The sequence below is a fragment of the Calliphora vicina genome, chromosome 1 (assembly GCF_958450345.1).
Source record: "Calliphora vicina chromosome 1, idCalVici1.1, whole genome shotgun sequence".
Taxonomy (NCBI): domain Eukaryota; kingdom Metazoa; phylum Arthropoda; class Insecta; order Diptera; family Calliphoridae; genus Calliphora; species Calliphora vicina.
This window is the reverse complement of record NC_088780.1, coordinates 117,960,184-118,032,272: the sequence shown is the minus strand read 5'-3', so window position 1 is coordinate 118,032,272 and position 72,089 is coordinate 117,960,184.

Sequence of the window (72,089 nt, the reverse complement as noted above, 5' to 3'; positions counted from 1 at the left end):
TAAATCATTCTTAGGAAGTTCATATTTTCTAGAAAGTTGTTTACTGAGATCTTAGGTACTGTTTTGTAGTTGATGTTTCCTTGAATTTTGAATGGTTTGCTACTTATGGACCTGAACAGGGGACACACATTTTTTAATGTTTTTGCGATTTTGATCTTGAAGTTTTTTTGATTTTATATGTTCACAATTTTTGTTCTTTATGACAAGCGCTACAACTTTGCCCATAGAGTAAATCAAAATTTCGAACTGTTTGCAAGATATGAGCCTGAGAAAATTATCACTTTTTTCCAAAAATTACACCGAGGCAAATCTTTGGGGGCCCAAAAAAAGTGCACGACTTTGGGCATAACTGGGAGATACGGGTCTTTTTTTTTGGTATTTTATCACGTTTTTATTATTCAAAAATTTTTCTTGAAAATTTCATTTCCAACACATTCTTTCACTAACGTTTAAACCATTAAAGCAACCGAAACATTGATATTTTGCAAAGACGAAAATTATATTTTTTAAATTTTTTTGACACTAAATTTTTGTGGGTTGAAATCATAGATACATACACATAGATCGTGAACTCTTCTGTCAAAGACCAGACCAGATCAGTTGTCTGAAACCTAGGTGGTGAGAATGTATTAGTAAAAAAAAACAATGTGACAACAAAAACAAAATTCCTATGTGTGATTATTTTGAGTGATTTTTCGAGTTTCCGCTCTATGTTTCTCTATGGTTGAAATTAATACTGAAAAAATACATTTACAAAATTTCCTGTAAAAACTTTAAAATAAATTTTTGGAATTATGGAATAAAAAGCAGTAAAATCTATTTATAAAATCTTTTCATGTCAGTTTCCGATTTGGAGCTATGCCAATAAAAATTTGAGCTAGTTGGACATCATCCTGAATCCAAATACAAACGTATTAAGAACTTTTTTATGTCGTTCATTATTTCGGGTTTTAAACTGAATAACTAATTCTTTAGTAAATTAATTATTCACTATTTCTAAATTATTTATAACAAATTGTATTATACATCAAGCTCTATCAACGTCGAATCTTTGCTTAAAAAAGTGGTCTTGGGGAATTACACAATAAAGGGAATCTGTCCAATGTTGATATCATTGTCAGTGAACGTGGCTAATTTGAAGTCAAGCAGTGCATGATTGACGCATTTGATTGCATAGAATATCAAAAAATAACAAATAAAGAATGCATATACATATATATGTATATACTATATACATATATAAAACTATTTATTAATAATTAAATTACCGTAACAATTAATCGAAAGCACAATTTCAAAGTTTTCAAGAAATCCTTTGAATGCCACAACCTTATTGTATAATCTCAACTAACTTAAACATTATGGGTTTATTTTAATTCCTTTAGTCAAAATATAATAAATGTTTGTATTGCGTGTTAATCGCGTTTATCCATTAAAATGTGTTCTAAATTTGGCATAAAACGTACATCAATAGATAGAAAGAAATAATCAATTAAATTATAATTTCAATATTCTTATTCACTCACTATAACAAACCCTTCTACAACCGTAAAAAATACATGTGTTAAATCAATTTTAGTCTTAAATGGAAAAAAGACAGCAATTCCTTTAATTAAATCTAGACACGCTTGAACAGAATAATGGTGCTGAAATTAATTGCCCCATAATTAAACGATTTATAGGGTGCGAATTAAAAATAAATCATTAATTTTCGAGATTTTTTACACTCCTTTATTGTATGTTGAAAAATTAGCTTGTGTTAAGTTAAAATATATTTAAATTTATATACTACTATGGCAATTAGTTGAAACTCATTTTGGTTAAACAGATATTGAAGTGATATATCAAAGGAGTTATTAGTTACAATCATGAAAACTTATGCACTATTGACAACTTATTTGTTTTCTCGCACTTTTGTTTCGAAAAGCAAGATATTTAAAACAATGTGATATAGAAACATTGCCACTAAATAAAAAATATTTCATAACCTTATCAAAAACAACATAAATATCAATTTCATTTCCTTTAACTTTTTCAAATTTACAACCAAGTTACATGAATATCTGAATTCCAGCCATCTGGTTAAAAAAATGGAGTTTTTAAATGAACAACAAAAATAAAGTTAAACAAAAGTTTAAAGTTATCGTTTTTATGATCAAACTATCATTGTGAATATAAATTTTAGGGTGTTGCATAAAATACAACTTTCCACACAATCGCACATTCATACTTAATTGCAACGCATACCCTGCAGTTCTGGGTGACTGCCCGAAACATTCACTTATTCATATACCAGTTACATAGATTAAATTGCATTACTAGTCACACAACTGGTTACTTGATTACCTAAATAACTAGTTATTTTAACGTGTACTTGACCTCAAATAGTCAGTTAAAAAGACATCTCCTAGACAGTCCAATAACTGGTTGCTTGTAAACAAACCTTCGTCCGACTTCACACTCCTCCGACTACTCTGGTGGGTAAAATAAATACTTTCTAATGTGCAGTACAAAATAATCAATTTGGCCATTCTTGGCTTACAGATTATCAATAAATAAATTGAATTGAATTGAATTGAAAAAAAATAACCGTTTAAAATGATTACACTTTAGCTTATTTGAAGTGACAATTGACTTCACGATAGATTACCTGTGATGCATAAAGTAACCAATAGACTTCCCTCTGAACTACAAAGATCACGTGCCCAAAGTATAAAAAGTGATCAGTCATTAGTGATAATTTTAATGATTTTAGTTATCATTTTGGGTAAAAACTAGTCAGTTACCTCACTATATATCTAACTGGTTACTTCATCAGGTACATAACGAGTTATCTTAACATGTACGAGTGCTAATTTACCACAAATGGTCAGTTAAAAAGATAGTATCATAAGCTATTGATTGTCGGACAACTTTCCAATAGATTACTTGTGATGGGTAAAAAAACTACTTTATAAAGTGCAGTATAAAATAAACGTTTAAGGTCACTAAACTATAGGTTACTTAGATACACTAAAGAGACAATTAACTTCACGCTAGGTTACAAGGGGTGTCAGTATATTAAATATACGTAAAATAAACTGTATGAGAATTATATCAACACAGTTTGTATAAATTCAGTTTGTACGAATTACTCACAAAACGTTTAAAGTAAATAGTGCAGATTACTTGGAGAAACTTAAGTGATAATTGACTTCAGTCGAGTTTACCTGGGATGTAAAAAGTAACAAATTTAATTCTGTCTGCACTATAAAGGGCACATACGTGTCAAATGACCCAAAATATATAATTTGAGATAGCCAAGTGATCAGACATTAGTGAAAATTACTGTCTATAAAGGATACATTGACTACTTGCTAAACTGTTGGGTAGTAAAACTATTGTATTTTAAATAGATATGTTGGTTTTGTTATTGTTAGTTTGCTTTGATTTGTTTTTATTTTGTTCGTGTGCTTTCGTTTCTATCTAAAAAACTAACACATGTTATTTATGACCATAAAAATGTTATAAAAATGCAAAATATTTTCTGCAATTTACAATTTATTACCAGCATGTACTTTTCATCGTCTCCAAACAAAATTAAAAATATCCCCAAAATTCCCGAATATTATTTTTCTTGAAAAACTACAATTCTAAAGAAAGTGATAAAATATAATAACATTAAGAAGGTTCCCTGAAGCGAAAATTCTTATGAATTGGTCTAAGTTTCTTTTCGAAAATAGTCATTCCAATTGGCTGAACAAATTTGATTTCACTGGATTCCGTAGCTCATCGTTTCAAATCTTATGTAAAATTAGATAATTTTATCCAAAAAGCATAAATGTAAAATTTGTAAATTCAATTCGAATTTACAAAACGTACACATGCCATTGTGTTTGATCATGGACATTTATTTTGATCTTCACATAAAATTCAAATTTTAGAAAACTTTCCCAAATACTGATTTAAATGCAGACATTTTCTCATATTATAAGGTTATGAAATAAAGTTCATACCTTATAAATAATAAAAAATCGACAATAAAAAAGCAGTATTAATTACTTTCTAACTAATAAAATCCCCACTCTCCAACCGAAATGTTCACTCCCCAAATGCCTTTAAAAATCCCCAAGGCTGGCAACCCTCTATATTACATGTAAGTTCGATACATGGAATTTGTTATTATTGTTTTTATTATATATAACAAAGATCAAATATGCAAGTATGTGTGTATGTATATTGTATTTATTTGTTTTGATTTGCATGTTTTTTATTAGACAAATGAGCATGTGCTGTAAATATCATAGAAATAATGATGAGATGCACTGATTTCTGAATCAAAATAGAATTTTATTACGAAACAAACGAAATAAAACACTATAAAAACAATTTATTTTTTACTAGCTGACGCAACAGATGTTGTCCTGTCCAAATTAGAAAAAATGTTTATGAATATGTAAGAAGCTGTTTGAAATGTGTAAAAATAGTTATAAAGAAAAATGAAATTTATGTATTTTTTAATGATGATTTTTATTCATATCCCAATGTTTGATTTACAATTGATTTGAAAATACGTACATTGTTCAATGAATTTTATGTAGTTATATTTATATTTTGATTGAAAGATCAATGTTCATGTAATTATTTAAATTAAAGAAATACTTTTTTTGATTGCTTTGCTGTGATATCATAATTTCGTTCATTTTCTGTTTTATTGTCTGGCGTTCCGACAAGTATGGTGTTCCGACACTGGAACAGGCGACATACAATTGACCATGAGAGAAGCATGGACTTTCAATGCTAATGCCACAAACACGCAATGACTGCCCTTGAGATTTGTTATTTGTCATTGCGAATGCAAGCCGCACCGGAAACTGCAAGCGTTGTTGAAGATTGTGAGGCGGTAATCCGGGTAATTCCAGCGAGTTTCTTGGGAAGTAACGGAATCCACAGATTTTTACGTCATCAATTCCACAGCAATTTCACTTTGAATCTTAAAATTCAATTCGCCGACATCAATGTTTATCGAAGACAATATAGTACGTTCGCTCAACCAATCCTGATTTTTGTAATTTAGTACAATGTTTGGAAACACCTATCGTATGAGTTCGGATTATGATTCGGTGAACTGGCAGAAAGCGATGGGAATTGAATGAAATGTCAACCGGTGAAACGCTTCTCTATACATATCACACAATTCACCACTTAAAGTTCGCAAATCTTGGAATGATATTGGACCACGCACGTTGACTAATGGATGGGCTGGAATATAAATGGGGGAAACCTGGAACTGGATTTCCTTGTTTCCGCCGTTAAAATTTCTTTGTCGATTAATACCAAGTATAATATCATGGCACTTCGGAGTATAGCAGCGTTCGTTCAAATTCATCATTCCGGCATATTTAAAACTAATAAGAGAGTTATATTCGGCTGTGCCGAATCTTATATACCCTTCACCAAATTATACTTAAAAATATTTTTTTTTAAATATTTTTATTTAAACAAAATTAATTTTTCTTTTGAGATCGCTTGGGAATTACGATCTGTAGTTTGATAACAAGGTTTACATGGACGGACGCACAGACGGTCAGACGGACGGAACGACATCGCTTAATCGACTCAGATAGTCATCGTCAGCTATTTTATATATGATATATTTATGGTGGGTGTTGGGACAATATCTTTTGCACGTTACAAACATCAGCACTAACACTATGATGGTGTAGGGTATATAAAGGCTTGAAAAACCTCGAGGCGAAAAGACAAAATTTAGACTTAAAAATACTAAACTAACAACACTGGTTTAAAAAGTTTACTAAATTTTACAACACTAAATCGATTTACGGTACTGATTCTAGTAATCAGATTCACATCAGTTAGTTTAAGAAACTAATGAACTAAATAAGACTCATCCAAAGCAAATCTGTTTCTAAGAGCCGGTCGAATGTTCATTTGTAGTTGTATAGTAAATATTAACATACATAAATTTATAAATTTAAGAAACAGCCTGCAGTTCTAACATGTTACTACTCTAATAAGAAGTTCAAACCTCTAAGTTCACTAGTAGTTTTATTATATAAATGGTTCTTCAGAAGTGTGTATTGATATAACAAGAATGTCGAAAATCTTGCAAAAAGTATGAAAAGGTGACATACAGTCAGGGCGAAACTAATAACAGCTCCTGCAGGGCATTTGCATACACAGGTATAAACATAACATACGCAAGTACAAATATATTAAATGAATCATGTAAACAAAAATAACCTAAGTGCAGGCAGCAGGCTAGTGGCATATTACTCAGATAGGCAATATATGCTTGATACAACTATGTAGTGTTATTATTGTTGATATTATTATAGGAATATACATATATACATATGTATCGTATATTAAACAGGATCCATGACAAAATTAAACAATGCAAATGCATAATTTGCTAAATTTACACAAACATTTGCATATAAATGCATATTCATACATATATAATTATAATATACATATGTATGTACTAGATTTTTTGACCCGGCATTGCACGGATGTTATTATATTAAGGCAAGCGATTTTAGCATAAATTAGAGGATTCAATTGAAAAGGAATGTTTTTTTTTATACTTTACTATAAAATGTTTATTTATTATTAAATGTTTTCATACATAAAATGTTGTATAATTATAAAATTAATTTTTTAAAAACTATTCAAAATATTGATAAATTAAAAATAATAAAACAACAACTAAATATAAGCTGGGTGATAACACACAAGTTGCTGGTTTTCCTATTTGGTGCAAAAATTTATGAATTTTTACCATTTTATACTCATGAGCAAACGACATATAATTGTCTATGAGAAAAACATGATGTTTTTAAATCTAATTTTCGGTGCTTGTACGACTCTTTCACACAATCCATTCCCATTTGCTATATATTGGATAATTTCAGGATAAACATTTTATATTATGTCTTCTTCTGTTGACACTAATTTACAAAATCCTCTTTGGAATGATATCTCTTCATTTCCATCTCTAATTATTTTATTAACTTAATCAGCTGCTGTTCCTCTCCAGCAAGTAATACAACCATCCGCCCATTATATTATCACAACTTCAAATATCTTGAAGGCTACGATTTAAAGCTCCAATCGCATGGTTGTGGGACATAGTACACTTTTTTTGTTGTTAATATTGCATGTAGGAATTCATTTTATCCATCATGAAGATACTTGAATCCTTATGCATTTGAGCCAATAAGAGATTTAGGAGGAATGCTTTCCATTACCTCCCGTCCAAAAATAATAAAGCACGTTCTTCTTTATTTACTTCACTTATAAATTGATCAACAACTATTTTTGTTCAGGGAACATTTTTCGGATTTTCTCTGTAGTTTTAGCATTTCATGTTGAAATATCCTAGTTTAATTCAATTCTCTATACAATTTATCAGAAATAGCTTCTATCTTTCTTCAATAATAATTATGGTTTCATTATAAATTCCATCATTGAAAGTAACGTCGGTAATTGTAATATGTTTTTGTGGCAGTTCCCAAAGATCCAAAGGTTCAGATAGGCCATACGTGGCCGTTAGTGAAAACGTAACTCAGAAGAAAGTAATATTAAAATTGATGGTAAAATTGATATTGAATATAATTTGGATACCCTACTACCTACATGTACTTAAGGAGTGAGACTAAATCACTCCTTAAGTAAAATTTATCACCTATATAAAACAAATTTGATTTGCTCTTTTCGTTATGTCATCTTTGAATAACAATCCTTAATTAAACAGCATGAACATATTTTGCAACATCAAGCATGTCATAGATTTTAGATAATTATTTTAGTGTTTGGGAGAAAATAATTTTGGTTGTGATAACCGAATTTGTAGATAATCATATCATTCAGTTTTAATGACCGAATTTTACTTTTCTGGCTGAAAAATTTCAGTTGGGATGAAACAATTCGGATATTTCGATCGTAATTATTTTTTCTCGACCGACTTTACTTAGCTCGAACCGAAAAAATCTGTGAATATAATCGAATCATACGACTGGCTATAAATTTGGTCATCACATCGAATCTGTTTTCTCTATGTAAGGAACACATCGAATGTTGTGTATACCAAATTCAGCTTTTTAAAGGTATGTCCAATTTCTATTAAAATATTAGAGTAATTTAAAGGAATCATTTTCGCCGTCGTTCTAGATTTGTCCACTCATTCTTCTAACCTTAAGAATGTTGCCTAAAAAACAACAGTTAATTTTTCTCAATATTTCTAGTTTGCCAGTAAAAATCAGCTTGTTATTTCCCCTATTAATACTGAAATCATAAAATATGTGCGGTCAGTTTTTCTGCCTAAAAAGTGACATTTGGTTTTGCCGTGAATTTTGGGTTTAATTTTTTGTTTCTGTATTTATTTTTTTCAATCCTACTAATTCCAATTCTACTGAAAATTCTAAATAAAAAGTGTTTTACGATTTCGTAATAACTTATTTTCAACTCTATTTTCATTAATAATAACACATTTTGGGATAGATTATATTATTTTGGTAAAATAATAAACTGACCAATTTTCCACCATTCTTATGTAAAGTTTGAAATTTGTATATAAATAGAATCGAAACCGTTGCAAATTTAACATTTTAAGGGAACTTAACAAATTTATAAAAATATTGTTAATTGTGGGCTGCTATATTTTATGTTATTTTATAAAAAATAGTGATTTTTGTAAATTTTATAAGAAGTAAATTAATAACTTGCAAACTATTATCAACAACTCTTTTGGAGATATGTCAATAAAATTTGGTATATACATTTTTTGGCCCGAGGACGAAGCCTATTGCCATTATTTCACCTAGCATCCATACCGAAATTGGACTTTGTGGGTCGTAAATGGTTAATTTATATAGGTAAATATATACGGAATTCATATCACATAACTTGAGCACCGAAAATAACAAAACTCCTATGTCAGGTCCACCCTAGTGTACATGTTTTGCTTTGATATGCCTATATTAAATATATTTATTGTACATACTTATGTAGTCATATTGCCTCATTTGTTGTAATATAAGTAAGTATATGCTTATTACTAAATGCAAATTTATGTGTGCATGTATGTATTTAAGGTATGTGCAAAATCTTAAATGAATACTTTACTCAAACATCTTAATGTCCAGCATAGTTAAGGATTCTTAATAGTACTGTTTCATTGTTCAAAATGTTTATTATTTCCTCGATTCAAGTCAAATGTTCTAATTAAATTGAATCATTATACGTAGTATTTGTAGTATGTATCCTTATTAATATAGTAGTATTTATGCAGTATAATGCAAGATATTAAAGACACGTATCATTATACTTACTGCATATTCGAGCAAATATGTATGTATAATTTTTTCAATCAATTTGGTAATAAATAAAGTTACTAACTACAATAATATATTAATTTGTTTCCCAGTTTACAGAGCATTTGAACTTTACATTATAGAGATTAATAATACTTATTATACCTATTTAATTTGAGTATATTTATATAATTCGGCTATTTATCAGGCAGGATTTGAACAAGTTTCTAAACTCTTATAATTTTGTAAATTAGGCATTGCATACTGGTTTAGAAACCGTTTTTTAATTCGATATCTTGGGATCTATTGGAGATATTATTACGCTGAGGTGATTTTGAGTTGATTTACGTTTGTTTATGATCTGAATGAGCTGAAATTTTATATATAAATAGTCCTTGAGAAGATAACTATAGGTTATCTCTATTAGTTGAAGAGGTATTCAAGTTTATTGATTTTGTTTTTTTAATTTTGCTCGATCTTTTTATGGTTTTTTAGATATTGCGGTCCTACGGAGGGTCGAAATTTACAATGCATTGTAATATAAAATAAATATCATGTGTGAATTTGAGTATGGTTCACTGAAATGATAACTATGCAGATATTAAGTTTATATATGTATAATCATTGTATGTTTAAGCTGCCAACAAAATTTGTTTACTTATAATAATATTTTGTTTTTACTATGTTCATAATGATTGTGCATCAGTTCAGTAGTTTGCCTGTATGATAACGGTTTGTTTGTGCTAAAAATAAAAGTGTTTAAAAAATAAAATAAAACAATATTTTGTACTAAATAAAGACTTTAAAACATAAACAACAATATAAGGTACACTCAGTAGAAAATAAATTCTCAATTATACAATTCTTGTAACGTCAAACAAAAGAAAATATAAAAAAATATGAAAAAAATCAAAATCAAAGGTTGACGTTATAGGTCTAAATATTGAAAACTCTCCCTAGTGATTCTATCTTCTACAATCATTGTATCATGGATTAGAACAAAATAATAACATTTAAATGTAAAAACAAGTAAATGAGCAAAAACATTTTTCTTTTAAAATACAGTGAGGTCTCGATTATCCGTGATTCGATTATCCTGCAACATCAATTATCCGGGAAAGAAAAACAAAATATTTTTGGAATGATTTAAATTTTTTTGCATCGATTAACCGTAATTACCTCTATTATCCGGGATTATAAGCATAATTTTTTTTCGATTAGTTTTGAACAATCAACCACAAACACGCATTTTTTGGAAATGTTTACTTGAGAGCATTTTGTCTTGCCATAATGGAAATTTCATAGAATGGCACATTAGTTTGCGTTAATACTGCTGGTACAAACAAGTGCAAGACATTAGTTATTTGAAAATGTGCTAGTGCAAGAAGCTTGGGTGCAAAAGCTTGGGTATCACAGCAAATATTTTTAGAATGGTTTAACAATAATTTTATTCCAGAAGTGAGAGAGCATTTTAAGAAAATCGGTCTAACAGATGATAGTAAAATCATTCTGCTATTGGACAATAGCCTAGCACATCCAGACATGCAGGATTTCAATGCGGAAAACGTTATTATGAAATTTTTTTCCACCAAATTGGTCGACTTTGATCCAACAGATGGATCAGGGTGCTTTAAATGTCATTATCGAAAAACTATATGTATTAAAAACCTACTCAAATTTGGTACTCAATTAACCGGGAATATTGATTATCCAGAATGTTCCCGGTCCCGACCATTACGGATAATCGAGGTCTCACTGTATCAATAATTTATATTCGTGATTTTTGGAAGTGGGCCTTATATGGAAGCTATGACCAATTATGGACCGATCACCATGAAATTAGGTCGTGTGATTTATGTCTATATGAAAGTTATTTATGTTGAATTTTGTGTGAATACCAACATTTTTAAGAGATTTATGCACGTTAACGTGATTTTCGGAAGCGGGTCTATATGGGAGCTATGACTAATTATGGCCCGACTGTAACAAAATTTGGTGACATGAATTTTGTATATACAAAACTTATTTGAAAAGAAATTTGTTTAGATACATATATAAATTAAACATTTATAACCGATAAAGTCCAATTTCGAGAGGACATTTGTATGGGGGATAGATGAAATAATGGACCGATTTCAGCCGATATTATATGTACCAAATTGTATCGAAATATCTTCAAAATTGCGACCTGTACTCTTCGCACAAAGTTTACATGGACATTACAAACATCTGTACAAACGCATTATACCCTCCCCAGTATGGTGGTGTAGGGTATAAACATAAACAAACTACATACATACAAAAAAAATAGTTATAAATGTCACAAAATAAAAGAAAAATATTATGCTTTACCAAAAATAAATGAAAAAAATAATTATAATTTATTTGCTGCACTCCTAACTCTAATTCCTTATATTATTTTAAATTTTTTTAACAAAATCAATGATTTGATAAATAATTTGTTTTTCATGTGAGAGCGTCTTGGCAAAAAACAGTGTTGCCAGGAGCTGGCGAAAAAAGAAGCTATATTGGCTTCAAAAAAAGGCCAGAAAAAGCTAAACCGCTTTAGAAAAAAAGCCAAAAAAAGCTAAAATATTATAAATTAAGAATTTTGGTTTATATTTATTTTTAAATAAAAATTAGAAAATATGTTCATAAAATTCATTTGCTTTACTTAAAGGAAGTACTAAAAAGTTAAATACTAGATTAATCATGTCAGAAAATGGACATTGTTGGTTCTATATTTGTCCATTTGTAGTTTAATATATTCTGCCCCTGAGCCTTAAGCTTCGTAATTTTATTAGCACTTTAATTTTTCACTATCAATATGACATAATATATTTTTTTTGGTTTTACTACTTTATTATCAACGGGAAAAAAATTGATTTTGCGTAGAGTTTTCATATGGTAATCTTTGTATTTTTGTCATAATCTTCACTAATTAAAACGTTCTTTATTTTATCTCTCATTCATCAAACTAGTATGAAAAATGTGTCAAAAACATTAAAAAATTTTTAATTGGTGACGATAATGGATCAAATTCCTTGAATTTTAAATCAGAAAACAGCAAATGATTTATTTACTTTTTGTACTTTGTGCAATACTGGTTTTAAAAAAAGATGGTACGCCAAATTATAATCAGTGTATTAATTACTTAAAAGTTTGGCTTTTTAGAATTGCTGGTTTGACGAAATTAAAACAAAATGGGTTTTAACTCGAAGCATAGATCCACAAGACGTTTAACGGCTATTGATCGCCATCGAGTATCACAAGCCTTCAAGAGTTTGTGGGGCTCTTGTCCACTATATAATGATGAATATAATGTGTAATAACAATTTTGTCTTGAAAGAGAATTTGCTAGACATTTAAGCTTTCAGATATAAAATACTCTATTTCATTTTGAACCACTTGATATTGGCAATTGTTATTTGTTCTTTTAATACTGCACAATTCTTGAGTATGTAGAAAAGCTAAATGAAAATCAGTAATGAATTAAAATGAAAATGGTTCACAAATATAAATTTAGCCTTTTTATTTACTCTTTAGTCTCGAAATTTTTAGCCTTTTTTAATTTCAAAAAAGGCTATTTTGAAATTAAGAAAAGGCTAGAAGAAAGCCACGAAGCTAAAACCAAAATTTCGAGGCTAAAGAGTAAATAAAAAGGCAAAATTTAGCCTCAAAAAGGCTAAACTGGCAACACTGGCAAAAAATACAAATTTTGGTAATTGTCAAAAGACTAGCTTTAGGCGATTTCAAACCATTGCGAAATATTAGGGCATTGTGTCAATATGACATGATAGGAGGAGACCTTGTGAATCGACCAAATAACATTTCGCTGTAAAAAAGTATATTTTTATGGCAACCATATTTATGAAAATTATACATTTTCACATGCATTTCATCACCTTAACTAGAAAAGGGTATACATTTTATAATGGTAAAGTCAAAAGTCCGTTTGAATTTCTTTAATAAAGTAATTTTTTATTGCGTGACCATGTAGTTTGATAAAAAGAACCATAATCAATCAAAAACTCGATTTTGCATTTTTGTGTATTTACGTCTGTTTCCATTTAAGGTGACGATATGTTTGTGAAAATGTATAATTTAATTGTTTAAAGAAATATGTTTCAAATTTAAAGTTCTTGGCGATTTACATAATTCGTTATATTTGAAAAGTTTCTAAAGTCAAAACAAGGGAACGTGTTACAGTTGGAAATCCTTCCTACTCCTATCTTATTATTTTATTTTTTAAGTTTAAATTTTGTTAAAAAATTATATTAATAATTTAAACTTTTATTTTTGCAAATGTGAGGGATACTTCCCTTATTTACAATTATCTTTTAAAGTATGTCCGCAGTTATTATTAATTATAAAAACAACTTAACGAAGGAATAAAATGTATTTGTATTGTATTTCAAAATAATTGAAAATATTGAATGAAAAACTTTTTTTATATTTGTTAATGCTCTATTCGACTACGATATGCCAATTTGCATATTTTCGAAAAATGTCTAAAGTCATATCCCTAAGGTACACGTTTAAGTTTGTTGTTATTTACTTTTAAATTAAAATTAAATTCCTTGTTTATTCTATTTATTTTTGTTTGTATGGTTTGTTTTATTTATGTATATGTATTTGATTCTTTTAGTTTTATTTATATTTCTAATCTCATATTGAAATATTTAATTACGAAATAACTAAAAAAATAGTTAATAATCCCTCTTTTCTTATTATATTGTATGTTTGTAACAAAATAAATTTATTTAAGTCGAAGCACATTCATTTTAGTTACAATCTCTCTATATACTATGTACATTATGGGATGTTAATGCACTATGGTCAATATATGGGTAACCATAAAACAGTGGAGCCAAATTCAGAAAATTTAAATTGAAATATTAAATATCTATATACATATTTTCGTAACAAACCGATTTTCGATTAATGTTCTACGTTCATCTCATATCTTTAAATTTTGTATTTTCGACTTGAGCTTGCTTTACGCACACAAACAGCAATTGTTTTAAAATTCCATAATTGATGCTAATTTATATAATTTGTACATTGGATTTCAGACAAATAAATATTCGTAAGTAATTCTTTGTTAACCCTTAAACTTTTGTATACCCTCAATTTCCTTGTAGAGTGTATTAAATTATTCAGTATCAATCAAATTTAAGTAAATATTATCGCAGTTAAGAAGAATGATGATTTGAAATTTCATTTATCTATTCACCATTCTTACTTCCTGGCCTCACTGTACATTGTACATTGGTTTACATAAATTTGCATACTGTGTGCAGTTGGGATAGTAAAACAAGTGTTGCCTACTTGTTTGCATGAATGGCTTGAAAGCAAGTTAAATTCTTACTGAAATATGCAAACAAAAACAAATTTTGTTGCATTCTTCTCCTCTTTTATTATACTTATAGTATAAAACATCGTTTCTTGTGTCTGTTACCAGAATATGTGCACAAAAGACAAAAAAATAATAAATAAATAAATAAACAAGTAAGAGTGTTACACTTGGCTGTGCCGAATCTTGTATACCCACCATCAATATGTGATGGTGGGTATAAGTAGGGGTTATATGGGATAGGGTCAATTATGGGCCGATCCTCGCAAAATTGGTAGAAAGTCCATATAAAACATGTTTATATCCAATTTCATCATTATATTAATTATTATAAGAAGTTTATGAAGTTTCAAGTCATTCCTTGTATGGAGACTAGGCAGAAATGTTGCCCGATTAGAATTTCGTAAGGACCCAGAATTACGTATATACTTTGTGGGTCTGCGACAAATATTTCGATGTGTTACAAACGGAATTACAAAATCAATATACCCTCACCTTTTTGATGGTGGGTATAAAAATAGAATGAATAAAAATGAAGAAGTCTCTACTTGACCACATTACTTGAAAAGTTTAATACAGTACACAGATTATTGGATTTATTTTAATATATTTAGGACTAAAAATCCAATCAAGAAAAAAATTTAATTTAAATAAAACAGGTTGGTTGTATGTTTATAGTCTAGACCTGCATGTGGCCATGTAGGATTTGATACAAATCCTACTGGATACCCAATGCAATACAGAACAATTTAAAAACATTTCGATAAAAGCAAAAATTGATAAAATTGTGTTTATTCCATTTTGGCAAATACCTACTTTTATTTAGAAAACATAGCTGAACCTTTACATATTGAAGTTTATAAACATGGAAGAGTTTCAAAATATAATAAAAACAACATAGCTGACTGAAAGTAACTCGCCCAAATCCAAGTGTTAGAAATTGTCACTAATTTTAAGTTATAAACAATAAATTATTTAAAATAATAATTGTTACATTATACAATTTTTATTATATTATAATTTCGTTATCGAAATTGTTTATCGTTACGAAGCTCATTCGATCACAAATGTCGTAAAATTATGATTTTTTTTAGATTGTCTCACATTTTGGTTAATAACTTTGGTTCTACTATATCGGTTTTGCTGATTTTCAATACCAAACTGCTTAGGACAATAATAAACATTTGTTTGGAAAGTTTTCTATGTTTGTTTTTGTATGTTGGATGTGAGCGTGTGTTACACAGACACACAGACGGACATGGCTCAATCGACTTAGAATTTCATAAGGATCAATAATATATATACAAAATATATATACAATATATATCAATAAAACATTGGTGTAACTATAAGCATATACACCATTATTTTATACACCATCTTAAGTGGTCAAAATTTGTTGAAATTCTACTTTCACAAAGTGGGTCAAAAGATCAATTGAAATATTACTTTTGTTTTAGATGTCTACTAACATAAAAATTTTAAACTCGATTATTTCGAAATGGCAAAAAAGTTATACACCATTGTTTTATTAAGGGGACGATATACCCTCATTCACCACTTGTGGTGGTGGAGGGTATAAAAACCCGACATTGCTCATTTTGATTGATCACTTGGGTATGAGAAAGCTTTCAGCAAGTTGGCTGCCTGCCGCGTTTGCTCCCAATCGGTTGCACCCTTTACACACATTTGCAGTTTACATTCCAAATATCCATGAATTAGTTTTCGAAATTCTCCCTTTTCTGCCCTATTATACGGATTTAGCCGCAAGTGACTATTTCTTGTTTCCAAAGCTAAATAAATGTCCCTGTGGAAAGTGATTTGACTTCAACGATGACCTCGACAAATTGCATAAATATGCACTTCGACTATAATGTCTATAAAGAAAATGTTACTTTTTATATCCAAACCCATATATCAAATGTTGGTTGTAGATCCCATAACTTATGTATGTATATATTTGAGTCCTTATGAAATATTGAAGGCAAAAATTATTTTTGTGATAATTGTTTTTATTTAGCAAATAAATTTTATTTCATTTTGAAAACTGGAAAAAACTATACTGAACTTTGTAACCGAATATTCTATTAGAATAATAAAATTTAAAGCTTTAATTAAAATTATTCCTATGTATGTATATCTATGCTTATTTCTGCGTACATATTTGTATGAATATTTCCCAGTTATTTTACATGCTTATTTTTACTTTTTTGTGCATATTTACATTTGCCCTGAATATAACGTAAACAATTGTAACAAAAATGTTGATGCTGGACAAAGGAAAATAATTGAGCTATAGGGATTTCAGAGCTGATTTTGAAAAACAATTTTACATTGTTTATATATCTTATCTGAGATGATAACAAAAGGCAGAATTGATTTTTTTTTGGAATATTGATATGATATTGAAAGATGAGGATCAAAAGTTTCCCATTTTTTTGATTTTAAAAAAAAATCAAAAATATTTTATTAAATTTTTTTAATTTTTTTTTTCGAAAGATTGCATAAATAGCTATCTAAACTATTTGGGACACATTTTGCTAAGAACAATAGGTAATAAGTTATATGGATAAAAAAAACACCTGTTTGGCCAAAATGTCAAATTTTGACCTCCTATAACTCAGAGAGTTCTTGACCGATCATGTTGAAAAATGGTGTCCGAATTACTATCCAATAGAACTAACATTGGTGCAAATTTCATCGCGATCGGAAGACATCGATTTCAAAAGTTGGTTCACTTGACGTGAAATGCCCCATATATATAAAAGTGAATGTATGTAATGTATGTATGTAATGGCACTCGACTTACACAGTAAGGAAATTAATGAGCAATCTAACCGGGCGACCTTTATAAATGCGAAGTATAAAATGACAGATGTATTGCTGCACGTATACCGATTATAATTTCGGAAATGCAATTTGATTTTAATCGACTGCAATTTCCTATTTGCTTAGCATTTGCAAGGTCAGTATTTCCAAGTTTGCGGACTAAATCGCGAGTGGGAAAACCAACAGACTTATAGGTCTATGAACCAAATGAAAAAACCAAAAGTATTGTATGTCCTAAGGCATTAGAAAAATAAATAACACTCTGGTACAAAATGACACTTTTTGTCAGAACTTGAAAAGCAACCTAATGGAGGTTGTAGGCCTAGGTGACGACATACTAAAACCGATAGTTATTTTAATTTTTTTCTCTGAAAACCTATTTTGTTTTGAACAGTGTTTTGAACAGTGTTTTAAAGACAATTTTATATAGACAAAAATGAGACATTAATTGTTAAAATCGGTATATATTTGCAAAAGTTATTGAACATTTTCGAAAAAAGTTCGAAAAAATTTAGCTTGTAAATTAAAGATTGTACAAATATTTTTTTTAATAGTTTTTGGTTTTTTTTTATTTATATACGCTGGGGGAGAAAATACTAAAAGAGGTGTTTATGAAAAGTTAAATAACTTTTACAATTTTCATCCGATTTGAATAATTAGAACCATATTTTTTTAAGAACAAATTTTTCTTTATACATTGGTATACATTTTTATATGCTCTCATATAAGAATAAGCAATGAAAAGCGACTAAAATCAAAAAAGTTGATAAATTTTGATTTTCTTTTAGATATTCTTAACAAAAATAATACTTAGAACTTAAAAATATATCAAAAACTGCACGCCATATTAAAGCGTAATTAGTTTTCTTTCCAAACCAGTTAAAAAATTTAAAGGCGGACAAAAACTGACTAAAAACTATAGTCCATGACCATTAACAGCTTCAATTGGAGCAATAACAACTGTTTCTGGTATAGTAAAATGATTTCACCAATATGATGTCTCTCTATTTTTATTAGGGAATATCATCACTATTACATGTCAATAAGTCGACGAACATCACTGAAAACGGTTTTTTAGAATAACTTCTGAATTTGAGGGTGTTTCTGAAATTTTTAGACACAATTTGTAATGTACTCAGCAAGACCTATAACTCACGCTGGGTCGTTTTCCAAGATTTTTTCCATCGTAGCTCCGTGTAATTAATACAAAATTTTGTATACTATACCAAAGTATTCCAAGTAGTCCGACTCTTAGTTTTTTAAAATTAATCTCTCACATATACGAGTACCGCGTAAATTCAACACCCTTGTGAGTTCTGTTCCGTGTAATTGTAGATAAAAAGCCCTTGAGTGGTATTCAAACAATAATGTCAATTTTGTACCACGGGAGGCAAATTCACCCAACTGTCCAGAATTTCGGCCTGTGGAAAGGTATTGGGTATTTTTTCGGCGCACTCCTTAAGTTAAAGACTGAAAGTACAAATAGCAAAAACTCTTGTAAGTTTCAAATCATATTTTAAATTATTTAACATTTGCATGTTTATAACATTAAAAGGCGTATATTAGTAATGTAAAATATCACACTCAAAGTTTCAACGATTTTTTATTTTTCTCATACAAATTACTAAAAATCTTAGCAAAATCTAAATTACAACAATTATAATTTAAGTAAGTGCTACTAACATAAATTAAATATTGTTGAGTAAGTTTTAAAATCTAAAATGATTTAAAAAAAATGTTTTAAATTTTGTTAATAAAAATTGTGGGAAATAAGAAAAAAGTAATTTAATTTTAATTACTGTTTAATCCCTAGACTTTATGCTGTTTAAAATTTAAGCTGTAAGAATTTCTCTCCGCAAACATGCTGATGTATGTCAACAATGTATGTATAAATGTCATCAGTAAGACACATAAATTTTTAAAAATGCAAAAGAGTACATATGTATACAAATTGAAAATAATATATTTTTATTTTTTTGAAATAAAAAACATAACGATCTGTTTAAACATTTTTCATGCAAAAGTAAGAGATAAATAATCAAAGTCAGTCATGTCGACTTTTATACTTACTACTTTAATTGTTCGAAAATAATATATTGTGTAGTAAAAGACAATTTCATTTATGATGTAACAGCAACCAGTTTAAAATATCAAAAAAAGAACCAATTTGAATATCTCAGCAGTTAAGCATGTATTCAATGTATCCCTTTTAGACAGTAATTGTCACTAATGTCTTATCACTTGGCTGACTCCAATTTATATATTTTCGTACATTTGACACGTATGTGCTCTTTGTAGAACAGAAAGAATACAATTTACTTTATACTTCCAAGGTAATCTAGCGTGAAGACAATTTTCACTTAAGTGTCTCTAAATAATCTAGAGTGTAGTCACTATAAATGTTTAGTGAGTAATTCGTACAAACTGGTTTTACAGTTTATTTTTATTTTTGCTTAAGTATAATGATATCCCATGTAACAAAGCGTGAAGTCAATGGTCAGTGTAGTGTCTCTTAGTAACCTATAGTGAAGTCACATTAAACGTTTACATTGTACTGCACTTTACCCACCAGAAGCAATCTATTGGAGAGTTGTCGAAGAAAGTTTGTTTACAAACAATCGCTTATTGGACTGCCTATGTATGATATGTCTTTTTAGCTAACTGTTTGAGGTCAATTAGCACCCGTACATATTAAAATAACTAGTTACGAATTTTATCGAAAATCAATAAGTTGATATTATTTACATTGGGTAAACAATTTTTATTATCCATTTAAAGTAAAATCTCATTTGATACATTGTTTTCATAAGGTAAACAATTATTTTTTCAGATTGTAAAAAAATTATGTGTTATTAATTATTAAATAATGTGTGCTTTAATGTAAACAACAAAATTTACATTATGTTAATAATAAGCGTACATTACACATGGTAAAAATTATCTTTTTCTGTAATTTCATAATGAAATTGTATGGAAATGTATATTATACTAAATATGTAATTCTAGGAAATTTAATATAACCAACCGAGTTTACATTGTGCAAATAATTTATAAATTTCTGGAATAAGTAATGCAATATAATGAAATTTATCAAAAATACTTTCAAACTGCGACAAAACTTATGTATGGTTCAAATTATAGTAAATTTGAATATTTCAATATTTATTCCCAGTTTAAATATTCTATATAAATTCACTGTTAAGATAATATGAATTTTACTTCTCCAGGAAAACTTTTCCCAATAGCTTTAGGAAAACTAAAGATATTATACAAACCAAACTATAGTTCGAATAAGAATTACATATACTCAAGCATTAATTGTCAAAATATCAAAGCATCGACAAAACACCAGTAATACCCAGCAGTTAAACCATTAGTCAATATATGCGTTATAGACAGTAACTGTCACTAATGTGCTCTTAGTGCTGCAGTGTGAAATCATTGGTTACATGATACATCCCGTGTAAAGTGTCGTGAAGACAATTGCCACTTAAGTGTCTCTAAGTAATCTAGAGTGTTACTTTTTTTTTGTGAGTAATTCGTACAAACTGGGTTTATACAAATTGTTTGGATATAATTCTCATGCAGTTAGTTTTCTTTTTCACTTTAGTGTGTCTAAGTAATCTAGATTGTACTGTAATTTAGGAAGTAGGTTTTTTATCCAACAGGAGGAAGGTTTGTTTATAACAGTGATGTTCAAAAATAAAAATTAAGATGTATCGGTGAGAGAGCTACCCAGCAAACATAATGTCAAACTCTTAAAATAAGAACAAAATAAAGAATGTTTAGATTTAGAATTTTTGCCTGATATAACCAATTTATTAAATTAATGTAATTTAAATTTTAAGGAAATAAAAGAATACACCATAGACAATAACTAGATAGGTAACTGAGAGCCAAAAACCTAAGTTTGTTGTCAAAAACCTAATTCATGAGAATGTATTGCATGTATTTTGTTATTGTATCACCCGTATGTGTGAAAAGAGAGTAATTTTTCAATATATATTACTCTCTCCCTCCGTCCTATGTGTTTATTCTATGGTTTTATGGAAATAATTTTTAAAAAAAATTTATATTGTGCACATCTAGAGAAAATAATCTTTTAAACCATATATGTTTCATCAATATTGGTTGACAATAACATACTTAAAAGTGTACCACAAAAAACGTGCGGCCCATTTATATATAAGATTACACAGTACAACACATGATTTTGGGACTCAATTCTGAAAATTGCACGTGAAAGTAGCCCCAAAAATAAGAACTTCTGCATCATTAGTTTTGTCAAGTTGGCTGCCGTAAAAATTTAATGGCCATACGAATTTTTTTCCTCAAGGTGGATTTTTATCACTTTTTCTATATTTTAGCACAGTTATATCTCGTATACCGTACGGAATATCTCTTTTGTGGCTGAAGGAAAGTTGTAGATATTGAATAGTAGAAAAAAAGTACGGAACATACCTACCCGAAAAAGGTGCATCCAGTGCCTTAAAAATCGCAAAAATTCCCATTTTTTAAATTTGTTTACCAATTTTTCACCTTTTTTGCTCAATAACTGGATTACAAATCCAATTATGGACCGATCACCATGAAATTAGGTCGTGTGATTTGTGTCTATATGAAAGTTATTTATCATGAATTTTGTATGTATACCATAATTTTTAACAGATTTATGCACTTTAAAGTGATTTTCGGAAGCGTGTCTTATATGGGAGCTAAGACTAATTATGGACCGATCATAAAAAAATATGGTACATATAATTTGTTCGGCCCAAGGAAGAAGCCTGTTGAAATTGGCTGAAATCGGTTCATTATTTCACCTAGCCTCCATACAAATGTCCTCCCGAAATTGGACTTTATCGGTCATAAATGTTTAATTTATATATGTATCTACACAAATTTCGCTCCAAATAAGTTTTGTTTATACAAAATTCATGTCAAGAAATTTTATTATGATCGGTCTATAATTATTCATAGCTCCCATATAAGACCCGCTTCCGGAAATCACTTTAAAGTGCATAAATCTGTTAAAAATTATGGTATACATACAAAATTCATGATAAATAACTTTCATATAGACACAAATCACGCGACCTAATTTCATGGTGATCGGTCCATAATTGGACTTGTAATCCGATTATTGAGCAAAAAAGGTGAAAAATTGGTAAAAAAAAAATTAAAAAATGGGCATTTTTGCGATTTTTAAGGCACTGAATGCACCTTTTTCGGATAGGTATGTTCCGTACTTTTTTTCTACTATTCAATATCTACAACTTTCCTTCAGCCACAAAAGAGATATTCCGTACGGTATACGAGATATAACCGTGCTAAAATATAGAAAAAGTGATAAAAATCCACCTTGAGGAAAAAAAATTCGTATGGCCATTAAATTTTTACGGCAGCCAACTTGACAAAACTAATGATGCAGAAGTTCTTATTTTTGGGGCTACTTTCACGTGCAATTGTCAGAATTGAGTCCCAAAGCAATGAACTGAAAAATGTTGTACTGTGTTATTTAGTTGTTGGAAACATATTATCTTTACATCTTAAACATATTATGACTACGCGTATAGAAACTTAACATTTAATGATTGCACATAATAATAATATGTTTACATATTTATCATTATTTAGTTGTCCGAAAACCATATTCATATTTATAATTGCGATGAAAATATGAATGTTTACAGTAACTAAAATATGGTTGAAATTAAATTAAATCAACAATTATATGTTTACGACAACAATACATTGTTACAAAGAACATAATATAGTTGTCGTAACCATTTCGAACTATGTTTTTTCTCTGCGTGCATACTTAGTAGAGATAATAACTCTGTTTATCAAAAATATCCGTATCGAGCGAACATTTGACTAGTTTGCACCTAGTCCCTCAGGGGGCAGTATGATCGACTTCGGTTTCGCATATGTACATATGTATTTAATGTTACAAATCTAATACCGATTTCAGTATAGCAGGAAAAATATTATCATTTTGTTTTTATCCTGCGAAGTCGTTGAATACGCAAATAAACAACCACAGCAACAATAAATAATAACTGCAAAGGCCTAAAATTAATGCTGTAGTTGACACATTTGAGTGATGTGACAAGAAAAAATTTTAAATAAAAAATAAAAATATAAAAAATGCATGAACATTTTCTTCACCAGATAAATAAAGCAATAATAAATGATAAAAATTCCATATCAATTTAAAATATTGCAGGAAAAAAATTTACGTAGACAGACAACTAAAACAAAATGTGGGTGTACCCAACTAAAATAAAATTCATTCCAAGTCCTGTGTTCAAGGGAGAAAAAGCTAATTTTTAAAGTTTATTATGAAAGTTACATATGAAATATTCGTAACATGTGAAAGGTCTTAGTCCTAAAATATTCGTTCTTTTGAAACAAGCGTTTTTAAATAATAAAATTTATATATTTAATTTAAAAAAATCTGCTGTTTCTTTGCTTTTGTGGTTATTAGCAACATTGTTTATAGTAAACGTCTATAAACAATTAAAAAATTAATTAAACCCGATTAAATATTTTTTTCAGTGCGCATCGTTCGTAATTTCCAGGACTTTTTCCCATTCCGAATAAGTACACGCAAAGAAAAAACATGGTTGTGGTAAACATAATCTAAGAGCAACATAAGATTTATGATTGTAGTCCAAACTTATTATGATCATTATTATTATCATTAAATATCATATGTTCTGAAATAATCATATTATGACATAAATCAATCATAATATGACCCAAAGTAATCATATTTATGACCCAACGAAATCATATTATGATCCAAAGTAATAATATAATTGCACTGTCCAACAGCATTTTTGGAACAGAATAGCGACCCTATAATTCTGAAAGAGAATGTTGAGTAGATTATTTTTGTAGAATAAACTTATAGTCCAGCTGGTCTGAATTTTTCTAATTAAAATATTATTGATAAATTCAATGAAATTTATTGTTATTCGCTCCATAAAAGTTAAATATATTATACATACTAGTAAAAATATAGAGCGAATGAGAATTGCAGACACTCAAAATGTATTTGTAACAATAGCATAACTAAGACAAGCACCAACACTAACAAAATGCTATTAAAAGTAAACATATTTTGTTTTCATCTTAAACATATTACGACTACGTGTATAGAAACTTAACATTTAATGGTTTTACATAATATAAAAATATAAACTAAAATATTGTTGAAATTAAATGAAAACAACAAATTTAAACCACTATTATTATTTTCCATAAGTTCAAGTCAAATAAGTAAGTAACAAGTGTTTTAAGAGAAAATTTACAAAAATTACACTAAATAAACCTGCATTGGTAAAATCACAACCAAATCATGGAATATCACGGAAAGAAGAGCAGCTGAAACAGCGGAACGTGAATCACGTCTTGAGGAAAATCACAAAAGGGCATCAACATCTAGAGTCGCAGAAACGGAAAGAAAATGCGAATCACGGCTTCAGTAAATTTGTCGGAGAGCATCTTCATCGAGAGCTGCAGAGACACCCCAACAGCCAATCGCTCCCGAATGGCTTGATGAAGAGAAAGAATCGATTTAAATTTAGCGTATTTATAATAAGGAAGATAACTACAGGAATCACAAGGACACCCCAACAGCCAATCGCTCCCGAATGGCTCGATGAAGAGAAAGAATCGTTTTAAATTTAGCGTATTTATAATAAGGAAGTTTTGAAGTTCCCTAAGGAATCCCAGGGAATGTGCTGTTCGAAAGGTCAAATTGTTCTGCCACCAATTATTAAGCCGCCTGAGCTGTTTCTAAGTTACATTTCCGGCGTCACTCCGATTCCCAAGCACTTTCTTCAAAATATCCGAAAGTACAACACATGACGTCCTTCATGCCCGTCTTTAAAGTTCAATGCAAAATGTACCACAAATTCAAGTGAAACTGCGTGGCAATGAAATCCAAATCGATTGACACAGTAATGAACGAAGGATAAGCCGTCAATTGTCCTACTGATTTTTTTTTAATTCATTGGAACCAGACGGAATGTATTAACATGTATTAACATTGAGGGTTGGATCACCGATAATGCTTCTCCGCATCTTAAACGCTTCAAAATTATGCAACGGAACGAGATTGACCATCAAAAAATGTTCACCAAATTTAATTGAGGCAACAATCATCGGTGGCAGAATGAAAGGCGAAGTCGTACTGATTCCACGCATACCGTTTTAATTCAAGCGGCTCCAGTTCTCGTTTCGTCTTACCTTTGCTATATTGTATATCTCCTGGATTTAAGATGAATTCATAAATATAATATCCCATTTGCCTTAAATACATTATTTTCTTTTTTTAAGGGCATAGCATCTACTTATAGATATCTGTTACAACTGCGTCATATGACCACCTCATCCGCTGTCACCTGGCTACAGATAATAAGTGTTTTGGGTGCGAAGTGATGACGGGGGAGTCCACGCTTTAGTTTTGTCCGACACTGTATATTAAAATCGAGATGCAATATAAAACATATGTTTTCAAAGGGCCAGCTATGCGGACCAGGTTTAACTAGTACTTAGTATTACCTTTTCCAATGACTCACGCTTCAAATGCCATATTTTTCAATTACTTTCAAAATAAATTTGTTTTCTTAAGCGTAATTTAACCACTGAATGGTTTTACAAAAAAAAAGAAATAATTCACATTTAAAGATGCGTGAAATATTCGTTGAGACATTTTCTTATTTAAACAAATTTAAAAAAAAAAAAAACGCAAAGAAAGATGGAAAACATAATTGTCTTGTAAGCCTCCCTAAAAGTATACTTGTCATTTTTTTTGTAATTGTGTATGTGGCGTTCATTTCAATCTACTTTTCTAAACGTGTGAAGAGCACAGGTACAGAAAACACACATTCATACATACATACATTCACACAACACACTCGAAACACTTAAATACATTTTAGCAGCACTTTAACCTGTCTACTTATGTTCCATATACACGAACGAATCCCAGTAGTTTAGCAAGTGGTCAATGTATCTCTTATTGACAGTAATTTTCACTAATGTGTGACTAGTTCGTTGACTCCAGTTTATATATTTAGGTAATTGACACGTATGTGCTCTTTATAGTGCATAAAGAAGTCAATTGGTTACTTTATACATACCATGTAATCTTTTCTGACACAAAATGTTGCCTATACATTTTGTACCATTTATTAAAGGTTACCCATACCCTCATAATGTGTTGCATTTTTAACGATCACAATAGAACAAAAATCATTAACATTTATGCACTTTTCTTTTATGTAGCTTCTAAATATTATAAAACTATACTTTTTGCTTACATAAAAAGTGGTGCATTTCTAACCCTTTTATAAAATTGAGGGTGAAACATGTTGCATATATTCAGGGTTTTATGGTAATATTATTAGAAAAGAACACGACCAAACTACATTTTTTTCAGAAAAGAACACAAAGAAGGTTAAAAGGCAGAATAAATGCATCATTTATGCCAGAAAAGAAAACACCATAAGTAATCTAGAATGTGTGAAACTTTAATTTTGTGAGTTATTCGTACAAACTGGTTTTATATAAATATACAGTTATATTATTTTTGCTTGAGTATATTATTTTTGCTTGAGTATACTGACATCCTACGTAACCTAGCGTGATTTCAATTGTATCTTTGGTGTCTCTAAGTAATCTAGAGTGAACTCAATTTAAACGTTTGTATACTGCTCTTTGGAAAGTAATTATTTTACCCACCAGAAGCAAACTATTGGAGAGTGGTCGGAGGAAGGTTTGTTTACAAGAAATCTGTTATTGGAATGTCTTCGAGATGTCATTTTAACTGATTATTTGAGGTCAGTTAACACATGATAAAATAACTGGTTCGTTAGCTTATCAAGTATCCAGTGAGGTATCTAGTAAAGCAACTGGTCTACTTTGTGCCATATACCACATAGTGTCATTGAAACCAATTGACCCCCTGGTAAGGACATGTACGTATTAAAATAACTAGACAGGCAGCTTGTTTTGTAACTAGTTGTCACCCTAAATGATAGGTAAATAAATAGTTTGGGACAGTCTCCTAGAACTGCTGGGATAAGCAGACTTACCTACACACACTTAAATTAAATCTAAATGCATATGCATAGTAGACCAGCCCATAAGAAAATAGATTTGCTTATTTAGTTGTTTAGTAGCTAAACCTAACTGCTGCAAAGTTTGATGACAATAGATTAAACGTTACAAAATTGTGTAAATTATATATATATTTTGAGATTGCTTAAAGAATTATGCATTAATTAAAATATTTTTAACATTTGAAATAAATCTTAACTGTTGAAGAAAATTATTTTTTCTAACAAGGTATAAAAAATCAAAATTTCACAGCATTTTCAAAAACATGAATGAAAAAATAAACCAACTTGCCGTGTATAAGTACGTCTGTATTCAAATATGAAAAAAAAAATGGTCTCCTTATCCCGATTTGAAAAAGTGCAATATTTTTGAAGGACGGAGTTTTAAAGTGGCATATTTTTGAATCTAATTGAGATATTGACTTGACATTTTTTTTGTAAGTTAATTTTAACTTATCTAAACAAAAAAATATAGCTCGGAATAAATGTGGATCAAATTGTTCCTAATATTTGCAGTCCTATTAAAATTTTGATATAAATTTTAGTTTTAGAAACTCAATGAATATGTAATATGTAATAAAATCTTTATTTATTAACGAAACTCAATGAAATTTGAAATAACAAGGTGTAAAAAAACTTGTCAAAAGGTCAAAGGGAATCAATTTGTGTCTCGGAATAAATGTGGATCAAATTGTTCCTAATATTTGCAGTCCTATTAAAATTTTGATATAAATTTTAGTTTTAGAAACTCAATGAATATGTAATATGTAATAAAATCTTTATTTATTAAAGAAACTCAATGAAATTTAAAATAACAAGGTGTAAAAAAACTTGTCAAAAGGACAAAGGGAATCCCGCAATTCCTAAAAATTAGAGCAAAAATCTCAAAATTGTAAAAAATACCATTTTTTACAATTTTGTCTATAAGGTCCACATTTCCTTCGGGGTTGGGAAAATACTTTGGCGGTAAATAGGGAACACATAAAGGTTTCCAAATCAGCTTTTTGTTATTTGATCCCAGCTTTGGGATTTCAGAACATGTGGCACAAATTTGAATTTTTGATAAAACATAGTTAAATTCCGAAGGGCGTAGGGGCGACATAATTGAAAAATTTGACATGTTTTTTATACCAAAATTTTCTCCGTTAAAGATACCTTACAGAAAAACAGAAAATTGTTATATGTTCTTAAATAAAGTTTGTTTTTAATAAAAAAAGAGTTAAGTCACCTCTTCGCCCAAAAAACAGCAAAAATCTATATTTGTAATACTTAAATTGAAAATCGTTTATTTATGGATCCATAATATACATTGACCTCAAATCTTTTGCATATTAATGCTAATTTAGCTGTCTAACTAACAAAAAAAATTCGAGTCCATTCGGTTTAAAATTACGCCCTATATTTTTAAAATAGCGGGCAAAGGTATGGACAAATTTTAAAATTTAAATTTTTAAATGCCTATAACTCGAAAATTAGAAGAGATAAATAGCACACGCAAGCAAGTTTTTTCAAGACCTAGCCGAGCGCTTTTCAAAAATGTTAAAATTCGAAGCCCTTGGAGCATTTGTATGGCCCATTTTAATAACTTAAACTCGAATGGTCCTTGGCTACGCCGTTTAGAAATGCCAAATTTATTTCCAAAAAATTTCGATTCTAAAATATAGTTGAATAATTTTTACAATTTTCATCTGATTTGAGTAAATAAAACCAGAACTTAAGAAGACTGATAAGAACTGAATTTCTTTTATACATTGGTATAAATTGTTATAAGTTTTCATATCAAAATACAATAAAAAAAGTTGATAAATTTGGTTTTTTTTTAGATATTCTTAACAAAAACAATACTTACAATTTACAAATGTATCAAAAATGTGTAATCAGTTTTTTCCAAACCAGTTAAAAAATTTAAAGTTGGACAAAAACTGACTGAGTTACAGGTCGATAAGTCGAAGAAATCACTGAAAATGGTTTTTTTTAGAATAACTTCTGAATTTCAGGGTGTTTCTGAAATTTCTAGACACAATTTGTGTCTGAGTAATTTTCCAAGTTTTTTTTCCACGTAGCATTGTGTAATGATATTTTTATTCAATATATAAAATATATTATTGTACAATCGTTAGATCCAGTGTAATACATATTCATAGAATTTACCATATTTTAATATTATTTTTATTATTCATTATCATTTTATATTTTTATACTCATCATTAAACAGAGTCCCGGGAAGGGTTTTAGAATATTTAAGTGTTTTTGTTTCTATAATAACATAGAATTTAATAATTAATTGGGTTTCTAATAAATAATCGAGGTTTCTAATTGGGTTCGTTTTTTGTATACTCTAGATTTAGCTGCTAATGAACAAAATAAGACCGATTATTAGGGCAGGTCTAATGTACATAGAAGATACAAACGTACCTTCTAAAATAAGTTCATCGTCACGTGTCAGGATGCCAGACTTGCAGATGAGATAATTTGTTGCTACCTTTTAAGTAAAAGGAAGAATAACATGAAAAGAGAAAAAAAAAATGGTAAAGAATTTTAAATGAAATATTATGAATACATGTCAGATAAATGAGTTTGAGTAATGCAAAGAGGTTAGTGTACCCTATACTATTTTTTAGAAGTTATAATTAGGTTATATCCTTTAGAAAAATAAATAAAGAAAATATGTCATTAAGAAAATATGTTTAAAAATAATATTTACTTAAGAATAAACTTACGACTTATGAATGACATGAGTTCCTTAAAAAGTTGTCAATATAACTAGCTAAATATGTAAATACTTACATATGTATTATTTTGGACTCCCCATATTTTCAAAAATACCTTTGCACTGAGATTATTTATGTGCGTCATTTCTTAACAAAGTTATATACCTCTGGATTTCTGTCCATAAAATATCGACGTTGTAGTTCTTTATGGACTACGTCGCATGGTCAATACATTGAAAATATTAAAATTTAAAATATGTACATAATCGTCTATACTCGAAAATTGATTTATTTTTCATTCGTGTAAAAATAAAAACAAATAAAATCAGAAATTGCACAAATATAATTTTTCTATGTTAATAAAGGAATGTTCAAAAGATAATAGAAAAATTGACAAATGTATATTTGCCTAGTTTAAACTGAAAATTGTTCTGCAAATATTTTTGTTGTTTTTTTTTTTGCATAATTGATTGAACGATTTTGTCATTCATGTTTTTCTCTGAACCAGGAGAATATTTACTTATCGCTTAAATTTTTCACAGAAATCAAATAATTTAGTTCGATGGGGAAAAACGGGAAATTTAAAATTAATTAAAAATACTTTAATACATTTAAATATAACATCTCTGTTTGATGAATGGCATGTTCCAAATCTTAGTGGAGGTTTTAAACCCCATTAAGGATACAGTAGAAGCATTAAGCCGACATTTTGCTATGATGAACACTCTTTATGATCAGCTGTTATCTAAAAATTCTACGATTTCTTAAAAAATGGTTCTTGCAATAAAATGTAAAGTTAATAAATCATATAACAGCAGACTTATGTAAATTTCCTAATAACTTCACAACATAATAAGCTAAATTATAATACAAAAAGACAATGTTTTTACATACGCCTATTTGACCGCAATGTTCCCTCATCAGTTCAAAACGATGACGATGATGTTTCCAAAATACAAATGAAGTAAAATTTTAAAAATGAATTAGATTATTCAATTAATATTGAAAAAGAAAATCCTAAACATTTAAAATCAAATGCTGAAAGTCGTTTTAAGCGGGAATTAGCTTTATTTGAAGCAAGTAGCAATCGAAAAAAAAATAATGCTTTATTAACGATAAAGCTACCACCTGTGAATGCATTTTGAAAACTCAATTTTTTTTAAAAAATAGTATTTTATCCAACACTTTTTTTTGTTTTATGTTAGTAGAATTGAATTGTAATGTATTGTTTTTCATTTTCTTTTAATAAAATGAAACAATTTTGGACAATAGTTTCTTTTTTACTTATTTTGATAGTTGAAAAAAAATTTTTCATTCCCGTTTCCCGGGAAATAAAATTATCCAGGAAACCCCAAACCCAACTCACGATACTCACGTTCAAATCCGACACAGTGAAGCGGATCGGAAGAAAAATGGTAAAAAATCTGTCTCTTCCAGATTTTGAAAAAAAATATGATTTACAAATAAATCCTACAGGAGGACATAGGCTTTCAGTAAATGAAATTTGTGGCCGCACTGTTAGAGTTCTTAACTTCTACAAATATGGATAGATATTTAATTAATTCGTTTTAAAGAAAATAGGATAATAAGTATATAAGTAAGAGTGCTATATTCGGCTGTGCTGAATCGTATATACTCCTGACCAAAATATACTTTAAAATAAAAATAATTTTTAGGTAAACGAAATTTAAAATAATTTTTTTCCAAATTGTTTTTTATTTTTTTTGAATTTAAAAAAAAAAATTAAATTTATCACTGAAAAAGAAAAATTTTGTGAAAAAAAGGATTAAAAAATATTTTTCTCGATTTCAGCTCATTGTAGGTCTAACTTACTATAGCCTTCTACACATCGTTGCAATGGACTTTGAAATATCTATCATTATATATCCATATTGTCTATATTAATTACTTAGTGACGGACAGGCAGGCATGGCTATATAGAATTCGCTATCTATATCGATACAGGTCGCAAATGAAAAATGTAGAAATTACAAGCGGAATGACAAATATATGTCCTTGCCACTCAAGGTGAAGGGTATAGAAAAATGCTGTTTATTTTTTTAGAGGCATAGAACTTTTTTTTAAAAATAAAACTCAACAAATACATTGGCTTTATTAGCTTACAAATTTCATGGCAATTAATGTTTAAAAATAACTTCTGGCATATGTCCTCCGTGACTGCGCATTATGAACGGCATCCTGTTTGCACCATTTTTTCGAGCATACCCGTCTTATTTTGTCAATAGTGCGTCGAATGTTGCAATTAAATGACCAGAGATTTGACAAACCCCCACAAAATGTAGTTAAATCAAACTTTTGGCTCAACAAAGTGATGGTTTCACGCGCTGTATGGCATATTGCGCCGTTTCAATTATGAAATTTACCATTTTTACCTTGACATTATTTTATTTTTCACAAATATCTTTCGTAATAGTTTTCAAGGTTTTCTGCTAAAAACTCAATTTTTTCTATTCTATATAAATAAAAATTAAGGCCCTAATTTTGTAAATCACGTCACCAAAGTGATATTTATATGGAAAACAAAAACAATATTTCAAAAATTTTAAAACATTTGTTTTTGTTTTATATACAAAATTTTCAAATTATGAAAGGCAAATCAACGCTTGAATTTTGGTGCGTTTGTTCTGTTAAGAATTTATATATAAAACAATAACAAAATTTTCAAATTTTTGAAATTTTGTTTTTGCTTTCCATATAAATATCACTTTGGTGACGTGATTTACAAAATTAGGGCCTAAATAAATAGCTTGTTTTATTAGTAAAGAATTTTATAATATTTGACATCATGTTCAATATGTGCAACAAAGGTTTTTATTTTCACTCAAACAAACAACTAAAGTGAAAGATAATTCAGAAATATGATGGAAAAAGAATCGCATTGCAGAACAAAATTATATGATATTTTGAATTGTTTTATAAACTAAGAAAATTGATTTTCGATAAGATTTTAATTATACAAAAATAACACAGAGATACGAAAGTGAATGAAAAAAATAGTCTGGGGTTCTCATGTAGCAGTTCTCGATATTTGAAGGATATTACTATTTGGTAGGAAATATAAGCAAAAATCTATGCAGACATTCAAAATAATACAGCAATATTTTTAAAGAATATTTTATCGATTTTTACATATTTACCTTTACCTTATGGTTTATTATTAAAATAATAATGTACACAATTTTAAAATATCATTGCTAGAAGTATATTACGTTAATTTATTATCCTTATTCCTACGGAAAAGGCTTTTTATGAAACGCTCATAAAATTAACGTCCCTAAAATTTATATAAGACTAAGTCCGAGTAATTTATAAAATTTTAAACATAGTTTAGGCTTAATAAAAAATAAATTTTTTTTTAATTTGTATGAAAAAAATATCGAGGGTTTATATTCAAATAGTGCTATACGACATTTTCTCGAAAATGAGGTTTTTATAGCAACGTATTCCCTGACTAATTTGTCATCTGTCATTTAAATTAAAAAAAAAAAACATTTCCAATGGTTTTTTTCATAAAATTTCTATTCTGCTATCTACCATATGAAATATTCGTGTATATAATAAAATATTAAAAGTGTTTCTTATAGACACGAACCGGATGATATACGTCTAAAACTATAAATTAAATGGAGAAAAACTGCGTTTTCAGTTTTTTATTTCGTGATCCTGTTTCCTTTTAAAAGGACTTCAAATTTTCAGATGAGTACATTTTTGAAAACATGTTTTAAAATACTTCTGATCATCCTACTATGCAAAATTTTATGTATGTCCTGAGTAAGTAAGCAAATTTTTTTAAAGACCCACGTAGCACAGTTTCCTACAAAAAGAAATTCTGTGAAAAATTCTAGGAAGCTAATTAGCTTTATGTATAAACTTTCTTACAACTACGAAGTTCTTCACGTATGTAAAACTATGTCCTATTCAACTAATCAAATATTAAAAACTCGTGTTATAGGGCCCATACACTACACCATCATGAATGTGCTATCAAGTGATTGTGCCAGCTGATTGGGCGTGTATGAGCTTGTAGTGTGATTGTACCAGCTGCTGGTACTTTATCAAAAATAGCTTGATATTTTTTTGATCGTACCAGTATGATTGAATCGAGTGTTGTAAAATTAGCTCATAAAAGTTAAATAAAACCTAGCTTTCCTTTGTTTTCTAGCAATTTCTTTATCCAAACGCGTTTCTTTGGTCCTTATTTGTTTTAGGATAATAGCAATAATAAATGCATTACAAATTTAATCGTTATTCATTACAACCTTTTCCACACAAATTTTGGTAAAAAATTTATTTTGTACCAGCATGCTGGTTGTAGTGTGTGTGTCCAGCTTAATTGCACAATCACTTGATGGCACACCATTGATGGTGCCCTATTACTTACATTAAAACCTCAAAGTTTACATTAAAACTCATTTTTATTTTTGTTCAAATAGTGCTATCTGCTTATTTCACTGTTAGAATCGAAAAAACTTCAACTTCTAAAAAGTGCTACTAACATATAAGCGCGAATATCAGGAATTAATAAAAACTTAACATATGTAAGATTTAGACGTCGTTTTTAAATAACATTTTAAAATAAATTTTAGTTATTACTCTTAACGAAAAAAACAGTTTTTTCGCTCTCCTGTAAAATGTTGATTTTCCCTATAGCACTATTTGAATATAAACCCTCGATATATTTAAACAGCCTTAACTATGTTTAAAATTTTGATATGTTACCCAGCCTAAGTTTATTAATAATTTCAAAGGTGTGCCTAAAAATATATTTGAAGATTTTTAAATATTTATCGAAATATTAGAAAATTTTGACTTAATGTTAATAATATCGAGATCCTCTGGTCTTTTACAACATAATGACCTAAATTATAATATAACAAAGACAATATTATAAATGTATAGCCATCATCTGTATGAACGCCTATTTGACCAGAATGTTCCATCATCTGTTCAAAGTGCTAAACATTTAAAATCAAATGCTGAATGTCGTAATTTTCGGTTAACCGGTTTATCCAGTTTTTATCACTCGTTTAACCGGTTTTTAAAATTTGGGACAAAAATTTATAAATCTTACGTTTTTGTGCATTTTTAATATTCATTGTATACACATTATTGGTCTGATTTGAAACATAAACTGCTGATTTACAACACAAACCTCTTTAGATTTATATTTTTAAGAATTACAATGATTCTGAATAGTAGAGAATGATGAGTTTTACTTACAAAATTTTTCAGAATAAATTGCACATAATGAAACTATTTTACCAAACTTTAAATTGAATTTGATGTACATACCTTCTTTCAATAAATTTGACTTCATTAGTGTGTTTTGTTCTTAAAATTTTATTTTATTATTCATTTCGTTAGCTTAGTGTACAAAGTCCTTTTTAGAAATATTATAGGAGAGTCAAACAACGTTCTAAAATCCACGATTTGAAATATTTTTGAAATCTGATAATGGAGTTTTATTACTTACATATGTATTTGGTATGATTTATAATGACAAAAAATCACAGCTATGAAGAAGTGCGTTTGCATCTTATTGGTCCTTTTTTGGGAAATCAAGGTGATAATAAATTTTAAAATTATGAAATATTTAAAAATTTATTTACATTTTTTTTTGGTTGAAATTTAATGAATAAACCAATAATTAAAACAAGTATGTATGTATTATATATTTAGTAACATATTTATACTCAATTCCATTTGACTGAAATAATAATTTTGAAATTTTTACAAAATAAATGAACTTAGCACTTTTGTATATTTATTTAATATTAACCATTCCTGACTACTAAAAATTAAAAAAATTGAAGATGTATATACTTTATTGGACATTTTATGTTTCCTACATATATATGACGGCTAACTGGTTTAACCGGTTTTTTCGATGTCGGTTAACCGAAAAACCGGTTTTTTAAAAAAGGTAAATTTTCGGTTAACCGACAAACCGGTTTTTTAAAAAGTCGGTTTTTTATAAACACTAATTCTAACCAATTTTTCGTTTGTTTTATGTTAGTACAATTGAATGGAATTGTAATGTATATCGTTTCTTTCTTTTTTAATGAAATGACTCAACTTCATATAATAATCTTCTTTTTTACTTATTTTTCTAGTTGAAAAAATATTGAAATTGAATTGAAATTTTTCCCGGGAAATACAATTATCCGGGAAACCCTAATCGTAATTACAAGCCAAATGTTTCACTAACCAGTAATTGATTTAAATGAAACAGAGTTATTAGACCCTTTACATTATATTTTACAAATAACTATGAACCAATTTTCAATGAGGATTATTTGTCGATAAACATGAATACTTTTAAACTTTGATATAGAAGCATATGGTAATTTGTACATAATTTAAAAAAACTATCATTAGTTTTATAACCATATTTAATATGTGGTAAAATATGTTTATAGAAAAGCTTTATTATAAAACCAATGAATTTCCCAATGTAAATTGCAAGACAATTTTTGATCCTTTTTTTCAGAACAACTTTCAAATTTAATTTCTTGTAAAAAGTTGCCTAATTTGATGGAAAGTTATGAAAAGTATGTTTTTTGTTTTTAGTTATTATATGTACTTATGTTAGTTAACTCTTCGTCTTTGTAACTTATTTGTTGATATATGTATATGCCTGTATATATTATAGGGGTATTCACACGGTCTACTATTTGGTCTTATTGTCATAATCTCCTAATATATTATGATAGTTTAAACAAATTTTTGTTGTGTTTTAAACAAAAAGGTTCTAAACTAATAACACTATTTGAACTATGTCTATTGTTTTGTCATAATATAATACTTTTTTTTGTTTAAAACACAACAACAACTATTATAATATATTAGGTCAATATGACTAATAGCAGACCATGTGAATACCCCATATGTATATTAGACATGCGCTTAACAAATAAATTTGGTTTGGATGAGTCTGATTTTGTTCATTAGAAGCTAAAAGTAACTATTGCAAAATTTAAGTGCAATCGGATAAATGTACATTTAGAAAGACAAGTTTCTCTAGATATTAGAATTTCAAATGCTTAGAAAATATTATTTTAATAGTTAATTTTTTTAAGATAACCAAAAAAGTACCATTATTTACCCAATTTTAAAACTTTCAAAATAAGACCCATCCAATGTCTAATGTACATACATATTTACAATAATGTGTATGTATTTATTGTCAAGCAAACGTTTTAGAGCAAAGACTTATGTAGAATTATACATTGACAAATATGGCTACAGGGTGACTATCAATACTATCTTTGCACTATACATAAGTGGGAAAATCCTGTATGACGAGCGTTTCATTCGTATACGTTTTCATTTTTTGGTTTTTCAAATAAGATACCTCCAACTGTTGAAATCGATGTCGTCCGATCGAACAAGATCGGTGGAGAACTCTCTGGGTCAGAGGGGGTCAAAATTCGAAAGGTGTTTTTTCTAATCCAGGTGTTTTTTCTAATCCATGTAACTTATTAACAAAATCTTACAATGAATATTAGAAATGCACAAAAACATGAGATTTATTAATTTTAGTCCCAAATTTTAAAAACAGGTTAACCGAGTGATAAAAACCGGATAAACCGGTTAACCGATAATCAACATTTTAAATTAACCGGTTCGCAAAAAACCGAGATTTCGAAGAAAACCTGGTTTTCGGTTAACCGGCTTATAAGCGTCCAAATAGGTCCTCAAGGAAAATATCTAAGATTTTTTTTGAGAAAAAAAGGCCCATTTTGAAAAAAAGTCAAAAAAGTTTTTGATTTCGGAAAAAAATTTTAAATTTTTTTGCAAGATTGAAGAAATATCTATTTGAACTATTTGGGGCACATTTTGCTAAGAATAATATGACAAGTTAAATGGATTAGAAGAAACACCAGTTTGTCCAAAATGGGGTTTGGCCCAATATTACTAACCTTGGTGAAAATTATATCTCGATCGGAAGACATCGACTTCAAAAGTTGGTTAACTTGACATTAAATCTAGATATTTCATTATCTCAATGTTCATTATTTCTAAAATCATTACATGAAAAATAATTAAAACATAACAAAGTGTTTATATTAATAACCCTCCGTTAGCAAAAATCGCAATGTATCTAATTGATATCAATAAATAAGAAACCGCGTTTGAAAATAATCTCTTCGCTTTTTGTTTCGTAAACATAAAACAATATAAATCAAAGTATTTAAAAGAATAATCAAAATAAAATTTCAGTAAAAATATATTTTTATAAAAAAATAGCTTAAAACAAGTAAGAGTACTATATTCGGCTGTGCCGAATCTTATATACCCTTCACCAAATTATACTTCAAAATTTTAAATATTTTTAGGTAAAGAAAATTTAAATTTTTTTTCCAGTTGTTTTGTTAATTTTTTGGAAAAAAATTTTTTTCGATTGTTATTTTAATTTTTTTTTTTTTAAATTTAAAATTTTTTTTTTTTAATATTAAAATTTTTTTTTTTGTTTTTTCAATTTTTTTTTGTGAAAAAAAAATTCGGGTTAATAATTTGTTTGACCCATTGTAGGTCCAACTTACTATGGTCTTATATACGCCGTTGCAAATGTCTTTGAAATATCTATCATTAGATATCCATATTGTCTATATTAATGTCTTAGTAATCCAGATATAGGTCAAAAATCGAGGTTGTCTTGGTTTTTTCCTCATATCTCAGCCATTTGTGGACAGATTTTGCTGATTTTAAATAGCAAACTTCTCGAAAGCATGTCTGACAGAATTATTGAAGATTTCTGGGGTCTTCAGAAAATTGATTTCAACAGACAGACATACAGACGGACAGACAGACGGACATGGCTTAATCGTCTCCGCTATCTATAAGGATCCAGAATATACCTTATAGGGTCGGAAATGAAAAATGTAGAAATTACAAACGGAATTACAAACTTATATATACCCTTCTCACGAAGGTGAAGGGTATAATTAAGGGCATTTAAAAAAATTGACAATAAACAAATTTTTGCTTGTATCAAATAGATCAGTTGCGACAGATCACAGGTTTAAATGCTTGAACCACGAAATTCCTAATATTCAGTAAACTTTTAAAAACTATTATATTTCTCTGTATAATTCTCTGCTTTTTATTTATGAGTGATTATTTTTTTTCAACAATTTATATTAAGGGTACTCATTTAAACGCTTAAGTTTCCCATTTGTGCAAATGGGCAAATTTGCGCGACATGTTTCATGAACCCACCTTTTCAATTTTGTGCAAGTTTATACAGAAAATTTATATTTGTCAAATAAAAATACATAAATTCAACAAAAGCTTTAATAATTTTTTTTCAAATTGTATAAATTTTAATTTTAAAATGTTGAATGAAAGTTAAATCTTTGGAACAAACGGTGGTATACATAGTTTGGAGGACTTTGTTTATGTTCTAGCTGTTGGTTAATGTTTTCATACACAATGTCATTTAATACAATCATTCTGTTCCAAAGCTACACAATTTTCACATGCACAAAATTTTTATATTTTATTTGATTTTTATTTCTTATAAATAAAAGTAAACAAAAGCAGCTGATTCATCAAATGCACAATAAATTCAAGTTTGCGAGTCTAAATTGTCGCGCAAACTTATCGGAGTTGTGCAAACGAATTTCCATAAATTTTTTGACATTTCATATGCGAGAGTGTAAAAATGCACAGATTGCACAGTTTGCGAGGCTTTTAAGCGTTTACATGAGGACCCTTATTGTGTTTTTGTTTTGCAATTTGTTTAGTTTTATTCACTTTTTATAAATTAATCTTTAGTTATGGTTTTATTTTATTTTATTGGTTTTATTTTATTGTGAGGGTATTCTGGCTAAACTATTTAAAACACTTTTCAGTAAATTAAATTGATTAAATTTATATTTTCCTTCATATTTCTATTTTTCTATACTTTCATAATAGCACTATACAACAAAATCAATTTTTTTCCAAAATTACAAGTTCCGAACAATCGGAACTTGTAATTTTCGGCGTTTTGAAAGTTTACGTCTGAATTTCATTTGAGGGGGGTTAAAGTTTCCCAACTCTGGCACATTCTTTCAATGTGTTCAAAACATTTATGTAAAATGTTACGGAGAACATTTTTGTAGAATATGTTAACCTTCTAAATCCTCAAGGCATGGGTCTTTTTTGTCCTTCTTTTAAAAAAGTGCAAAAAACATCATTAAAACAGGGATTTAAGATGTTAAAATTTCTATGGTGGTTGGTAGAAAACGGAAGTACTGTAACAACTGAAATATATAACAATTGTTAGAAAGACTAGTTTACGCAGAAGATATTTTATTTCAAATTTACAAAAAATTGTATCTAATTCAGCAATTTATAACTGAAATTCCTATTAGAACGTATGAAATTTAACAATTTATATACTTAATAATTAGTTAATACGTTTGGATCAACATTTTTCCTTTTTAACCTCATGTGAAGAAACAGAGTATAAACAAGAGTGGACCTTATATGTCGAATTATGGAATTATTTAGAAAATCTTGTAGTACGATTTTTGGATACAAATTACTGATCGGTGTAAAATTTTGGTTCAGTATAGATTTTTTTGGATATTTGTGCAGGTTAAAGTTTTTTCCTGAAGTGGTTCTTATATGGAGGCTATGACCAATTATGGGCCTATCATCATAAAATTTGGTACATCGATTTTTGTATATATTGAATAAATTTGTTTCGAATTTCAATCTGATAACTATATTTGTAAGAAATTTATGAGGATTTTAGTGATTTTCGGGAGTGGACCTTATATGGGAGCTATGGTAAAATATGGACCAATATTCACAAAATCAAGAAGTATGATTACTGGATACAAATTACTGATCTGTGCGTAATTTCATTTTGATATCGATATGTTTTAAATATTTTTTAAGGTTAATATCATTTTAGGAAATGGACCTTATAGGGGAGTTATGACCAATTATCGGCTACCTTATATGGTAGCTATGGTCAAATATGGACTGATATTCATAAAATCCTGTAGTATGATTTCTAAATATAAATTACGGATCTGAGTGAAATTTTGTATTGATATTGATATTTTTTTCGGAAGTGGTCCTTATATGGGAGCTATAACCAATTATCGGCCGATTTTCATAGAATTAGGTACATCGATTTTGGTATATATGGCGATTATTTATGTCTAATTTCAACTTGATAGCGATATTTATAAAACATTTATGCTTATTTAAGAGATTTTCGGAAGTGTACTTTATATGGGGGCTATGGTCAAATATGGGCCGATCCACGAAAAATGTTGTAATATAATTTTTTTTACCACGAAACTTATTTTTGCTGAATTTTATATGGATATTCCTATTCTGTAGGCATTTATAGACCATAGAACCATATTTCGGGAAGAAATTTGTATGGGGGCTAGGAGAAATCATGGACCAATTCTTATAATTTTCACCAGAGTTACTCCTTTTATCATAAAAGTAACGAGTGCAAAATTTTATGATATTAGCTGCAATATATTTACAAAAATTACCAAAAATATATGAAAATTATGAATTTTTTTTGAGGTTGTCCCACATTTTAATTCATAACTTTGGTTCCACTGTACCGATTTTGCTGATTTTCAATATCAAACTGCTTAGGACAATAGTAAACATTTTTCTTGTAACTCTACTGCGTTTGTTTGAGTATTTTGTACGTGAGCGTGTTTTACACAGACGGACAGACAGACGGACATGGCTCAATCGACATAGAATTTCATAAGGATCAATAAAATATATACTATGTTGGGTATCAGATGAATATTTATCAATGTTACACACGTAATGACAAACTTATATATACCCTCATACACCACTTATGGTGGTGGAGGGTATAATAATTGAATAATCTAGTCACACAAGAAGTATTAGAAGTATATAGCCAAATAAAAATTAGGAATTAATTTAATCATTATAACGAAATTCACCACTAATATGCAAATACACTGTTAATTTAAACAAATTAAATTTTAAATAACACCTAAGTTCCAGGAGATATAAATAGTTTCAGTTCCTGTATTGGATAATTAGAAAACACTTACGATTTACAGAAGCTTTTAAAACAATTCTACTTGTACTACATGTACCTTAATTTGTTATTCACCCTGTTGTTTCCCATGTACATAATAATTTGTCAACAAAAATCAAAAAGGAAAAAAAAATATTTCTAAATTGCTGATGTTCTAAAAACTTAGAAAGAAACCTTAAATAAGTTTCCACACAACAGAGATATAAAAGACACATTCAACAAAAATTAAAATGAACATCAGAGCATGAAAGCTAGAAAAATTCAACATACCCACAAGTGTACATAATGCAGTGCAGAACAAAACTATTGGCAAAAAAACATACGAATATAACGTAGTAATAAGGGTATTCATTCGAGTAATGATCTCTCGATTAATCGAATAATTTCTTACGAATAATTATTCGAACAATTTAAAAATTACTATTTTCGAATAACGAATAATTCGAACAATTTAATGTAAAATAATCGAATAAAACGAATAAAAATTACTATTTTCGAATAACGAATAATTCGAACAATTTAATGTAAAATAATCGAATAAAACGAATAAAATGAACAAATACGTATATGTATATAAATTGCTTAAAATTGTTCATAATTCTAAGTTTAAATAAGTAATAATGACTTACAAAAATTGTATTATTTCTGAAATTCGACAAATAACTAAAGATAAGGAGAGTCTTTTTTTTTGGATTTCGAAACAGAAATTCTAGGTTCTAAACATGCTGGGGCGTCAGTGGTGTGCACATATGCTGACAAAATATTAGCACAGTCGCAATTAATAATCAAAATATTAACTCAGATTAAAGTGGTGTTAAAATGATGGCAAATATGATTTTGAAACGGCCGTCGAAAGTGATATTAATGTTATGTTTTTCTATAGCAAACGAGTGGTTTGAGTGGAAATTTTACATGTATTTTGTTTTTGTTACAATCACAAAGCCCATGTTATATTTTTACTTAAAGTACTCGTTTGGATTAGAAAAACAGCACATAAGGATGACATTTATAATGATTACGTTGAAATAGACGAAGGCCATGATCTTGAAATATATATAAATAAGTGATGTTATTAACCGCCTAGGTAAGTGTTGCAAAATATTTATTAAATCTAATGATAAACACAAAATATTGCAAACTTACATTTTGTTGCAAGAAAAACATGGAGTTGGTCTTATACATGATGTTAAATATCGTTGGACATCTTTGTCTAACATGGTAATAAACTTTTTGCGTATTTATAAATGCGTCAATCATGCACTGTCTGAATTCAAATTAGCCACCTTCACTTACAATGATAACAAACTTTGGACAGATTTGTGTAATTCCCTAAGACCACTTGATTAAGCAAAGATACGGCAACATTGATAGAGCTTGAGGGTATAATACAATTTGTTATAAATAATTAAGAAAAGGTGAAGAATTCATTTACTAAAGAATTAGTTACTCATTTTAAAACCCGAATTGATGAACGATATAAAAAAGTTCTTAATGCGTTCAATGCTTGAACTCATGATCATGTCCAACTAGCTTAAATGTAGCTCCAAAACGGAAAGTAAAGAATTTGCTAGTCAATTGTTTTGTAGATTGTTCGGGAGGGAATCTGATTAATTTTAAACGTGTTTTATTTAGAATTGATTTAAAAAATGGAGCATAATATTGTTCATTTTTTTCCGTTGTGCTACTTTTATGACACACTGTAGATATTCACTTGTATTATGTAAATTTACCTACTATCTAACAAAACTAAATACTTTTCTATAAAAGCGGTTGGACGTACATTCATATTTATGAATGTTTGAGTAAGTGTGTTTAAATACATATGTGTTTGTAACTGTGTGTGTTGTTATGGTTTATCAGTCTCCTTAAAACTTTATGTAGAATAAAAATGAACAAATATATGGCAAAGTGTTTGTGTGACTGTATGCCTATGTATCCGTTTGTATAGCTTGTTCTTTGTAAGACTGAATTACTTATGTGGTTTTAAATAATAAAAGACATGTTGCATAACATAGATCAAGTGTATGAAACACCCAAAAGGCAAAAGATGTCAGATGTTATGTTGTCTATGTGTGTTTGTGTTTTTACACAAACACACATACATCCATACATACATCCATATTTAAATGCATATATCTGTGTGTTCCTTTAAAAAGGAAAAATATATTTTATCTGAAAGGCAGAGCAATTGAAAAAATACAGCGTTTTAAAAATATATGCTACAATTTAAGATAATAGCAAAAAATAATATGAAGAAAAAATAAACCCCAACAGGATAATTCCATTTTAGTACGCCACACCTTGGATTTTTACCATCTCCGATTTTATTTAAATTCAAAATATACATTCTATTCTTAGCTGTGCATTATATGAAGTATAAACCAAGCTCATACCCAGCAACAAATTATTCTCATTCAGAAGTCTAAGCCTAAGTCTTGTTCAAGTAAATCAATATATTTTGTTGTTGTGTCAGCCATAGAATTTGGGAGAGAGCCTCTATTTCTATCCAATATTTTAAAGCAGAGATGCGCATTCATATTGTTCAGATAACGACAATTTCGTAAATTTACACGTACGAAACCCGAATGTAAACAATAGAGCGTAAATATGAAAATATTTCATTCACTTGCTTGATGTTGTTGCACATATTTTATTTTTTACCCATCCATACACACAAATTAAGTGCCTCTATTTGCTTACTACTGCTTTAAAGCATTGATAGGCAATTAGAGGCATTTAATTTGTGTGAATGTAAGATATTAATAACTCTATCAAATTCTGTATAGTTCGGACCATAACTTTTATTCCAGTCCCAAAAATATATAATATTCGCACATCCGAATATAACACTTACCTGTTCCGACTCTAAATGTAATTTTTTTAAATACACTAAAAATAAAAAAAATTTTCTATGTATTTTGATAGATTTTAAGCATATAATAAATATTTTAATACCGTTCCGTTAAACATACATTATCGGAAAATTTACGGCAATTCTTTAAAATTTGGGAAGGTCGTGTTATATTCCTTGTTCTTAGCAATCATCTAGATATACCTTAAACTGTTTACAACAACAACATCTTTTAAATGCAATTGTCAAAATTTTAATTGACTAATGCGCCTTCACAATCTATTGAAAAAAAATGTTTGCTTTCATTTGTGGGTCACTCTATTTGTCACCCACATTTAAGTAATATAACTGCTGTTTTGGGCATAATTCGACCCTTTGAAGAAGCCTCGAAGATACTAGAGGGAGAGAAATATCCAACAATTTGGTTTACATTTATGTAAACAGCCTTCTAAAGAAATGCGCTGAAAACAATGAGGATATAAGCTTAGGCACTACTTAGAAACTGTCGTTTTTTCTAATTTGGCTATCTGGCATCGAGTTGCACTATTTCTGTTCCCACCTGCAAACAAATTGCTAAGTTTCTCTGAAGAAGATCGAAATCTTATAAAATTTAAATGTATTGAGTTGATACAAAGCCTAATACAGAATTGTGAGCCTATGACATAACCACAATAACTATCAGTAGCCCCAATCTCATCGAAAAATTTAGAACTGTTTTCAGATTTTATTCGATCATCATATTTTCAAACCAACGAGGATTTAGTGGCTTCAGAGTTGAGACGATACGCATAAGAACGAGTTCCCCTTTTTACACAAATTGAGCTGCCGAATCTTAGGAATACCTGCAAGTAGCGCACCTTCAGAACGGGTTTTCTCTTGTACCCGTAACGTAATTTCTCAAATAATATTGCGGTAAATCCAATTATTTTTTTACACATGAATCACAAAAAATACACAGTTCCACAAGAAGTAAATTCTCTCAGTGCTAATATATAATTATAAAAGTCCTTATACATATTTCATATTTTTCACTTTACAGCAGTTTTGTTTACATCTCTAAATAACATTTAAATATAATTATTACATGAGCTACATTAATAAAATATACATGTAAACAATAATAAGTTTTATTTGTAATCTCGCTATAAAAATTCATAAGAATGATTCGATTCACTCGCTGTTTTGCACTCGATTTGAAATACAGAAACGCTCTCAATACTCAAATAATGCTATACTCTTTACATTCATGTATTTTACTTTATTTGAATTTTTTGTCAAATACATTTTTGTTTTGAATAAATTATTATATTCATTCAAAAAACAATGAGTGAGTCAAAAACAGTACTTGAAAAAAATTAAATGTTTTATGTGCTGTTTTTCTATAGCGAACGAGTACTTTGAGTGAAAATTTAACATGTGTCTTGTTCTTGTAACAAAAACAAAATACATGTAAAACGTCCACTCAAAACGCTCATTCGCTATAGAAAAACAGCACATTAAAATATTATTTAAGTCACTCATGCAGGTCTCTAGTATCTACACATACAAAGTAAATACAAATTTTATTAGATTTTTGAATTTAGCCCATAATGTCCACATTAGGTCTATAACTATTAAATTCTAAATTATATTTTAGGCATTTTATATTTTAAAAATATTATTGATGTTTTTGACATCGGTCAAAAATTGTGTCCGATATTGTGTAAAAAAGGTGAAATTGTTTATATTATTTTTCAAATGCTTATAAGTCGTTAACATAAGGCCTAATCTAGAGCTTTAGGAATATGTTAAAAAAAAAAATAGCTCAGATAATATTTTTTTATTTTTATTATACAGAAAACCTTGATAATCCGGATAATTGATTGCAGACCCTAATCCGGATTATCAAATTATCCGGACTACCGAATAAAATTTAAAACCATAAAAATGCGTTTAAAACACATATCTAATGATATATTATAGACCTCTTACAAAAGTTTTGATACCACCCATTTACTGTATTACTTTTATGTAAATATTAGAAGCAATTTTATTGTGGTTTTTGGCTAAAATAAATTTGGGAATAATAGAAATTTATATTCATGGAAAAGTTTGATTTGTTACAGCAACAGCTCAATAATAAAATGTTGTAGAATGGTGTGTAATACTTAACAAACTTAATTCATTTAACATCTTCGCATAACTCATGCATAAATTAAAAAACAATTGCGAAATGAAGATTTAAAATCAAACCGATCTCATATTTCAGAAATCAATTTGAAAAAAGAGTTAAAGATAAATACAGACAGAGATATGTATATGAAAGTAAACTTTTTTTCATAAATAGTTATATATTGATATAAGTGTTTAAGTTATCACATAACATCAATTTAAAACATTATTAAATAGTAAATATTGAATTTAATATATTGTAAATTTTTAACGATATTGTAAAACATTATTTTCGAATTGGGAATACAATAATCCTTACTTGCTTTTATTTCAATCTGGCAACGCCAATCCAAGTTAAAGTTAAGAATAGATGTAAGGCATAGAGAACAAAATCTGAAATAAAGAAGTCAGTCACATTTTGACATTATAACACGTTGTTTCATTTAAGATCGTGTAAGCGATTAAGAACTCGTGGAATTGTTAACTGGCGCCCAACACAAAAAGCAAACTTTAATATTTTTTTGAAGCTAAAATAATATATTAAATTAAACATAAATATATTAAAAAAGCGATTTAATTAAAAACTAAAAGTGCTAATCATTTGTAAAATTTACATATGTTAAAATAAGACATTAGTAAAATCATTTACTTAAAACATAATATAAAACACACAAAAATTTTATAAAACCAAGACATTAATATTACAATTTATATTAAAAAAATGTTTGGAGCAAAAACCAAGTCATTACAATTTATATAAAACATTTTTTGGAGAAAAACAGATCAAAAACAATATTAAAACAACCTTTAAAAAAAAAAACAATTATTAGTTTCAATTCATGAAGTTAAAAAAAAAAAAAAAAAACAAGAAAAACAACGGAATTCTTTACAAAAACAAAAATGAACCATATAAAAAATATATAAAAACGCAATAGATAATAAGACGAACAATTTTAAGAGAAATTCGATTACTCAAATAACTGGCCTGTATCAAACGCTGCAGATGATCGACAGAATTTCGACGCAGCATAAATCTAAGAGAACATTAATTTATATTGCATTTATTTACTCACTATAAAGTTTAAGTATTCATTACGATTTTTTCAATTCTACTTTGGTATAATAATTTTTGTATTTACTCACTATTAGTTTAAGTATTTTTAGATTTTTTTTTGAATTCTTCTTTGGTATAATTTTTTTTACTAATGTATCTTCTGATAAATTTATTTAATCGTAATAACTAATAATTAATTATTTTTTTATAATTAAGAGTTTAATTTGTAAACTTTTCTATAATTTATTTTAAGATTACCAAATTAACCTGAATTTTCCAAAAAAATTTTAATAATAATAAAGAAAGAAAAAAATCAAAACAAAATGAATAGAAACGAAGTGTTAGGCCTTGTTCAATCAGCAGTAGATGCTACTAGGACTGAAATCTTAGAACATATTCGTAATTTAGCAATTGCGGTCGACAACTTAAAACCATGCCAAGTAGAACATTTAACTCCTGTTACCATTCAACCGGGTGTAGTTACTGGGAATACAAATTTAGATCTCATAAAATCGCTCCCAACGTTTAGTGGTAATTCGGGGGAGTATCCAGCATGGAAAGAATCTGCTAAATTCGCTATAAATTATTACTCAAAAGGATCCGAGTCATATTATGTCGCAATGGGCATTTTAAGAAACAAAATAATCGGTGAAGCAAATTCTACTCTAAGTTCTTATAACACAATTTTAAATTTTGATGCTATAATATCACGATTAGATCAATCGTACTCCGATAAAAGACCGTTGTACTTGTTAGAAAATGAGCTTAGTGTATTACGACAAGGCAAGTTAACCATAAACGAATACTATGATAACGTTAATAAGCAACTAACTATGATTATAAATAAAATTCTAATGGATAATACTGGTAAAACAGAGGTTATCGAAGCTCTAAACGAGCGAGCAAGGGCAAACGCGCTACGGGTGTTTATATCAGGTCTTCGTAAACCTTTGTCCGATATTTGTTTTTCTGCTAATCCACGAGACCTTCCTACAACTATGGCGACAGCGCAAGAGCTCGAACAAAATCACGAACGTTATAGATTTGCACATGCATTTGCGAACTCGAAAGATTTAAAGCAAATACATCCATCATATTCAAAGAGTAATTCAGCCAAAGTAGATGCTTTTCAACGTTTACCAATTGACAAACGAATCTTGCAACATCCATCGCCAGTTCCAATGGAAGTTGATAGAGGAACATCATACTTCAGAAAACCAACGGCATTTTTGAATGGATTAGAGCCTCAACCTCAAGGTTTTAACCAAAACTATAACAGACAAAGGTCAAATTCCAATGAAAATACATCTAAACGTCAGTTCGTCAGCGACAACTCTGGTCGGTCTCAAATTCAAAAAATACAGAGAATCAATCACGTGGAAAATTATGAAGAAGATGATTTGTATGGAAATGATGGGGTTTCTTGCATCGAATCAGAAGTCGATGAAGTTGATAACTTAAATTTTTTAGCATAAAGTCGTTCTTGCCATATATTGTTAAAAAAGCAATAAATGGTCAAGAATTGAATCTATTAGTAGACACAGGCACTTCTAAAAATTATATACGCAATCTCAATTTTATTAAAAATATTAAACCAGTAACTGAACCATTTAAAATTAAATCAATTAACGGATCTACGCTCATTAAAGAAAAATGCGAAATAAATCTGTTGAATCACACAACAACCTTTTTTATATTACCATGCCTAAATTCTTTCGATGGAATTTTAGGTTATGACCTTTTGAAAAAAATAGAAGCTTTGATTGATACTAAGAATGGTATTCTTTTTCATAAAAACGGAAAAGAGCAAATTAACCATTTTTCCTGTAAACAAGTAAATTCAATAGAAATTGATACCAAATATGTTCCCACCGATTTACAGACTAAATTCAAAAACGTTATTGAAAGTAATGCAATTGCATTCGGCCATTTAGATAGAGCCCTGCCAGCCAACACTCAAGTAGAAGCCACAATAGATTTATCTAAGAAAGAACCTATTTATTCTCGAAGCTATCCATATCCCATTTCCGCCACAACCTTTATAAATACAGAAATAGAAAATCTCCTTAAAGACGGTATTATAAGAAAATCCTCATCGCCATATAACTCACCTATTCACGTCGTTAGTAAAAAAGGCGTTGATTGTGACGGTAAGCAAAAATTACGTATGGTTGTAGATTTTCGCAAAATAAACGATTTCACTGTTCCGGATAAATATCCTATGCCAGATATCTCTGTTATTTTATCAAATCTAGGCAAATCACAATTTTTTACTACTCTAGATTTAAAATCCGGATTTCACCAGATTACATTAGCCGAAAAAGATAGATTCAAAACCGCCTTTAGTGTAAACAACGGTAAATATGAATTTTGTCGCTTACCTTTTGGGCTTAGAAACGGTCCCAGCATTTTTCAACGAGTAATCGATGATATTTTGCGAGATGAAATCGGGAAAACGTGCTTCGTTTACATGGATGATGTAATAATTTTTTCCGAAGACGCTAATAGTCATATTTCCCATGTCGATAAAGTGTTAAAAAAATTGTCCAATGCTGGAATGCGTATCTCAACAGAAAAATCTAAATTTTTTAGACACGAAGTCGAATTTCTCGGATTTGTTATTTCTCAAAATGGAATAAAGACATCACCCGATAAAGTTCACGATATTCTCAATTTTCAAATACCCAAAACTTTAAGGGCGTTAAGGTCTTTTATTGGTCTAGCCGGATACTATAGACGATTTATAAAAAATTATGCTGACATAGTAAAACCGCTAACCGTATACCTTCGTGGAGAAAACGGAAATATTAATGCAAAAATGTCAAAAAATGTAAAAATCAGTTTGTCCCAAGATGCACTTAATGCGTTCGAAAAAGTTAAGCGTATACTAGCCTCCGAGGATGTACTGCTCCAACATCCGGATTTCAATAAGAATTTTGAATTGACAACCGATGCTAGTTCTAACGCTATTGGAGCCGTGTTGTCACAAAATGGAAAACCAATTACCATGATTTCTAGGACGCTCTCATCCACGGAACAAAATTATGCAACAAATGAGCGTGAATTACTCAGTATTGTGTGGTCCTTGCAAAAACTACGACATTTTTTGTATGGAGTAAAAAATATTGACATTTTTACCGACCATCAGCCGTTGACGTTTGCAACTTCCGACAAGAACCCTAACCCAAAAATCAAAAGATGGCAAGCATTTATAGCCGATTTTTCTCCTAAATTCCACTATAAGCCCGGTAAAGAAAATGTTGTAGCGGACGCATTGTCGCGTCAGTATATGCATAATTTCAATAACACAGACTCAGAAACAGTACATAGTGAAATATCCTTTTCAAAAACAATAAAATCAATAACTGCTCCTGTTAATCAATTTAGAAATCAATTAATAATTTCAAAAGCTTCTAACGATAGTAAAATAACAAAATTAGTATTTCATCAATATAAAAGACATATTATAAACTACAGCAATGTTCAGCAACTTGTATTAACTTTGCAAAACTGCGTTAGCCATAAAGGATTCAATGCAATACATTGCGATTTAAGCACTTTGGCTGAAATTCAGAATAATATCCTCGATAATTTTTCATCAATAAAATTTATCCACACAGAAAAGCTTGTAATAGATTTAACAAATAAAAATGACCAATTGGAGACGTTAAATTTAGAACACAACAGAGCTCATAGATCTTTGCATGAAAATTACAAACAAATTACTTCGGAATACTTCTTCCCTGAAATAAAGAAAATGCTTAATTCAATCATCAGAAACTGCAAAATATGTTTAGAAAATAAATACAATAGAAAACCATCACAACCAATAATTGGAACATCGCCAATACCAGAATTCCCCGGAGAGATACTTCATGTGGACATTTTTTCAACAAACGAAATACAGTTTCTCACTTGCCTCGACAAGTTTTCAAAATATGCAGTTGTAATACCTATATCTTCAAGATCTATTATTGATGTTAAAACCGGTCTTTTACAAATTCTCAATAGTTTCAAGAACACTAAGCTAATAGTTTCTGATAATGAAAAGGCTCTTCAATCAAATACTATTAAAAATATGTTAAGGGATTTATTTAAGATTGAACAATTTTTCGTACCGCCTTTACACAGTGAAAGCAATGGCCAGGTAGAAAGGTTTCACTCGACTTTACTCGAAATTGCCAGGTGCATTAAAGCACATAATGAGATTACTGATACTTCAGACTTAATACTTATTTCAACTAATAGATACAATAACACTATACATTCTGTTACTAATGAAAAACCGATTAATATTCTTCAATTTTTTGCTAATGAGAACCTAGAAAGCATAAAGGAAAAGATAGTTGCAGCACAAGAAAGAATTGGAATTAGGCTTGATAGCATAAATCGAAAATTCAATACTGGCGACATCGTATTTGTTCGAAGAAATAAAAGACTGGGTAATAAGGTCGATAAGGTATATTTGGAAAAAGTGGTTGAAAAGGATTTAGGGACTAAAGTTGTAATAGACGGGAGACAAGTGCATAAAAATAATATACGATAAAATATCTGTCCTAACTCGTATTCATTTTGTTTATTTTTTTCTCTTTTTCATTTAAATTGTAAATTAGCAAAATTGTCCTGAAAAAAAATATAATTTCTTTGAGATATAAAAAAGTTAATGTAAAACAAAACATATTGAAACCGAGACGTTTCAATTTAAGAAGGGGGGAAGTTATCACATAACATCAATTTAAAACATTATTAAATAGTAAATATTGAATTTAATATATTGTAAACTTTTAACGATATTGTAAAACATTATTTTCGAATTGGGAATACAATAATCCTTAATTGCTTTTATTTCAATCTGGCAACGCCAATCCAAGTTAAAGTTAAGAATAGATGTAAGGCATAGAGAACAAAATCTGAAATAAAGAAGTCAGTCACATTTTGACATTATAACACGTTGTTTCATTTAAGATCGTGTAAGCGATTAAGAACTCGTGGAATTGTTAACTTTTATAACCGAACACAGACAAATACATAAATTTTCATTTATCTATCTGTGTATCTATTATACTTTCTCACTGTCAAATATTGATGAGTTCCCTGCAGTTTTACTAGTTTTACAATGTATCGCTTCACTCGACTGACTATAAATTATATATTTTGGGTAATTTGACACGTATCTTTCTTTGTAAAGTAGAGATGTTATACATCCCAGGTAATCTAGGGTGTTGTCAACTTAGTCACTTTAGTGACTCCAAGTAATCTAGAATGTAATCCCTTTAAACATGTATTTGGTACTGAACTTTAGGAAGTAGTTTTTTTTATCCACCATAGAAGTAATCAATAAAGGGATAAACTAAGTATTTTACTCACTAGAAAATATTTAATATGCTGGTTGTGTTATTATTGTAGTCAATTCCAAAGCCTAATTATTTTTCTATTTAAGGAATATCTACTTTGTTCTCCACTAATAATTTCCGACAAATTCAATTTACAAATGACAGTAATATATCCTGGAAGTTAATTGTATATTATACTTTAGACTCTAAAGATTAGACTAGTTATTTTATTTACGCCAATCAATGTAGAGTCTATCGATATGTAATTTATGTAACCAGTGATAACCCTATTTGGAGCGCAATTTGTGGAGATACATTTATAAACAAGTAAGAAAGTATGGTCGGTCAAGCCCGACCATATAATACCCTACACTAAGTAATAGAGCAAAAAAAAATTTTTTAAATTTATATTTTTGAGTGATTTTCGGAAGTGGGGTTATATGGGGGCTATGACCAATTATGGACCGATCACCATGAAATTAGGTCGTGTGATTTATGTCTATATTAAAGTTAACTATGTTGAATTTTGTGTGTTTACCAAAATTTTTAAGCGATTTATGCACGTTAAAGTGATTTTCGGAAGCGGGTCTATATGAGAGCTATGACTAATTATGGACCGATCGTAACAAAATTTGGTGACATGAATTTTGTGTATATAAAACTTATTTGGAGCGGAATTTGTGGAGATACATACATAAATTAAACATTTATGACCGATAAAGTCCAATTTCGGGAGGACATTTGTATGGGGGCTAGGTGAAATTGTGGATAGATTTCAGCCAGTTTCAATAGGCTTGGTCCTTGAGCTGAAAAAATAATATGTACCAAATTTGATCGAAATATCTTCAAAATTGCGACCTGTACTCTGCGCACAAGGTTTACATGTACAGCCAGCCAGCCAGGATGGACGGACGGACATCGTTTAATCGACTCAGAAAGTGATTCTAAGTCGATCGGTATACTTTAAGGTGGGTATTAGACTAATATTTTTGGGCGTTATAAACATCTGCACAAACGCATAATACCCTCCCCATTATGGTGGTGTAGGGTATAATTACTAGTTCGAGACAGTCATAATAACCAGAACTGCTGGTTATTATGTAAAGTGTGAGTGGCTATGTGAATTTGAAATCTGTAGGTTTGGTATCCAAATGTTATAAAATATAATTCATCATTTTTAAGAACGTTTATTCATTCTTTAACTTTAAGACAGAGATTTATATGTGTTTTTTGTGCTAAAAGTATTTCTCATTCATTTTACTTTTCTTTTCAGTTTTTGTTTGATTTCTTGTTTTGTGGAAAGAATGGTAAAAGTTGAAGAATGCAATCAGCCACAAAATGAATAAAACGGAAGTCGGTTTAAATAAATTTGCTATTTCTTTTTAGTCTTCTCGTTTTTTTTTTTTTTTTGGGTAAACGAAAATAAAATCGTTGAGTGTAAAATAAGAATTCCAGTTAAACAATCAATATGCATGTATGCTTAGTGTTTGAGGGAAATATTTACGAAAAATATTCATTTGAATTTTGGTTTGTGTGGTAAGTGAAAAAATAAAATAAAATTTTCAAAAGTGGGTCTCTATGAGTGCTATGGTCAATTATGAATCGATCCACACAAAATATATATGTAGGTGCAAGCACTTAGGACCGATAAGTCCTATTTCGGGAGAAATTTTTATGAGGGTTAGGGGAAATAATGTACCGATTTCAACAGGCATGGGAATTTGAACCAAATATCTTAAAAATTGCTACATGTACTTTGCATATAACGTTTACATGGATAACCAGCCAGCCAGATGGACGGACATTGACACATAAAGTAATGCTAAATCGATCGGTATACTTAAAGATGTGTGTTAGACTAATATTTTTGGGCGTTACAAACATCAGTAAAAAGTCATATGGTGGTTTGGGTATAAAAATATAAAAAAATATAAAGTGTGCTACATTTAGATATTTAATTAATTTTTTTTAAAGATTTTATTTGAAATAAAACTAGCCGATTGGTTCACATGGGTACCACACCTAAATATTATTTATGAGTTAGAATACAATAGAATGCAACCAGCGCTAAAACTATAAAAGCCATTTTAAATTGTTATAAAACGGTACCGTGAAATAGCTCCCAAATGAAATAACTCCCCACGAAAAGATGAAATAACACCCAACAAATTTTTCATACAACTTAGGACTTATTTCATTATGAAACAACTCCTAACGCATAGGAAGTTATTTCATAATTTTTTGTTGGGAGTTATTTAATAATGCAATAATTCCCAATGAAACAACTCCCAATGCATTTTTTGTTGGGTTTTATTTCATTTTATTTTGGGAATTAGGAGTTATTTCACCGTATTGGGAGTTATTTCACTTTTGCAAAGCAGAACCCATAAATTTCAAAAACTGGCTTCACTCAGAACATTTTTTTGTATTGCCGGCCTTTGGCCGGGCGCTAAGGTTTTCTCCTCTGGGGTGTATCAAAAACTAGCTTCGCTCAGAAAAGTTTTTTGCATTGCCGGCCTTTGTCAGGTTGCAACGATTTCTTAATCTGGTGCGAAATGAAAATCGGCTTTCTGAAATATTATAAAACCTTTCTGCAATGAAAGAAATCTTTTCTGAGCGAAGCCAGATTTTGATACACCCCGGAGGAGAAAACTTTAGAGTCCGGCCGAAGGGCGGCAATGCAAAAAACTTTTCAGAGCGAAGCCAGTTTTGATACACCCCAGAGGAGAAAACTTTAGCGCCCGGCTGAAGGCCTGCAATGCAAAAATCTTTTCTGAGTGAAGCCAGTTTTTGACACATCCCAGAGGAGTAAAACTTTGCGCTACGCCATATGCCTGCAATGCTTGCTTCGGATTGGGAATTATTTCATTTCTATTGGGATTTATTTCATTGGGAGTTATTTCGCTTTTTAGGGAGTAATATTTTTAAAATTATGAAACCGCCGATTATTGGAAGTAATTTCATTTTACCCTTTGGCAGTTATTTCATTTTTCAAGTTTGGGAATTATTTCATTTTTGATGGGAATTATTTCATAGGAAGTTATTTCATTGGGAGTTATTTCATTTGGGAGCTATTTCACGGTACCTTATAAAACTGGAAATATTCAAAAAAACTTAAAAAACCGTTAGGCCGGAGAGTTTCCGATCTATGTATATTTATCTATGTATTTTCCTTCTTAAATACTTACTAATTTCAACAAATTAATGTTTAACAAAAATATGCTAAAATTCATAATTTTTAATTTATATAAAATATGTTTCTATTTCTTAAAGGTTAAACAATTAAAATGAACACAAGACCTTTTTTAATTTAGCTGGAACCTAAAGGTAATTAAAAGAAAAAATGTAAAAAGAAAATATAAAAGATAAAAACAACCCACAGGAAGGAACCGTTATACCGAAATACATACAATAAAGATACATACATAATAAGTATATTCATAAGAAAAATATTTATAATTTATGATAATAATTATTACAACCCAAACAAATATCAAAGGATGCCCTGCATTTGCCAGTCTAACCCTCACATTCCATATTTAAGTTATGATTTTTTCAATTTCTACCAACTACATACTAAACCATTCAAAGGGTAACACTGTGGTTCCAATCCCAAATCAAGTTGGACAAAATTATAAAAATTTGTATCTTTAGAATAAGGAGAAATATATTTTTTATAATATCTAAGAACTTGGTCTCATTCGATGAAAAACATTTACTTAATTTGTCATTTACTCTTTGCGAGAGAAGCGCATGATATTTAACAAATAAATACTCATATTTTTGTTAAAAAATGTATATAAAATGTATGCCCAACTAAATAACCTATAGTTCATGTGATTTAGCACAAAGATGTTAATATTTCAAAGCTTATAATATAAGCTTTGAAGTATTATAGACAGCAATATCTCAAAATCGACTTTTTGCGAAATATAACTTTTTTATTGTTGAAAATTAATCTCTGGGGCATAGAATAAACACATAGAACGGAAGGAGAGTAATATATATGGAAAAATGACTCTCTTTTCACACATACGGGTGATACAATAACAAAATACATGCAATACATTCTCATGAATTAGGTTTTTGACAACAGACTTAGGTTTTTGGGTCTCAGTTACCTATCTAGTTGTTGTCTATGCTCTGGGGTATCAGAAACAATGTTTGTTCTACGACTTTTTTATTTCTGAATTTTTCGAAAAGATACCGTTATTTTTATGTTACCCCCGAAAATCGCCATTTTGACCCTTAAAACCAAATAATTAGGCTTGGCAATGTTCCGCAAATTTATCCAGGAGTGATATGTCTACATTTTTTCTGAATGTACCAACTTCGGAAAAAATCGAAATAAGATGTATTTTCTTAAATTTATAAGAAAAATGTCATTACCACCACCTTGCGGTCATTTTTTGCAAGAATTGGTGAAACAGAAAAATAGATAATTTCAAAACCTTTCAAAAGAGGTATCTGTGATGAAATTCTGACTAAAAATAAGAAATTTAGACGTAAATGTAATAAATATTACACCGAATCTGTTTTTTTTTATAATTAAGTTTATTAATATCAAACGAGTTTATCAATGTTATTCAATTTTGTATATAGCAAAATTTGTCACAAATAGTTAAGATAGCTATTTTTCATCAATCATTCGAAAAAAAATTAAAAATAAAATATATTTGACTTTTTTGTTTGCAAAATCAAAAACTTTTTTTACTTTTTTTCAATTTGCAAAAAAAAACGTCAAACATTTTTTATTTTTAATTTTTTTTTCTAAAGATTGAAGAAATAGCTATGTAAACTAGTAAGTTACATGGATGAGAAAAAACATCTGTTTGGCCAAAATATAAAATTTTGACCCCTTCTAACTCAGCGAGTTCTTGACCGAAAATTTTGTATAAACTACTATCCAATTGGAATAACCTTGCTGCAAATTTCATCCCGATCGGAAGATATTGGTTTTAACAATTTGTTCACTTCACATGAAATCCCCCATATACATAGTTACAGTAGTAGACTGTACTTCAAAAAAATCTCCCTAATATAAAGTATTTCTGCAAGGCTGTTACGAAAAAATTTTTTTTTAATTTTTTTGCCAAATGTAGGTGTCGCCTTTTTAAATTTTTCGTTATATCTTTGTCATTTTCAATCAATGTTTTTGTCTCGAGAAGACCAATGTTTTTCTCTTAGCAAAAGTTTAGTGATTTCTAGCGAGCTTTAATTTTCTGACATTACCGGGGTACATTAGGTTGGTAGGATCAGAGATCTGGTGGATAAATACTAGAACGGGATACTTAACGCCAATGGCCCTTAAAGCTTTTTTAAGATTTTTCAATTGATATGATCTATTCACATTGCTATCATACATCACGAAAAATTTGTTAGAATATTTGGAGATCATTTGTTACTGTAAAATTAATTATTATTTCATACAAATAATGTTATATAGGCAAATCCTGCGTGACGAACATTTCATTCGTACACGTTTTCGTATATAAATATGAAATTTTTTGGTTTTTTCAAATAAGATATCTCCAACGCAATTCCAAATTGCATAAGATATTACCTTTTATTGTTTCAATTGAGTAAATAGTGTTCTTGGACGACGATATTCTAATTTAAATATACACAAATCAAATGGACAATTTTCAGATTTGGAGCTGGTGCGTATCAATGCTTGATATAATCTAATTAAAATGCTTGTGGGATTTTATAGCAAAGACGTATCGGAAATAAGCGTAAAGTTTTGTGATGAAAGTCCCACCGAAATAAAATTGGTTCTGCCTTGTACATGGAAATCATATGGCGTTAAGGGATGATATATATTATAAAGAATCAAAAAGTGATTTGGAAGATAATTAACATGTAACAAATTTAATAGAGGCTACGCAAAATAAGGTAAACTTAAATCAAAACAGGAATAATTAAAAAAAGTGCGATTTTTTAGGGGTAGGTTTTAAGTCACATGAATGATAACAATCGTCATATCACAAGCATATAGAGTAATTTTTCCTAAATAGCCTTCGAACTCATTTTAAAGATTTACATTAAAATAATATTTTGTGTACATCTTTCGACTTTTACTACCATAATTTTCATACTTAATGAAAGTGTAAGTAAACTAGTGAAAGAATCGAAGATGTGTACTTTCATATTTGTGGTGGCATGTAGTTTTTATAAACCAAAACCTGTATCGTATACTTGAAAATTTAATACCAAAAAGAAAAAATTAAACACTATAGTGTATTATAAAAAAGGTAAGTTAAATACACGTTTTGGTTTTGCCATGTTACTTTCATTATTTTACTACTTAATTATTTTACTGCCACAAAGCAAAGACCAAACAAACGAGCACTTTGTCTTTGGTTTTTGGCTTCAATGCCGCCATCAAGAACGTTGTTGTTTGTTTCTCTACTTAAAGGGAGTTACTTCCATGTATATTTTTCTCCTTATTACACTTGGCGAGTTTATAAAGAAGGAAGGGCAGTTTCTTGAACTAGGAAAAGTATGACAACCAGTAATGACATTATAAATACTCTACCATTTTTGCACTGGACTTAAAGTTAGAGCTGATTATTAAAATTTGGAACGAGTAGTAAATTGCGACAACGACTACATGTTGTAACCATTAGCAGTATTATTTCTGTTGCTATTGTGGCAGTGGCTGTTTCTTTTGCAAAGGTATTATTTAGAGTACATAATTGGTCTCCGGGGTAGTTTTATGTTGTCGTAAGTTTGGACGACAGAGTAGGCAATTTAAAGTGAATTTTATATATGGCCATAAGTTTACTATGAAAAATAACAAAAATTTTGTGAAATAAAAATACAATAGCAGCAGTAACAACAATAATACAAATTATAACAAAAATAGCAAGAAAATTGTTAAACATTTTAAGAGACCATAAAATGAAAATTTAAGTAGTAAAAGAAATACAAAACAAACAAAAAAACGTATTCAAGACCAAGCAAAATAGAATAAATGAACCCCTTATTTAATGCTTCGAATAACTAAATAAACTGTAAATAAAGAATTTTTCTATATGTGATAATCAGGGCAAGTTTTTCAGGCTTTTGAGTACATAAAATAATGCTTTTGAGTTTTACGCACGACCACACATATAATATTATAGTATATTGAAAAACATATATATCTATATATGGGGGATTTCATGACAAGTGAACTAAGCTTTGAAATCGATGTCTTCTGATCGGTATGAAATTTGCCAGGGTCCTATTGAATGGTAATTCAGGTATAATTTTTCGACAAGTTCGGTCAAGAACTCTCAGAGTTAGAGGGCGTCAAAATATGACATTTTGGCCAAACATGTGTTTTTTCTCATCCATGTAACTTATTACCTATTGTTCTTAGCAAAATGTGTCCCAAATAGTTTAGATACATAGTTATTTCCTCATTCTTTCAAAAAAATAAAAATTAAAAAAAAACTTATTGACAGTTTTTTTTTTTTTTTTTTTTAAATTTTGTCTGAATTACTATCCAATATGACTAACCTTGGCCCATATATGTATATATTTGAGTGTCCCTTAGAATTAAATTTTTTGAAATGTTGAATCGGTACCCGCAAAAAACTTTCATAATGACCTAAAATTCCACCAAAAAAATGTTTAGCTTGTTCTAAGAAGGGCAACCCATGCCGATTTTCGATTTAGTTTTGAGGTGCATTTACAAGGGGAAAAATGTATTTTTATTAGTTTTTTTTTAAAAAATTTTGCTATTAAGTAATTAAGCAATTTAATTTAAAAGAATCGAAATGTATACGTAATTGTCGTTCTAATGAGATATAAAATACAAAAATTGGTAAAGTTATTCTCTATTATGTTGTAAATAAATCCCCATGTGATGATCAAAAAATTCTGAAATTTGATTAACAAAATTTTTAAGAATTTGAAATTGGAGTTTTGAAACTGCCGTTAAACAAATATTTTTTGTTGGTTATACCAGCGAATAGGTTAACTGAAGAATAAACTTTTGTTTTAATATTTCTCAAAATATGTTAATTTTGTTCCTACATTTCTTGTTCTAGTGGCCTGAGACACGTTAATGGTCTGGCGATTTTTTAATAACTTTAATTCTAAGGGACACTCTAATATACGTATATATATTGGGTCCTTATGAAACTTAAAGACGATATAGCTATGTCCATCGGTTTGTCTATCTTAAAGGAAAAACATGATTTTTTTGAAGAATTTAATTATTTGTTTTGGGTTAAAAAATAAACAAAATTTTATTTTGAAAAATGGAAAAACAATTCATTACTTTTTGTATAATCAAATTAATTTAAACTCATATTTTTGATTTTTTTCTGTGCATATCAATGCTGTATTTGAGCGCATATTTCTCCTAGCTTATTTTAATTTGTTTCTGCATATTTAAACTTGCCCTGGTGATGATTTATAAATAATAACAGCTATTTTAATTGGTACCATAAAGTTTATTTTGAATTGTTAAGTTATATGTAAATATTTTATAAAGCTTGCTGGTTACTGCACTTGTCAGCCTACATTTATTTAATAATTGAGGCGATTTCTAATTTAATTTGACATGAGTCTTAGGAATATATTGGGGGTATGACTTAAAAATGCAAGATTTACAATATATGACGTATCTTTTGAAGGAATTTTTTTTTTGTTTTTAACAACTTATATGTCATTTGGAAGGGCACATATCTATGATTTATTCTCACGTAGTTATTGAATATTATAGTGTGAACAACAACGAGTTTTGTTTTTGCTTCGAATTTTGTGCCATCGAAGCGTCATATGCGGTAAGTTTTGCTTCACTTAATTTAATTCGAAAACAAAAATTCCGCTGAAGCACACCGATTTCTCATGAAAGCATATGCTGAATGTGTTCCATCGGATTTAACGTGAGAGAGATGGTTTCTGATTTCAGAAGTGGTGATTTTGACACGGACGACAAAGACCGCCTAGTACTGCCAACAAACTTTGAAGACCAATAATTAGGGGCATTTATACATAAAGATTGTTGTCAAACTTAACAAGAGCTTGCAAAATCATTGCGAAATACTCAAGCTGCAATTTCAAAACGTTTGCTAGCAGCAGGGTTCATCCAAAAACAGGGAAATTGGGTACCATATGAATTGAAGACGAGACACCATAGCTCTAAGGTAATGCTCTATGTTTGGTGGGAGTAAAAGGGTACTATATATTATGAGCTTCTGAAATCTGGCCAGACAATGACGTGGAACCAGTATCGAACGCAACTGATTTGTAAACGTGAAGCCGTAAAGAAGTGGCCACTTAAAATCGGTACGCACTGTAGTAATCATAACAACGCCCCCTGTTATCAAAATGGAAAAATATTTACATACGCTTTTAACAACAAATCCACCGTTATTCTACAATGAATTGCAAGTCATTATGTAAAAAGTGTAGACACAATGCAAAAAGAAGCTAGAGAAAAGATTGTGCACAAATATCTAGAAAATCCGACTTTGTCGGGTTATAAGATAGCCAAAATCTGATTTTCAGCAGATATCAGGCCAAAAATTTTACATCTCGGCAGCTCGATGTTGTGTGGCCTTTAAATATGAATACGTAAAATAATATGCAGGCAATCCGCAGCTGCGGTTTGAAGAGTCAAGCTTTTCAGACAAGTTTTTAAAGAATTTTCAGAATTATATGTATATAAAAAGAGAGTTCGGAAAAGCGATTGCTGTCATTTATAAGACATCACACATCTGATACAAAGTATTAGCCAAGTTGTCATTACTCAAATACAACTATGAAGTGGTATAATGAGAATAATATTGATGTTATACCAAAACACATCAATTAAACAAATTGCCCAAATCTTTGTCCAATCGAGATATATTGGGCAATTGTTAAACGTAAAAGAGTGCAGGTACAGTAAATAACCAGATTTTGATGAGAAAAAATTGGAATAAATATGCTGGAATAACGGCAGAAGTGGGAAGAAAAGTTGTGCAGTTATTAATGGGAGGCATAAAAAGAAAAGTCAGAAAATTTATTTGAAATAAAGACACATAAACCTACAGTTATACTTTTTTAAAGCCTAATAAATTACCTTTAATTTCATGTATAAAACGTTAAGATACGTTGTTTCATTTAAAAGTTATGGTCTATTTAATCCGTCCCGATTTTAAGTGGCCACATCTTTAATATTCCATCATGACAACGCTCGGCCGCATTATGCAATACATTGCAAAAACTATTTACAATGAAGTGGTTGGGAAGTTTTGCATTACCTGCCTTATAGTCCCGATCTTGACCCGACCGACTACTATTGGTTTCGATCGGTTGAGAATGCTCTCTCTGGGATACGCTTCATATTAGAACAGAATATTCGATACTGACTTGATTCGTTTTTTTCCTCAAAAGATGTGCAGTTCGTTTGGCTCGGTATCCTGATATTACCAGAAAGATAACAATTGCCAATACTTAAAAAAAATACAAAGTAAAAGCTAAAAATCCCGCATTCTTAAATCATACACACATTAGAAAGTGTATACGTGAGTAGTTTTATTGATTAAATATTGGAGTGAAAATTATATGACTTTTATGAATCTAAATACAACTACAATTATCCCATTTAAAGAAAGGGTAAACATTAATTAGGGTAGGGTTACACATGGTAAACATTTGATGAAATAATGTTATTTATATTATTTATTTAGACTACAATTTTTATTTAGGACAAATTAACACTTCAACGAGTAAACAACGCCAAAGAAAAAAATGTCTATTGATAGAGGTTACGATTTTTCGAGTAATGCAGATTTTGCAATAAAGACAGCTTTATAATAACTAGCCACTAATTAGACGTTTATTACAGAATCATTAACGAGTGAAGCTATAGCATCGATTGGGATCAGTAAACTACTCCTTGACAAACTGCTTAAAATTCTCAATTATTTTATAAGATATTTTCCTATTGAAGAAATTATTGTCAATATTGGCGTTTAAAAAAACTCCTGTAAAATTGTTTTCAAACTTCACTACCGATGCGGCAGAGTGTTATTCTTATAGTCCGCTACTTGAATTCGAAAAGTAAGTTAAAAACCTCATAATGTGTGTATCTTAGGTTTAATTGACAGCCGCCTGAAGCATCATAACTCCATAAGTGATTTTCTTTTCTGACACTAAATGTTGTCTATATATTTTGTACCATTTATTAAAGGTTTCCCATATCCTCATAATGTGTTGTATTTTTAACGATCACAATGGAACAAAAATCTTTATCATTTATGAAATTTTCTTTTATGTAGCTTCTAAATATTATAAAACTATATTTTTTGCTTTCATTTTAACACTTTTAATCAAAAAATGCAAAAACTGTTTTATTAACACAAACGAACTTCAAAAACGGTAACAAGAACAGTTATTTAAAATTTGGTACATTTCTAACCCTTTGATAAAATGCAGGTTGAAACATGTGCATTTATTCAGGGTTTTACGGCAACATTATATGAAAAGAACTAGTTATACGCTTACCATACTACTAATACTACTTTCCGAAACTTTCCAAACAAGTTATCAAGACACCTGTTGAGATGATTTGTACAATTTAAATAGTCGTAAATAATATATATTATTAACGACTCCAAATCCGCAGTTGATATTCAACTATGTTACTGGGTTATAAGTGCACAAAGTTACGAAACACCGGTTTTTAGCCGTAACTCCGGATCTGTGTGGTGTTTGCAAAATCTCAAAAACCACCAGAAAACTAGTATCACTATCAAAGTGTTTTTACTTCATTCTTATTTGTATCACGGTGTAATATTAGTTGCATTCCTTTGAAAAAATTGTCGTTAGATTTATATCCAGCTAAGTTGGAGTAGATCGAACTAAGTGCAATTGCAACTAAGTGCAAATTCCGCTTAAATCGTTTATTTGCAAAAGTTACTAAAATTTTTCGAAAAAATTTTGAATTTGAAATTTGTAGATTAAAGCTGTACAAATACTTTCTTATTTTTTTTTGTTTAGTTTTTTTTTATTCATATGCGCTGGGGGAGAAAATACTATAAACAGTGTTAATGAAAAGTTGAATAACTTTTAAAATTTTCATCCGATTTGAAAAATGAGGACATTGTTTGGTTAATAACTTGAATTTTTTTTTATTTTCTGAGTTGCTCACGATTTTTGCATGGCATTTGTTTATAGATAATTAGTTGAGCTTTAATTCTATGTTAAAACTAGATCGGCGGCAAACGACGCCAAAAGTTAAAATCCTAGTCAAACTTGCGTAGGTAAGCCAAAAAACACTATCTGCTATATACAAAACTCATAACAAAAATAGATCCAGCAAGGCATAAGAATCATAATAAAAAAATTATAAATATTAAAAATCCACAAATCTTTAAAGTCGAAAGTAGTGTGTTCTGTCGCCATTTTCGACTTAATAACTATAATTTCTACAAACAATTATTGCTTGACATCTTAGCTTTACGACACAACTTGATTTATGGTAATTTTCAAACATTTGCAAAAATCAATTACGAGATGCATTCACCTTATATTATCCACTGTGCGCAGGCATGTGTTTCTACTAGGGTATTCATTCGACTAATGATCGTTCGATTAATCGAATAATTTCTTACGAATAATTATTCGAACAATTTAAATATGGCCATTTTCGAATAACGAATAATTCGAACAATTTTATGTAGAATAATCGAATAAATATTCATATATATTTAAATTTATTAAATTGCTTAAAATTTTTCATAATTTCAAATTTAAATAAAATGTATTGTTTCTGAAATTCGACAAATAACTAAAGACAAATGGACTTTCGATCACTGTAGATGAGTGTTCCGATAGCTCCTTCTATAAATATATAAATATTACTGCAAGAAGTTACAATTCTAAAAACAAATCTTTCAAAATTTTTAACTTAGGACTTGAACCAATGAAAATAAAAGGTACGGAATAAAATATTTGTTATTTAGTTGGCGAAATATTAGAAGAATCATAATTAATAATCAAAATATTAACTTAGATGAAAGTGGAATTGAATGTGATGGAGAATGCGATTTGGAAGCGGTCATCGAAAGTGATATTGAGGATGACATTTATAATGATTACATTGAAATAGATGAAGGCCATGATCTTAAAATATATGTATATAAGTGATGTTTTTAACCGCGTACGTAAATGTTGCAAAATATTTAATAAATCGAATGATAAACACAAATATTGCAAGAAAAGCATGGAGTTCGTCTTATACATGATTTTGAACATCGTTGAACATCTTTGTCTAACATGGTAATAAACTTTTTGCGTATTTATAAATACGTCAATCATGCACTGTCTGACTTCAAATTAGCCACTTTCACTGACTATGATATCAAACTTTGGACAGATTTGTGTATGACAACTTGATTAAGTAAGCAAAGATTCGGAACCCTGATAGAACTTGAGGATATAATACAATTTGTTATAAATAATTTAGATAAAGTGAATAATTCATTTACTATTTACTCATTTTAAAACCCGACATAAAAAAGTTATTAATACGTTTATATTGTACTCGAATTCAGGATCCAAAACGGAAACTATAGGGTTTGCTAGTCAATTGTTTTTTAGATTGTTCGGGAGTTAATCTGATAAGAATATTTTTGATGAAAATTTTAATTTGTTTTCGAATGTTTTTTAACATTATCAATACTTGAGTTGTTAACTTTAACGTTATTTTTTGTTTTTCAAAACTTCATTCTTTACTTTTTTAAAAAAATTCGATTAATTTTAAACGCTTCATCGAATTATTCGAATAAGTTAAAATCTCTTATTCGAATTATTCGTTTTATTCGAACAAGAGAAAAATCGAATAATTCGAATACCCTAGTTTCTACAATAATGCATACTAGAGATGAGCGATATTTCCATACCTGTGATTTAATCACTGTGATTGAAAAATCACTGGTAACAACAGTTACTGAATATTGCAAGTAACAGGTACAATTAAGTCGTTCTTTTATATTTTTCAACATACTGTTAAATGTTGTTCTTTTATTTTCTTCAACATTCGCAGGCAACGTTTTAGAAAAATCACTGGAACAACTGTAGTAACAGGTACTTTTAATATCGTTCTTTCACATTTTTCAACATACTGTTAAATGTCGTTCTTTTGTATCTTTCAACATTCATTAGTAACGTTTTCAAAACATCACTGGTAACAAAACAAGAAAGTAACAGGTACTTTTAATGTCGTTCTTTTAAGTATTTCAACAAACTGTTAACGACATTTAATATTTTTTAACATTCACTGGTAACAACAGCCTATTTTTAGGCGCATAATTTTATTTATCTCCAACACAGTGTATAAAATAAAATGTTAAGTACCATATCAGTTAATTCTCTTAAAATTTTGTTACATTTGCTTAATTTTGTTATTTTCCTATTTAAAAAAAAACGTTTTTAAATCATTTATTTTTTAGTTTTTGGTTAACATACGAGCAGATTTAAGAATGCAAATAATACATAATATATTCTTCTTAACATAATTGTTATTTTGTTTAAAATAGACAAAACGTGATCACGGTCACTGTTTAAAAGAACAGTGATTTATAAATCACGTTCACTGAGAACGACGTTCTTCAAAAATCACGGGATCGCTCATCTCTAATGCATACAATACTCAATATTTTACTCTTTGCGAACACACTGACGTATGAGTAGTAGTACATAATACATATTACTTATTCGCAACATGCAAACTCATATTAATGGAAGTGACAACATTCCAGGAATATAAGTCATAAAATATAATCTAAAAAATAAACTAGTTAAGGTCGGGTAACTTATGAAAATTTTAAACATAGTTAAGGCTTAACCCATAATCTCCGAATGGGTAGAAAACTACACAAAAATAGAGCAATTTTAGAAAAATTCTAGGAGAACGATTTTAAAAATTCTTCTTTTGTATAAAAATAAAGTAAGAATCGAACTACTTAAAATAATTTTTTCGATAATATTAGGTCATGCCTTAATGGGGAACTAGTGGGCCAAAGATGAGCAATTTTACAAAATTTGAAAATAAATGGTTTAAGAAAACGGAGGGAGCAGACGTCATTGCATCTAGTAGTCTTGGATGTCCTCTATCAATAAAAAATAACCACTTTCTTAAGCTACAAGTACGATTTTGTGAATTGGATATAAAAATATCCACTTCTTCATATGTGGGTTCAAAACATTTACAATATGAATTTAATTTTTCAAGTTTCAAATGTACCCATCTCTAGATTACTTAGGATCAGTAAAGTGTCGACTGCCTCCGCCATGCAATACCTGGGAATGTTTAAGTAATGACTATCTCCACTCTGCATTACAACGAATGACCGAATACATACAAGTTAGACTCAATCAGGTGTTTAGGTAATAGTGAAAATTAGTGTATATTCGGGTGTATTAAGTCCTTGACGAACTGCTGGGAAGTGTCGAAACTTTTCGGTCATATGAGTATGTTCGTTTATGTTATATTTCTTATCAATCAAAGACGAAATTTGTCCAATCCTCCTCAGTTTGTTATTCATTTGTGAAAACGTTCATAGAAAAAAAGTTTAATAGGCTTATTAGTGGTCAAAGTCAAGATGCAACTTTATATCTTATAAATATACTCAATCTCAGACTTACCACTCATTTCATTAGTTATTTGAATTTCATCAGACATCATAAATAATATTTTCTAAGGCCGGGTAACTTATTAAATTTTAAACATTGTTTAGGCTTAATCAAAGTTAAAATTTATTTAATTTGTATGAAAAATAATATATTTAAACATTGACTAAGCCTTATATTAGCTACAGTTACCTGGCCTAAAAGTATCAACATTATCTGATGGGCAATATCCATCTTACTGTGTCATCTTTAAGATGTAGAATAATTCTCGCTAAATTTTACAACTTGGATTGGACTTTTCTTACTCTAACATATAATGGTGAAGTCACAAGATCTTTTATCAAGCCATATTTATGTAGACCTATTGATGGTGAATGGTTAACATAACACAACTGACAAGTTTTTAATACGGGGAAAGCATAAATCTTATTTTCAAAAAAATATGTTAGATATGTGGTTGCAACTTTTCACCATCTATATGATAGCTAAGTACTGATAAATCTACAACGTATTCACCAAAACATCGAAAAATATGTGTGGGATTCCTTTTTATAAGTATTTAATTTAAAAAAACATACATTTTAGAACCTACATATGCGGAAATGGGTAGAAAAATACCCAGACCCTGCAGGCTCAGGTACATCAGATAAAAAAATTAAAGATTTTCATGGCAATATAAATGCCCTAAATACTCTCTGTATAAAATTTCATCAAAATCGGACAAAGGATTCTGGGGGCAGGCATTAATGGGTTAATCGATGTTTAAATGTATTTTTTTGTATGAAGAAAATATATACAAACATTGAATAGCTGCCTGTTGCACGATGTCGAATGAAAAATTATTCAAAAAAATTGTATGAAAAACACTCAGTTTTTTAAATTCTTTCGAATAGTTGTCATACAAATTTGTTCTTAACTATGTATGTTTAAAATTTTGATATGTTACCCGGCCAACGTATATTTTAACTTAAAATGTATGTATTTGTATAAATACTTAAAATATTCACAAGAGCACAACTACTTAAACTTTTTGAGCATAATTAAATCCCTGATCTCACATGACAGTATTAAATATATAGTATTGCCCATTATTAATCTTCCATTTTATAAAATAAACATGTTAAAAAACAGTTATCTATCTAACGTTAACACTCTGTCTGCATACACTGTCATTGACATTTATCAATATTTTTTAACTTTTTAGTTCATGCGAAAAAAAACTCTTAATTCTTTATAATAATTTTTTCATTTTGTTTCATAATCTGCTGACTTTTATGAAACAATATTTTATAAATTTATACATATTTTTTGTTTTATAGAAAAGTAAAGAAAAAAAATAATGGTTTTGCTTGAAACTATTAGCTGCAGGTGACAACCACAACAATATTATGTAAATATAATTTTTATGCTCCAGTTTTTTTTTCTGTGCGGTGTCCTTCTACACATCATTATTTTTTCATATGAATAATAAATTAAATAAAATTATTTATATGTTAAAAATTGTAAACTGGCCATTTACAGTTTATTGTCATTGCTAATATGTTTGCTTAATTCTATAAAATCATTTCAGTAAATCATTCAATATGTTACAAGCAGTATTTTTAGATTTTTATATTAAATAACTCATTAATAACAAGTAAGAAAGTATGGTCGGTCAAGCCCGACCATATAATACCCTACACCAAGTAAATGAGTAAAAATATTTTTCTTTTAAAATATCAATAATTTATATTCGTGAGTGATTTTCGGAAGTGGGCCTTATATGGGAGCTATGACCAATTATGGACCGATCACCATAAAATTAGGTCGTGTGATTTATGTCTATATTAAAGTTAACTATGTTGAATTTTGTGTGTATACCAACATTTTTAAGCGATTTATGCACGTTAAAGTGATTTTCGGAAGCGGGACTATATGGGAGCTATGACTAATTATGGACCGATCGTAACAAAATTTGGTGACATGAATTTTGTATATATAAAACTTATTTGGAGCGAAATTTGTGTAGATACATATATAAATTAAACATTTATGACCGATAAAGTCCAATTTCGAGGGGACATTTGTATGGGGGCTAGGTGAAATAATGGACCGATTTTAGCCAGTTTCAATAGGCTTGGTCCTTGATCGAAATATCTTCAAAATTGCGACCTGTACTCTGCGCACAAGGTTTACATGGACAGCCAGCCAGCCAGCCAGCCAGCCAGCCAGCCAGCCAGCCAGCCAGACGGACGGACGGACATCGTTTAATCGACTCAGAAAGTGATTCTAAGTCGATCGGTATACTTTAAGGTGGGTGTTAGACTAGTATTTTTGGGCGTTACCAACATCTGCACAAACGCATAATACCCTCCCCACTATGGTGGTATAGGGTATAAAAATGTAATAACAAATTTTAATAAATCCAGCAATTCCTTAGTTAGATATTGCCTCTATTAAAGAATGAACGAATTTATTTAATCAATATTAGTCAGTACATATTTCTTGTAAACTACATTACTTTACTACACCTTAGTGTAGTGTACTGTAATATATTTTAATAATGTTGTTTATGTATACATATTTATATAAAAATAACTATATGTGGTGAAATAATTGCTGTAGATTTGTTTGATTAAGATAAAAAAGCCTCAAAACAAAAAAATAAAACAAAATAACATCAATAAAATAAT